At 41.6% G+C, this 72,089-nt stretch overlaps 3 protein-coding genes across 4 annotated transcripts; all 3 read left to right on the top strand.

Annotated features, from left to right (window-relative positions):
* The first annotated feature begins 32,059 nt into the window (after window positions 1-32,059).
* Window positions 32,060-47,448, top strand: nucks1a (nuclear casein kinase and cyclin-dependent kinase substrate 1a). 2 transcript variants are annotated; one of them, XM_034586582.1, is made up of 8 exons: window positions 32,060-32,406; window positions 38,590-38,639; window positions 39,712-39,802; window positions 40,448-40,494; window positions 40,617-40,769; window positions 43,677-43,826; window positions 44,039-44,191; window positions 44,644-47,448. In XM_034586582.1, exons 1-8 carry the CDS (start codon window positions 32,390-32,392, stop codon window positions 44,892-44,894), a joined length of 912 nt encoding a protein of 303 aa, XP_034442473.1. In that variant the 5' UTR covers window positions 32,060-32,389; the 3' UTR covers window positions 44,895-47,448. The 2 variants fall into 2 exon arrangements, with proteins under 2 accessions (XP_034442473.1, XP_034442474.1); XM_034586583.1 differs by having other exon boundaries at window positions 32,102-32,406; window positions 40,620-40,769.
* A 4,551-nt stretch (window positions 47,449-51,999) lies between these two features.
* Window positions 52,000-56,234, top strand: LOC117761281 (solute carrier family 45 member 3). Its single transcript, XM_034585005.1, is given in 7 exon segments — window positions 52,000-52,070; window positions 52,377-52,491; window positions 54,441-54,612; window positions 54,699-54,776; window positions 54,779-54,895; window positions 54,898-54,956; window positions 56,067-56,234. Coding segments are annotated over 7 exon segments (780 nt in total).
* Window positions 56,235-64,379: 8,145 nt separating this feature from the next.
* si:ch211-117k10.3 (Krueppel-like factor 15) lies at window positions 64,380-69,523 on the top strand. The gene is made up of 3 exons (XM_034586581.1): window positions 64,380-64,544; window positions 65,803-66,930; window positions 69,062-69,523. The coding sequence occupies exons 2-3, from the start codon at window positions 65,870-65,872 to the stop codon at window positions 69,228-69,230; spliced, it is 1,230 nt and encodes a 409-aa protein (XP_034442472.1). The 5' UTR covers window positions 64,380-64,544; window positions 65,803-65,869; the 3' UTR covers window positions 69,231-69,523.
* The last annotated feature ends 2,566 nt before the right edge of the window (window positions 69,524-72,089 follow it).

The raw sequence follows: 72,089 nt of genomic DNA, 5'->3' as shown, positions 1-72,089 counted from the left end.
TACATCACCCTCAAAACACGAGCACGCCTGCACGCACGCACACACTCGCTCTGCAGTGCGGCGGAGTTGGTGGTTGAGTCCTGTCTGCCTGTCGGCTAATAGATGTGAGATGAAATAAGAACTTAAATATAGAATGGTGCAATCCTTTATTGGACTGTATTATCTCCACCAGAGTGTCCTCACACACTCACCTGCTCGTACACACACACACACACACACACACACACACACACACACGGATACACAAGCACAGGTTTTTGTTGTTGCTGTAGAATGAAACAGTTTTAAACGTGGAGGACGGGAGCATTAGTGTTGAGAATAAGCAGGTGGTACCTACATGGGGTAACAGAGATCTGAGTGATGTGTCTGTTGGGTGCTCGCTGATGCTTGATGAACCTCTCAAAGAAACAGAGGTTTGACACCACAGCTTCACTGCTGCAGAACAGACGATATCTTCCTTTGTGCCGGCTCCCTGTTCACAATGAAATCTCTCATCAGATCAGTCACTCAGAAACAAAGAGGCTGTTGATGCAAGTGATTTTGATGCTAGAAGTAAAAATATAGACATTAACGTTATTTTTATATTTGCGTTCTCCTTGTTTTCCACTTTATTTGCCTGAAAAAAAATGCAACATCATTTATAGCGTACAACATTTCAGAGAGAACAGACCAGATTCTAAAAGCACTAATGAATGCCAGTGTTGCCTTTAGCTCTTGCAGAATTAGCACAGGTCACACCAGCAAGCAGTGTAATTTGGCACAGCATTCATTTAACCTTGTGATCAGTGTCTATGTCAACAAGGGGATTTTAAACAGATTTCCGTTAATGACCAATAACAGTGGTGGCAGACCCTGGATCGCCTCAATGTATAAATATTTCATTGCAAGGAAATATTATCCATTCACAATCTTAAGTAAAAACTTATCAGCAAATGAAATGTCAAGTTGAAGGACTGAAGAAGAAGAAGAAGAAGAAGAAGAAGAAGAAGAAGAAGAGTGGCACTGTTGATAAGATATTATCGGGTTATTGCTATGTGAGCATGTGGCCAACAGCTGATCAGGGTAGAGCTATTGATGACTACCTCTACACAGTTGAGTATGTTTACCTTAAACATTTATTTTTCAATATGGTCAGAAGGTCAACATCTTCAAACTAACTAGCAACTACAGCCATTATATAAATTGAGTGAAAAGTGCAATATTTACCTGAAATGGAGTGGAGTAGGAATGGAAGCATGAGTGCTGCACTTACAGTAAAAGGGCATTTGTATCAATCTCTGTTTCAGTGACTTAAGTATGTTTGTGTGACAAGTAAGTATCTACATAGGTGTGGACATAGGTAAAAATGTCTGCTGTGGGAAAATACTCATTGTAAATGCACATCAGTGACTTTTAGTGGGACCCTAACCCCCTGTGGGAAAGAAGTGTAGCTTTGATATCATAACACCTCAAAGCATAGTTTGGAAAGGGAAAAAAATGCTTATGTAGCTTTTTATTTGAGGAAAAAGCAGGCAGGGATTAATTACTCTAAATAGATCATCAGATACATCCACTAAGCAATAGAGGCTCTGCCCCCGCCTGCTGGGAGGAGGAGGGGGTTCAGGGGAGGTGAGGGAGGATGGTGACTCAGGGAGACACTTGAAGTTGCCCATGCTGTTGGCCTCGCCCTTGAGGCTGACAGTGCTGTTGCCCCTGCACTTGAAGATGTCAGATCCTTGTGTGTGCGCGTGTGTGTGTGTGTGTGTGTGTGTGCGTGCGTGCGTGCGTGCGTGCGTGCGTGCGTGCGTGTGGGTGGGTGGGTGGGCAGCATCTCTGGGATGGAGACACTTAAAATGGCAGTCACCATGACAGGGTCAGCAAGGAGGGAGAGCACTGACACTGACATCACTCGACCTCTGATGACCGCTCTATACAGACACACACACACAGGCTTCATGTTTAAAATCAGTCCAAGTTACACAGCTGAAAAGTGAAAGAAAATCCGTTTGGATTAGTTTTGATTTTAAAATTTAAGATCTATAATCTATGCAAAATCATCACACACATAAAACCTTTCCATAAAAACATAAAAACACACAAATGTACTCCTCAAATGAGAAACGGTGATGAGTTGAATGACACTTGAAACTCACTCACACCTAGAAGGATAATATTGCTGTAAGTATATTAAGGCTTAAATGACTTCAGGGAAACAGAATGAGTGCTCCCTGTGTCCCTGCTTTGACAATAATTATACAATCATTTGAAAAGGACCCGTTTGGTCCCACAGCAACTTTGTTTGAAATGAAGTGGTGGGCCACATCTGTAAGCTTTGTGTGTTACAGATGCTACTGTAGCCGAGTGAATGCTGCAGCTGCAACACACTGCACCATTATTGTAAGGAGCTGATAAGAGGATGGGTCTGCTTTGAGGTTCCTACTTACTTTACATAATTTAATTCCAGATATTTAAATTCTATCTAAGGCTATTTGTTTGAGCTTTCTGCTTGGTTGCGCCGGAGACTCCTGGAGGCTACGGAGGCTAAAGGGGTGGTCACGGGTCAGTGGGCTGCACCCAGTCGGCATGCCTGACAGGGTGCAGGCGTTCAGCTGCATTGGACTGCTGAGTCACACTCTAATAGAGAGGAAGAAGACCGAACAAATGGATGAAAGTAAGTGAGTAGAGGGTGTGATTTAGTTAATTGTTATTGCCAGGTGACTCACAAGAGGGAGGTAGACAGCTAGTGATCTTTCTAAAATGGTATCGACTGAAGTAAAGGTAGAGTTTGTAGAAATAAAAACAGTTTTTAAGCAAGAGAATAGATTTCAGTTTAAGGATCCAGTGGGTAGGATTTATGGGGATGTATTTGTAGAAATAGAAAGTAATTCTCTCTAATAACTCTAATCTCTGTCTTTATGCCCCGGCTGGGAAAGTGGTGTTGACGATCACAACAGTGCCTTCTTTACGTGGCTCAATCTCTGCAGGTCACTTTTGCAGTTTCAGAAAGAAATTTGCAACAGGTCAAGCAAACAGCCCACGGACACTGCACTAGTTCATCTATAATCACCTGAAACTAAGAGTCTTTGTGTTTTTATTACCTTAGGATTGGGTCCTCTATAGTCCACCACATTATACAGTAGCCCAGAAAGGATAAAAGAAAACACTGAATCTAGAAATGACCTTTTGTATTGTTAAATTACCTGAAGGCCACCGTAGGTTCTCCTTCACGCTTAAAGGGGGATGGTTGTAATATGCAATTTCACTGCTAGAGGCCACAAAATCTTACACACTGAACCTTTAACTTTCAGTTGAAGTTTAGGTTAAAGTTTGTGAAAGTTTATAATCATTTCATCAGAAAAAAAGGAATCCACTTGTCAGTGACATCAGCGACATCAAATATACTTTGAGTCCATGTTGTCACACATATAAAAACTATATTCTGCTATAGTGTAGTATAATTTGTACTTATTATACAGAATGTCCTGTTCTGTAATACAGAATTACATTATTGGATTGTTATTATTGATGCATTCACACATAGACAGCGAATTTGATATTATACTGTATGCAGTTTTCTATGTAGAACTTTTACAGGTTGATCATATTTTTTATTAGTGTTTTTCTATACAATAACTCTCAGATAGTGCAGGTAAAATAAAGTAGAATATTTTCTATTCTATAATGTAGTAGACCAGAGGTATAAAGTAGTAACATGTCAATTAGTGCTTAAAAGAGAAGACTCCAGCAGCACCACAGTAGTGGGTGTAACCTGCAGTTCAAAGCGACTGGAGTCATCTCCACAATATTGTTACACTAATCACATTGAGTAATCTGGTCATTATATTTGACTTTGTCAATATTGCCCAGCTTTAACTTTACTCAACACATTTATTATACTGTGTCCTTGCAGTCGCAGTCTGAAGAGTTTTTGACAAGACCTGCTGTAACATTAAGTTAAGGAATAAGAATGGGCAGAACGTAAAAAGGTGATAGAATGAACCTGGTGAGAAGTTGCTCCTGCGAGCGGGGGCAGGTACTATTATCAGTTATAGTGTGAACTTATCGCCATGGTTATCATTCTACATGTTAATGGGCATTATAGGGAGAAAGTGACGGATGGAGAGGGACTGCCAAAACTGTAATGTCCTCCTCTTCATTTTTAACCTTGACCTACCTATGGTGCACCTGAGGTAACCACACACACTAACACACCCACCCACCCACCCACACACACACACACACACACACACACACACACACACACACACACACACACACACACACACACACACACAGTGAAAAGATTGTCTTTTGCAGAGGAGCTCATTTATAATTAGTAACACAGCACGGCAGTAGTGCTCCTCCACCGCACACAGTCACAGACAACTCACAGTTTACAGAATACTCTGCATCGACAACAGCAATCTATTTTCAAGGTAATCAACTAATTGTTAATAATGCATCATCCACTTGGGGACAGTCCACATCAATGTGGGCTGAATAAGAGCTAATGAGCAAAAAAATGTTATCACTGCATTGCACTTTTAACTTTTTCAACCAGTGCAGCAGTGCGTGTGCTTTCAGCAGCGTGACGCTGTCAGAGAGCCTGACAGCTCTATACCACGACACCAGCAGTGAGACAATTTGTCACAGAAAGCCTGGAGAGGCTAATGCTCGACATCAGCAGTCGACAAAGGAACAAACTATAGATGTCTTTGTTAAAGTTTCCTGCCCTGCGGATGGGTTTGAGTTCTCTGAGAGAAAGCTCTTCACCTGCTTCACCTGCGCACTCAGTTTCCCTTATCTGCTCTTGTCTACATTTTCATGATGGTAAGTTGTATCGTCTCTCTCTCTCATCCCTCTTTCCACCCATGTAGTGGACCTTGTTTCTTGCATGTGCCTTGTGTCTCTATCTGAGCAGGGCAGAGTCGGCCCTGACCTCCCTGGGGCCTGAAGCTAAATTCTGCTCAGGGGCCCTCCTGCCTGATTCATGAGCTGTATAAACCACTTGCCATTGCCGTGCAGTCACACCTGACACCCCAGTGCTCCCAATACAATCCTCCCTCCTTCAAAACAGTTCACTCCATCTGTCGGCTTAAGAATATGTTGACCTATACAGAAAAACACGAGGTATAAACAGACAATATTTATTAAAAAACAATTACTATATAATCTCCAGACGGTTGTAAAAATCATCATGTCTAGAAAATGATAAAATATAATGCTGAGCTTTGGTTCTATTGCCTGGTGATTACTGGCTGATGAACAGTTAGTTATGCTTGATCCTCTCATTTTTGTAATGATTAAATATGAAAAGCTGTAAACATTGACAGCCTCTTTGACACAAGTGGGAGCTGAGGAGCTTGTGTAATAAGGGCTTGTATAATGAACTTATATAGGGCCACCTAAAATGCAGGTTTTGCGGAGACATTGTCGCAATGTGGAACTGAAGAGTGTTGGCCTTACTCAGTGCAGGTCCTTGGGTTTACAACTGAAAAGTTGATGATCTCCACTTTGATGAAATTCTCCTACATTATCTGTTTTCAGGTCATGCAAATCTGAGCTGCCAAAATTGGCAATTGCAGTTGAAAACCTCAGACACTGTCAGGAAAGTATTTTTAAAATAAAACTAATCTAGGGCATGACCAGAACAAGTGTGTCAGACCTCCGAGGGACTAAGAACATCCATCAAAGAACTCACTCTAGGTCTAGGGTCTCTGGGTAAAATTGGGTTGATGAAGTTTGTTCAAATCCACTTACCAAACTCTTCGCTGTGGCAGGACTTCCTCATGTGTGGTCTTACGTGCCCTCTCTGGGGTCCTGTAGGGGTTCGTGGAGCGTCATGAATAAAGTAAGAAATATATACATTTGACTTAAGAATGATTGGTTCAGTGGTGGAGTGGTGATTGGTGATGGGGGTGCAGTGGTTACCTGTCAGCTCACAGGAAGAAGGGTCTGGGTTCAAACCTCATGCCATACCAGTACTCCAGCTTCCTCCCACAGTCCAAAGACGTGCAGATTGGAAAGTTTAAAGTAAATCTGCTGGTGAGTGTGAGTTATAGTTTGTCTATGGATGTAGGCCCTTTGATACACAGGTGACCTGTCCAGTATGTACCCTGCCTCTCGCCTGATGTCATCTGGGATTGCTTCAAAGGATAAGTAGGTACAGATAATGAATGGATTATTGGGTTTCTCTGTCATTATTTTATGTTAAAGTAGCCAAACAACAATCTAAAAGTACTCCATTACAAGTAAAAGCCCTTCATTTGAAATCACACATAAGTAAGAGAACAAAACTATCAACAACAAAATGTCCATAAAGTATCAAAACTAAACAGTCTTCATTATACAGAGAAATGACCCTTGACTGTCATATTGTGGGATGGATTCATCAATGTGTGATCCATACTGCTGTACATGGTGGAAATAGTACAAGTTTTATAGGTCTATATGGTTTCTGTAAAAGCTCCATCTAAAAGGTACTAGTAAATATAGCTTAAAAACAAGAAGAATAAAAACTGTTGGTGCAGTAAGAATATTTAAATTCTTTTTTAACATGGTTCAACCTTTATGAATAATTATCTGTATCGATTGTAATTGTATTTGAATTTTGTCATTTGGTACATGCTCTTATCCAAAGTGACCAGTGAGGGTTAAGACTCAAGCTTCAGTACAGCAGCACAGTACAAAGTAACAATTAATGGTGGGCGTGCCAAATGATAACCAATCACAGTGTCCAGCTTAGGACACACGTGTGGTGTTGGCTTCCAATGCAATGTGAAGGAGAAGTACTTGGGAAATAAACTTGTCAGGCAGATGAAAAAACACACCAGGTTCTCTAACTGGCTCTAGCCCCTATCCTCAGGCTCGTTTTGTTGTTTGCTGGAACTAGAACATGATTGGTGGTTCCAGCGCTGCCACTTGAAAAGTTGAGCTTTGCTCAGCTTCATCAGCACAAAGCACAAACTAAGCAGAACAACAGAACAACAATGCTGTCAAGATTCAGTAGGAGGTTTGCTTATTTATTTATTCTTGGGTTTAGGTGTAGTTTTAGGTGTAGAGCGAGGTCTTAGGGAAAGACTGACACAGGAGGGTGGGGTTAACTCCCTCGACACACCTGGTGGCGAAACACATGGTTGAGCGGGACTGCAGCAGACGGGTGCTGATGCGACAAACCTTCGTCCGAGACTCTTCCTAACCCAGAGCACGGATGCTTTTCACGACACTTATTCACTTGGCACGGGGACACTTCCCCATCACTGAACTAAAACGATACGGCAGCGTCTGAGCTGACCGAGCTCGGAGCCTGGCGTGGCGGCAGGGGACGCCCAACGGTCTATGCTGTGGTTCACAAGCCTGCTCGTGGCAGACGTCGTGAAGTTTGGCTGAAGAGCTTGAGTACTCCATTACCTCATAACTACGTCAGTTAGTCTGCCTACACATAGGTAAGTGAGGCAGACAATACAAGTAAACTGCATACACCGCAGGGAATGAATTAAATGTGACAGGGTGAATGTGAAGGACCTAGCATTGAGCGTAGGACTAGCAGGTAATAATAATGAGCCGGTTCACGTCGCCTTGTAACAGTGACACATGGCATTATTTTATTAAAAGTGAATGAGAAGAGTTTCGGTTGAAGCCTCCAATGCTGAATTAAAAAACTACTTGTTGTAGTCATGGTTAGCCAGCGGAGGTCCATGTGGAGAGTGATAGCAGAGGTCTGCTTTAAAACTAAGTGTGATGCCACTCTCTGATCATCTTAAAGGTTTTCAGTGTGTATGAAGGGGGGGGGGGGGGCAGAAGGGCATTGCAGTAGTTGAGGGGAGACAGCCATGGCCTGTACCAACATTTGGGTGTCAAACTGAATCAGGTCTTTCTCTTATGTTGTATATAGCCAAGTGGCACAACCAGGTGACGGATGCAACGCGGTCCGACGAGGATAAGTGGTTGCCTATCATGACAGCTAGGTTCCTTGCAACCTTGTTTCAGGTCACAGATGATGAAAAGGCGACTTTGATGTTGATATTGGGCTGCGGAGATTGACGGATTGGCCAGGACAACCAAGAGTTCAGTCACTGAGAGGTGTATTTGAAGTGTGTGTTCGGTCATTTATATGTATGGAATATACAAGCACAAGGTGGTGTGCTGCACTAGGAAAAGAAAAATGAAACTTGATTGTTTTAAAAATAGTTGAAAATAAATGATTTGAATTGGAAATAAATTGTAATATCTTTACTGCAGGAGTCAGCAACATGTCAACGAGGGACATGGTCATTGATTTCTGTAGAAAATCACATCATTTTATGAACAAGCTTTTAGCTCATTCTATATCCATGCTTTTTTTTTCAGCAGCGACACATGATAATGATACAGACCCGCTATATTTTATCATGTGATGTCCGTGGCTAAATTGGTGGGGACTCTTCACGGTGTAGTACGAGGCAATTAACTGAGTCAAATATGTGAGATCCTGTAATTTAACAGCATGGTCACATCATCCAAGGCTGTCATCTTGTGGCAAAAAGAAAAAACTGCACTAAATGTGCACATGGGAACATTAAAACGGTCATTATTATAAATCCCTCTATGTGTGTGTGTGTAATGATAGAACAGTCATGTTAAATTAACCTTTCTCACAAGATCTGAGTGGGTGATTCTTATTTTCATGTTGTGATATTGATATTTAGCCCCATATTGGATTGTTGTGAATATGCATTTGCGATTGTTTTGTCGCTTGCACATGTCTGTATCCGCTCAGCTGGGTTGCAGCAGCAGCAGCAGCAGCAGCAGCTCTAATCTCATCGCTCCATATAGCAGCATGTTTCGGTTGGGGTTTGTATGTGTGTCACAGAGGCACCCTGTCCTCTCTTTCACCCCGAATAAGCAGAAATACTCACCCCCCCCCCCATCTCTCTCCGCCTTCACCCGGCTTTGATCCGCCCCTGCAGCCACGCTGGAGAGATGACAGAGCGAGGAAAGAGGGACTGGAGAGGGAGGGGGAGACGGTAGAAAGAGATGACAGCTCCTCAACAAGTGTGGAGCATCAGGGAAGAGAGAGAGAGAGAGAGAGAGAGAGAGAGAGAGAGAGAGAGAGAATTGGCGGGTGTTGCTCTGACGATGAGCTTCTCGCCATGGGAGGAGGAGGAGACATATGCAGCATCAAGAGGCACCCGAGCTGGGTTAAGCATACACATGCTTGCTTTTCCTGTTGTCACACACACACACACACACACACACACACACACACACACACACACACACACACACACACACACACACACACACTAACCGTCTCTGTTTACCCTCAATCTGGATTGCCGGCGGTCTATGTTGCCATCTGCCCTGGTTGACACAGATGCTGACTTGTAGCACATCCAGTAATAATCAGTCATAGAAAAGGAGCTGCCCAGACGTTGGCAGCAGCTGTAGCCTTACACACACTGGAAGGCCGTAGATATCCACTGGGTAGCTTAAAGGCTGGTTATATTCAGTCTTTACTTACTTATCTTACTAAAAATAGAGAAATCTCTGTCCGTCTGTCTTACAATTTTCTCTCTCGCCGAGTAAGTGCAGTGACGGCTCTGAATTTTTCTGGATAAGCGGTTCACACATTACATTTTACTCGAGAAAAGAAAAATGCAAGGGCAATGCAGCCCCAGGACATTTTGCAGCGCACACATGCCAGGGTTTAAGGCAGAGCTGAACTGCGAGCTACACTGTGATGTTTCGCCCCTTTCATTGTGTGATGTTGTATTTATACGTTCCATGTGCAAAGCAAGTCGTCTGAGCCAAAACATTTCAGGCTGGATCTAATGGTATCTTGTGTTGTTCACTGGATATATCACAGCCTTTATTGAGTAACTTTTCGTTAACTGTGCATATTGATGCAAACCAAGTCGTTATTGGCTTTTATGCAAATCTGAGGCCAGGGACTGTCCAGGAGCACAGATTATAAACCGTGCACACAGACTTCTAAACCCAGAGCCTACTCATTTACACATGGATCCCCCCCACTGACGGCCCCAGGGGAGCTCCCCACCTCAGCACATTCGCTACGTTTCTGTAATGGGTCATTTTGCATGCCGAGACTTGACCAATGCAGGCCAACCAATCAGCCCCTACCAACAGGCATTTTGAACAGGCACTGCTCTAGTTACTCAAAACAACAATGGACTGATGCTGCTAACAAATTCTGTGTGTGATATATCTTCCTCCTGTGAGCCATAGAGCTCCATTGTAGCCCCAAATCTATTTAAACACACCAGTGAGCCGCAGTGTTGCACTGCGACATGTTCCTTTATCACCATGAACACACACTGTCCTTTATTTTGACTCAATCACACATACACAATCCTGCTGCTGTAATTACTCACTAGAGCAAAATGTGGATTAATCCACAACTAAAAATAGTGGCTACTAAATGAACTATTTTCTCCAGCGTGAGTAACAGTGCTCAGTTTTAAGAAATTATTTAGCATAAATATTTGTGACACATTTTTTAAAGATATCTCTTTTTTTCCTCTGCACGAAGTTGTTCGCTCCCCCCTGACATGTTGGACTTAGAAATTGTGCATTATTTCAATCAAAGATTTGCTGAAGAGGGAAAAATGTTGTTGCTGACTGTTGGCAAGTTGGTTGGCTCCGTCGCTGATGACACATTAAGTTCACATAAGCCTCCTACAAAGGCACTGAGCAGTTACTACAGTATCAGTGAACCTGAGAGAGAAAAGAGGTTTAAAGTTGCAGGCTGCATGGACAGCACATGGTATAGCAGATTCATTTTTATTAAAGCTGATTATTTTGCCCCATCCCCCAAAAAAGAAAAACTTCTGCAAACTCTAAGCCTTATTATCCATTTGAACGAGCTTTTTCAAGAAAACGGACTTTAGTTTGAGTCCATTGGTAATATATTGTATTTCTGTGTGAGGCCCATATAAAAATGTATGATAAGATAGTTCCCTTAAAGTCAATCAATCAATCAATCAATCAATCAAATTTTATTTGTATAGCCCATATTCACAAATCACAATTTGTCTCATTGGGCTTAACAAGGTACGACATCCTTTGCCCTGAACCCTCAACAAGAGTCCGGAAAAACTACCAGAAAAACCCTATTTACAGGAAAAAAACGTAGAAACCTCAAAGAGCAAAGTAAAGCCAAAGCATCTTGATCACCACCTGGTGGCTGGTTGCAGTGTAGGTCATACATCCTGCCTTCTCCATGTTATTGAACAGGACATGGACCAAACTAAAAAGTCTAAGTACACCTCAGATAGCTTTTTTAGGTAGTGGTTATCATACTGATGTGTGCCAAAGTGCTCATGTCTGGTAAGTTTGGTCATGATTGTTTTTTCAATGCCATACAAATTGTGTGAAACACCATGATTGGCAGCTGAGACTGACTCAGGATTGGTCAAGTGTAGGTCTTGATGCTACTCCACAGACGCTTGCTCAAATGGGCCAAGATGGCAGTGTTCGTATCTGGGATATTTTGGCTTCATTTCTGAAGGAAGTGGCGACATGTTGACCATCTTTATATACAGGGTTTGGTTATGCCATGTTTCTATCTGTCTGAGTACCATTCATATTGATATTGACACAGCTAGCTTTCACTTATATAGCCCTCTGACTTTAGTTGTTTTGTTAGTTGTCTTTTTATTTACTGAGTGTGGTTGCTGTCCTACAGATCACACAGATTACTGATCCACAGTGCAGTCACTGCACCCTCGGCATCATTCTCTACACAGCCAGTGCATGTACTGTTTTTAGGTTTGTTTCAATGTTTTCACAGAAATTGCACATTTGTATGGCATATTATTATAATTCAGTACTTGTTTTCCATGTATGACAGCATTGACCCCATCTCATAATTGTCTGCAGACCCTTGCTCTTCTGTGGGGCAGTTTAAACCTATACAGATGGAAGGTCAAATAGAAGTGGTTGGTAACACACAGCTAATGAGCGATGATGGCTTCATCCATCTTGGACTCTCCATTCAAAGGTCAGCACCGTGTCCCATCAGTCAACAGTGCACGTCAGAGCTCGCCGCTGTCAAACCTGACACAAATCATGTGCCTGATTATTTTGCCACCATAAGCAAATCCACTGATTGTGATTGTGGTTTTGTGTGCTACGCCTTACTTGCCACTTCCCCATTCACATCTCTGAGCCCTCCACAGCCCCTATGGAAATAGATTTGCATCTGCTCAAAACTCATATGATGTGCAGTAGAATGCATATACTGTAGATCCTGACAGGGCAGTATGGATACATGTACTCTATGTACCTAATACGATATACAGTATGGATCCTAACTAGGAGCACCTTTTCTATTTAGCTCAAATGACATCTTCCTATAGAACATGTTTTGAAAAACACTTCTGGAAGACTTTTCAATTTTCATTTGAAATCATTGTTATACAATAGAGCACAGGAGGGTATATGCAACATTTTTACAAGATAATTATTTTATTTTAATTTTCTACTTAATATTTATTCCTCTACAGATTTAACAGAGACTGAACAGTTTGTGGCTGTTTGGTGGATTATGACATTATTAACGTACATTTTTAGATTTGTCTTAACATGTGTGCTTGTTATGTTTTAACAAGATTAATGACATTTATTTGCTCCCCTGAAAAACATGTGCAGCTTTTTACATATTGGTGTGTCTGCACAGACCAATTGAGAGGATACAGGCAACAGGTCTGAACCTTAATAACAGATGCCAACAGACAGAAACAACTTAGTTTCTGATGGTGTTGGAAGTATTTTCTAACACACAGACAACATAGGAAAGCCCAAGGAATTTATATTTATTATATTCCGCCCATGAACTTGAGGATGGAAATATCTGGTGACAGCACTGGCATTGCCCCAATGTAAGATGCTGTCCATGTGATTTACATTTGAACACAACAACAGTGCTGCATAATTACCAATAACATTTTTTCCTCAATTATAAACATACATGCAGCTAATGTTAATAAGGAACAACTCATATACATATAGAGGTTCCCATAAGGAAATGAAGATCATCCATTTCATCTTATTAACATGCATCTCGTACCAGGAACCGTCTCCATGTAATTTATATTTAGCCAATTAAAATGTTGCTGTTGCACAAATTTAAATTGGATTTCTCTTTACCTCCTAAAATACTAATTGCCTACATGTCACCTCTTCTTATAATATTTACATCTTTTAGAATTGACAATCTTCACTTGTTTGTTCGTCCCGATGTTCCGCTGCTTGTCTGATATTGTCTATTGTCTAATTTTCTTTTTGGTCTATTTGGTCACACTTTCATCTAGACTTTAAATAAAAAGAGAGAGATCATGAGTCGAATAGGCTGAGAGACATTTAGTTCTTAATATGGATCACAGACCAAAAACACTGGATCCAACAGTTGACAGCATCTTTCATCTAAGCCGTTTTAAGACATGATCTCCGGAGAGTTTCTGCACAACTGGATCTGCACTTTCTCCTCAGTTTACCTTTCACACATGCACAACGCAGTCAGAGATTCTCTGCTCAGATGCATTCACAACATCACAGAAATATGCAGAGCATTCAGGTGAGGGCTGGCACAGAATGCAGGATGTATCATATATATTTTGCTGCAGAGATCACAGAGTTGATGAGAGAGTTGTCCCTTATCAGCAAAAGCTCTCTTGACATCTTCGTTGGTGTCTAGTTCTAAGTGTCTGGCTCCTCTTTTTCATCCTGAGATATTTGTTTTTGTTTTTGTTTTTCTTATTTTTGTGTCTTGTTAGAAATGTCATCAACACGCCCAGTGAATCCTGCAGAGGATCTTCTGCTGTGTTCTCACATCAGCTTCTCCTCCAGACATTCTCCAGAGTTTTTACTAGGGGGCTGGTCGGAGAAACCACAAAAGTCTCTAACTCGGACATTGGTGTTATCACACAGCCGCTCTGAAGAATGTCCCGGGATTATCTAGAGTTTAATACATGTCTTAAAGCAGCTTCAGTGAGTTTATGTTCCCGAATGATTTCAATGGCTCTTTGGTACAAATGAATGGAGATGAGTCACATTTCACTCCCCGATTTAAATCCACTCCAATTAACGTGAACAGTGAGAGGCAAAGAGGTGGACGTGTTTGTAAAAAAAAATGAATCGAAGCAAGGATAAAGCACAGTGCAATATTTGCGGGTCAAGAATATAAATTAGATCAGAGTCAACAAGCAATCTTCACTGCCACTCAAAAAGACAGCAATGGTGTAACTTCTTAACTCAGTCGGGGTTTATATTAGTTTGTATATAATAATTCTATATATAATGTAATATAATGTATTAGTTTGTATATAATAATTATAATAAATAATTCACTGTAGCTCTGTACTTTGACTGGAACAAAGGTCATGTGCCCAGTATGTAATTTTGGTCTTCAAACATACTGGTAGAAATTTGTCACCAGGCCCAAGTTGAGACTATCCTGATGACATCATCAGACTAGACAAAGCTCCCCTGGGACAATCTGATAACCTATTGTACCACAATGTCTTCAGTTTGATTTCAACTATGGACACCCCCCCCCCCCCCTCTCTCTCTCTCCCTCTCTCTCTCCAGGTTTCCTGTCTGTAGCACTGATGTCAAATAAAATCGAAATAAGCCACACAGTTATTCTGTTGTCCCACATCTTTGTGTCTCTCTGGCTCAATATGTGCCCAGTTCCTTGGCCCAAGTCTGGCCCACATACAGCATGACTTCCACATCTCAACCAATTATGGTGCACACATACAAAATCCTCCTGGCTGTCAGCCAACACGGAGGGATAACGGCTGGAATCAGGCCAGATGTGCAAGTAAACAAGTCAGACTTAGACCAAGGACCGAAGCGTATATTGGGCCAGAAGCTTTCACTAGAAACACTTTGTTATCTGGTACATAGCACTGAGCATGGCTAGAAAACTAATATTTTATTTATATCACTATTTATACTTCTGCCCCTACGGTCCAAACGTTAATAACTAGCACTGACTTTTACTGGACCAAACCATTCATTAATAAAGAAAAAACATTTCACTTTGATGTTCTTTAATTCCCAGCAGTGCAAATTAACTTGATTTAACAACTTCACAGAACATAGTGTTTATCCAAGCCTGTGACATATGTTTTATCACCATTCCATAGAAAGGCTTTAAACAGCAGTAATCTAGTTTGTTTGATGTTCTTGTAGTAGATTTATCACACAGCAGGGAAACCCCATTGTAAACAATTCATACATATATATGTGAAAACACATGTCACATGACTGTCACGTACACCGTCATAAACATGTGGTTGTACATAGGAGGCAGATTGTCTATTTACAGTCGGTTAATTAGTTGTAGAAAATTCTATAAACGAGGAACAAGTGAAAAGTGCAAATATGAAGTTCTCATAAAAAAACACACGGGACAGTGAGAATCAAAGCCTTCTGATCCTGACTTCATAAAGAATTCCACACTTCACAAACCAGAGACAGTGGAATTAACCCGAAGGTGTGCACCTAAAGCAAGTGATGTAGAGCAAGTGTCACTAGATTCTATTTTTTTCTAGCCTTAATGGCTCTGGTTTAGCGGCAAAGAAAACTCACAGACCAATTGCATGCACAGTGAATCATCTCTTTTGACGCCACTCAGCCAATCAAATCAGTGAAATCAGATGAGCATTCTGACCGGGGAGGGTGTGATACAAGAGGAGAGGGAATACAATGAAATCTACAGCACTTCCGTCCAACCGAGGAGAGGGATCCTCACATGTGACTCTCTCTGAGGTTTCTACGGTTTTTCCCCTTTTAAAAAGTTTTTTTTGGGGTAGTTTTTCCTTACTCTTGTTGACAGTTAAGGAAAGAGGATGTCACACTTTGTTAAGCTTTATGAGACAAATTGTGATTTGTGAATATGGGCTCTACAAATGAAATTTGATTGATTGATTAGTGACTCGGAGAAAAGTACAAAAACTAACTTTACATGGTGTGCTCTAAAAAGAGAGCGAAAGCATTGTTTTGAATCAAAACTGGACAGATTCTTACAACACCACAGTGGTTGTTGAAAGCAGCAATGTGAAACAACACTACACGATTCCAGCACACATTTAAAATCCTGGCAGTGCAAGCTGAGCTCACTCTTCCCACTGAACCAGAAAGGAGGGGATGGATCACGAGAGGAAAAGAAAGGAGGAGAAACACGGTTGTTAGAAAATGGGCTGAGACTGTTCAGTGACAATAAATTAAGAAAAAGAAAAAGAGAAACTTGCTATTATTTGCTATTAGTTGCTATTTTTTCTAAAATCAAGCACTTTATGTTAAGATAGATGAACATTATATTTTGTTATACTTATAAATCCTCCAGTTCAATGTGGAGAAAATATCATTGAATTATACTTTTTTTGATTTTCAGAGTTTGTTGTTGACTACACACAGAAGTTGATACACCTAATGTTTAAATATACATTGAACACTTAGACATTAGGATGTCCCAGACCTTTGCTTGTGGACATTTCCTCTATCTGGACCTCTCTGAATTTTAAGTGATTACCCCTGATGTAGATTATATTTGTGCATGTTCCCCCTCAGAAACTCTAACTCTGCAGCCTGAGCAAACTCAGAACCTCAGTAAAGTTTGAAACCAGAGTGGAGATTGTGATTAATTCCTCTGTTGGTGTGACTTAAGTTCATCTGAAGAGTTTTAAAGGATTTGCAGCGCTTCTATGGATGACGTCTGGGTTGAAAAAACTCCTGCGCCCCCCCCTCGTCCTCCTCCTGTCCTGGCCTTTCTTCCCCGCTCTCTGCCAAACCGACATAAAAGGTGCAAGATTAACACACTGGCACACATACATTGAAAATGTTGGTGCTTGGTGTTGGTGCTTGGTGTGTGTGTGTGTGTGTGTGTGTGTGTGTGTGTGTGTGTGTGTGTGTGTGTGTGTGTGTGTGTGTGTGTGTGTGTGTGTGTGTGTGTGTGTGTGTGTGTGTGTGTGTGTGTGTGTGTGTGTGTGTGTGTGTGTGTCAGGATAATTGCCTGGATTTATGGATGACAGGAACAGTTTACTGTGTCATTTGGATTTTCAGGGACAAGGGTTCACTTACCGGTGAATGTGGCAGACAAAGAGCCCAGAAAGACACACACACACACACACACACACTCACACACTCACACACACGATTACTTGGGAGTGTAGGAGTTTCACGGCTTACTCTTTGCCTGTCGCGGTGATATCTTATGTATTGGCTGTGTGGGATGGGTGAGCGCTACATGTTAGAAGACAGATGCTGCAACTCACAATACCACATGCACACACACACACACACACACACACGGACACACACGGACACATGCATGATTCCCAAAATCTGACACTGAAAAGAAGCTGATGTGCTCAGCGTTACTGACTGTCCCACAGATGAACTCTTGCTTTTGAGATTCACACAAAACCGAGGGGAGTCTGATCAAATACTTTGATTCCCTACTGTTACCACCCCCCGGCCTAAACATACACGCACATGCACACACATGCACAGACACGAAAACAGAGTATGGGATGACGGTTGAATACTAATGTTGAGCCTATTTACATTTCAAGCCGTACGACTGTCAGCACATCTCTGTTCGGGGAGAGAGAAGGGAGTTGTCAACAACACACAGTTCTCGCCTGCGCTCTTCGTTCTGTTCCAACCTTTAAACTCACGACATAATGTTGGGACACTCTCACTTCAAGATAATGAAACTCCAGTCAAACGGGGGGGGGATACTGTTTCATCTTTCATTTTGTTTACAAATCCCGTGTTTACACCGCGTTCTGTCCTCAGAGAAACCGGCTCCATCACACACGCTCTCTGTTCTCTCTGTTTATCATGCCTGTGTGTCACTTCAGCCTGACCCACTAAAAGCAGTCACAAGCTGCTGTGTGAATGCCGCAGCTTTTCAAAGTCTAGACCTATTCAGATTTTCTCATTAGTCGACCTTCACGTTGTAAGAAGAGCTTAACCAGTGCTGTGCTGAGCGGCTGCACTGAGGACAGCGCCGCTGAGACCAAGTCAGAAGGCAGATGTTGGAGAGCAGGCATCGGCCCAAAATTATATAGGAACAGAAAAACAGCCGAAAAGCAGAATCATGACCAGCATCTGTCGCTCGGGTAAAAATGTTCTATCCATCGTTTGTTGTCTAATCAAATTTTTATTCTGTTTTTTTTGCCCTCAACAGAGTAAAGGACGAAAGGGGTAAGCTTAGATTGATCTAATTTTATATGTCAGAATATCCCTTGTTTCCCAACGGTGGCTCTTCTCATTAGGACTCTCTGCTCTGTCTCTCATAATGGTCTGTCTCAATATGATGTGTTCAGAACAAAGACCAGTCAAAACATTGGCTGAACAGAAAGTTGGAAAGTTGGACTTAGTTGTTGTCTATCCCCTTCTAGAAGAGAAAGTCATATCACAGTTGTATCACTGCACTGGTTGTCCATTAAATTAACAACACGACATAACATCATCCTCATCTTAGCCTCTCTGCACTAGTTTCCTCTCAGATTTTACTGATCACCTATAAAGCACTTCTTGGTTCAGCCTCCAGCTACATTTCTGGAATACTGCTTCCCTATTAGCTAGAGCGGAGCCTCAGATCCTCCGGCTCTGCTGTCAGTTTCAAAGTCACGGCTGGTGGTGGAACTCCCTGCCCGAGGATCTGAGGCTTATGGAATCAGTGACACCTTTTTAAATCACCTCTTGAAACATTTGAATACATTTTATTAATCTAAGTATATAATTTTATTACTTAATATTGTATTCTTACTGCTTTAATCTGTATTGCATTTTAACTGTTTTGCTGCTGTATTATTATTTTTGCCTTAGTCCTGAACTGTTTTAATCCTGTTTCAAACATTTAAATTATTTTGTAACTGTGTTTTGAAAAGTGCTCTGTAAACTGTAAAGTTGGATTAACTTATTAAGGCATGGTCCCAGAGTATTTTAATATTGGCTGATAAAAAAGTTTTAGCTGTTCCGTTGAGCAAACTCAAAACCAAGGGAGTCTGTGAATTTTCATTTATGGGTCATCGTCTTTGGAAGATCCTTCTGTGTGACATCGGCCGACTCGCACTAAAACTCGCCTGTACAAGAGATATATATCTATACATCACAATTTTTCTTCTCTATTACTATATTATATTTTTTTTACAGTGTTTTAAATAGTTGTATCTATTCTTTATTTACTTTGTTGTCTCCTGAGGTTTCTGAATATTTTTCTTCTGTTAAATGTTGTTTTTCTTAGAAGTTTTTCACCATAGTGAGTTAAGGACAGAGGACGTCGCAACTTTAAAAAATGTTTAGCCCTACGGGGTAAACTGTGATTTCTAATTACGGACTATACAAATACAATTTTATTTGATTTTAATATAGCCTATATTTTAATAGTGCTTGTTATAGTATATTTTTTATTTATATTTGTTTTTTTATTTTATATAAATACTCTGTATATTCACTTCATATGAGATCATCTTTTAAAATGCATCGAATCTTTTTTCCTTTATTCAACTCTCCTCAATTGCGAATTTTGTCGTTAGCCACACTTTTATTTTTATCCTATTTTATTTTATTTTGTGTATGTGTTCAGTGCTGTATTTTCATTTTTTATCCATCAAACTATTCACTTGGAAAGCACTTTGAGCGTAAATGATTTTTGTATAAATGCTTCATAAATAAATGGATTATTATTTAAAGTTTTTATTGTGTATTTTTAGTTTATTTATATTAAACATATTTATTAACTTTCTGTGTTTTGTAATTATTTTTTCTTCATTTCAAAATTTCAATGTGTTTGTTTGGTACTATTCTTGTACCTTTTTAAGGTATAAACATATCTTTTGCTTTAACTATGATTGTAAAGTATTATCATTTTATCTTCTTATTTATTTTATTATTTTATATCATGAAAATGTGCACTGACCCCACAATATGTTTAACTTTCTTTAGCTCAATCAAACATATTTGACAAGAAAAGTTTTAGATCACCTCAATAATAAATGTGACTGTGATGCTGAACTTAAATCAATAAATAATGAAGAATAAAATAAAGAATCATCGAATCTTAAATTCTAAGTCTAATCTTAGTTTTTGAGTCACTCAGCAGCCGCTCACACTTATTCTTCTTTTCTTCCCGACAGTTTTCTTCTGGAAAGTTCATCCAAGTTTCATCACATAAGTTCACACTAATATGTTGCAGTTTGCTTTGATGTGACTTTCTGTCCAATTAATCCTAAACCAGCTCTATGAGGCGGAGTGAAGAGACTGTGCGACGCTCGGAATACGTTGCCAAATTCTTCAATTTCTATTAAGTTTAGAGGTTTTTTACAGTTTTGGTGACACATTTGTTTATATTTAGTAAACTCTATTAATTGGTCTTGAACAGCAAAAAATTTGAGAAAACCTGGAAAGATGCGGCGTTTTCAAAATGTTCACCGGGAGTGTGTGTGCTCATGTATGTATGTAAAAATGCAAACGATATAGTGCAGCTCTTAGGAGGGAGCCGGGATTTTGTCTTCCGTCGGTATTTACACCTCATGTTTCTTCGTAATGAATACAAAAATTAACATGAATTTCAGTGAAATTATACATGATAATTAATAATTACATTCACAATATACTATAATTACTATTAACTCACCTAAAGAATATGTCTACATCCTTCCTATTGAATTATATTTAAATAATGTGCTTTTTCTAGTATCTATGCTTTGGTTTTGTAAAGATAATTATATGTTTTAGAAAGTCTATATCGAAAATGCAGCTACAGTACAATTGTCTCTAAAATAAAATAGGAAAAAGCTAAATGTTTCACTCAGTATTTGTAATGAAGCAAAAGTTTAAAGTAGCATAAAATAGAAACACTAATAGCTGAAAATTGTTGTTAAGCACTTCCATATATTTTTGTGAAACTGGTGAAAAGTGAAAACAATATTGCTTGTCCGTCGTAAGAAACACATTTCACACAGTGGTGAGTTCCATTTTTAATCATTTCAAAAGGAAAAAATATGAAAAACAACTTGTCTGATCAACAGTCCTTTATTTAATCTAGTCTCGTCAACAATATTTATAAAACAAAAGCAGCAAATCTTCCCAATTGAAAAGTTGTAACTCCTGAATGATTGTTTGACTTTTCCTGTTTTTGTTTCTTGAACAATGACAAAAACAATTAATAGTTATGGATTAATTCACTTTCAATCAATTAACCGATTTGTCAGCTAATTTTTTCAGTTCCAAATCACAGGATTTCATCTCACTCTTTTTAACATTTTGTGATTTTTCAGACATTTTCATCAGTTTCTCAGAAAAGTCTGGACCTTGATCTAATGAATCAGACATATTTAAGGTTGTTTGGCCTTGGTGGAGGTATCCCTGCACTCAGAGCACCATTCTTGTTCATATTCGGCATTGCTTTGAAATGATTGACGTTTTTAGTTCCACCTCCACTTTTCCTTCTATGTCAAAATGTCTGCTGTGAAAATAAAGTCTGTGAATCTGCTTTATTTGACAACGATAAAGATGCCTGCAGGGCTATTTAGATTCAGGAGCGCAGGATTTATTCAGAGAGCAGAGACAGTCTTAAAGATGAGCAAAGTACAAGGACAAACTTCTGACGAGGAGGGAAACACGTAAAGCTCATCAAGCGAACACGTCACTCGGTTCATCGTCAGTGCAGCCGGAGAGAGTTTGGTGTTTGGTTAAAACTTTGTGCAAAGTTTAACTCGTACTTTTCATTTGTACCGCAGTAACTTAGGAGGATGAAAAACATGAAAAGGTCATTTCAGTTTCACAGTATTGTTTCCAGTTGCTAAAATGCATTCAGTGTAGCCTACAAGGGGCTTTCGGGGGGGGGGGGGGGGGGGGGGGGGGGGGGGGTAACAAAAAACCAAAGCACTCTGAACACAGATCTTTGAAGCCACCTTCTGCAAAAAAAGAAATAAAGTCCCTATGAAATGTGTGTTCTGTGGATTATCCAGCAAATATATTTATTTGTAATTTGTGTGAACAAATCCTTAAATCATGATTATTGAGGATTCATCTGACAGACGCAGGCTAATGTGGCGCCGGTAGACTATCTCATCTAACAGTTAATACCACTGCAAGGCTTCTAGTTTGTTTGTGTGTTTGTGTGTCGAGCCCAATTTTCCACACATGCTCGTGCTTTACATAAATCACGAGTTAAGAATTAAGTTAAGCGGCACAGCCTCCTCGCCATCTATCTCTCTCCCACTGCCTGTATTTCCTGCTCCAGTTATCTACAGCGTTGCCTGCAGCTACTCATCTGAGAACAGAGCAGAGAAAATGAGGGAATCAACTCCAAAGTGGAGGAGGATGATGTGTAAGAACAATCACAGTGCCAGGAGGCATGATAAGCCCTTGAATAGGAGGTTCATTTATGGAAGTTCTTAACCCTGTTGCCTCTTTCGGGTTTCTCTCTCAGAGCACCAGCAGGTTGTTTGCCGACTGTCAAACAATGAGTTCACCAATTGCGGGTGCCACAGCCGGGTCAAGAGACATTTTAATCAGACGTTCACACACACACCGGCTGAGGTGGAGAGTCAAACATTTGGCCAGTGCACATCCACCACCAGGGTCTGAGCAGAATGAACAATGTGCAGTGCACTCACACAGAGGGCCTAGTACAGTCCTGCATTGCCCTCTTTAGGGGGAACAGTGAAGTGAAGAGGACGCGTTAACAGAGATGTCTGAGTCCTGTTAATCTCATCAACACCGTTACCACTGTGCAGTGAGTGGTGATGCAGACTAACAGTAATCACTCTATCATGCCACCAACTGAATTTCACAGTTTATATCAATTTTTTCCCTATTCAACATCAGATAAAGAAGCAGGGCAGGGCCAGATTAGCCTATTGATGGGCCTAAAGCTAAATTATTTAGCTTTTTATCTACAGAGCAGCATTAGTCGAGAGTAGAGTATATTTACCCAAGTACTCAATAATTTTGAGGTACTTCCACTTTACCTAAATATTTTCATTTTTACTCAAGAACATATTTATTAATTAGTTTGTAGATTAACCTTTTATTTTAAAAAAATATACGAAGATTATACAATAAATACAGATGAGATATTGGATTAGTGGTTCCCCGGCTTTTCTCCTTATTTGAAGCAGAGTCTGCTTGCAGCATCTAGTAATGTGTTCAATTTAAACTGCACTTAGACCTAAAACTCAGATTTCTCACAAAAAACAAAGATTAGTGCAACACATCAGCAGCTCAGTGTGAAATAAACCAAAAAACAACATCACATCATCGCAGTTTTCAGAAAGAGTTAGTTTTCTTCATCACCTTTATCTTGCTCCTTCTCATCCACTCCAAATTTTAATTATAATTTGTCCAATGCCTGGGACTCAGTACTCAGTATGTCGGTATACATCCCAATAACCACACAACATATATGACACATATCACAAAGAGAACATGTAATGGTAGTAACATTACTCCTTAACAATAAAGATAGAATATGTGACTTTTCCACATTAAATGTCTAAAAATGATTGGACCCATTTTAGATGCTTTCTTTAGTTGTGTATGTATTGATCCCACATTTTTTCAGCAATTGTCAAACTCAGAGAAATCTGAAATCTTAATAAAGAGATGTTTTAAGCTTTAAGCCAAATTTATAGATAGCTGTTTTTAAAAATCTATTTTAATCGGATGATGGACTTCAGTCATTTGAGGTCCGGATCTGAAGTTATCCAAACTGGGCAAATGGTTAAGTTTTTGTTCGCATCACCTTCAGCAGACAGAGTTTGTCCTGTTGTTGATTGATCACCTTGGAAACAGACATTTTTAGTGCAACAATACCATATTAAAATAATTTTTAACAAGTAAATATTATACTGTAAGGGAATTAAAGGCAATTAACTTTTAATAAACTAGTTATTACACAATTACACAGGCCCCTTTGACAAAACAGAGCCTCAACTTCAGGAAAAGATGCAAATTGTGCTTTGCTGTAGTAGTGCATATATAAATAAAGCTTCATTTAAATTACTGGTGCTGCAGAGTAGTTGCCCATGTTGTCTAGTCTTGAAAAATTACTCATAAATTCAATTCGATTTTATGACTATTTTTAAGACGATTGAACTCTTAAAATTAGTTTTTATATTTCATTAAAAAAAAGGTTTAAACAGGTTTGAAACTCTTCATGCATTTAAAGCATGTTCTAATTTTTAAATCTGTCCTTTAAATGGATACATAATATATATTACACATCCTTAAGCAAAAGCATTTACGAATTCTTGCACAGTCTGGTGTGGTTTCCATATTTTCTAGGAGTCAAGCGTTGTCACGTGCACAAGCCAACACTCATTCCGCTTGACAGAGTTGTGTGTGATGACTGAGTATTTGGAGTAGTTAGATCTTACGGATGAATAATGGATGAATGGATTATGGTGCAGGAGGGCTATGAGATGCTTCTATGGAGGATTTTCCACCATGAAAACACCATGAATGAATGTCCAGAATGTTAATGTTGCAGGTGTCACATCATAGTCTTACCATTATCGAACATATACTGTAAGGAAAAAGAAACATAATGAATAGGCATACATGAGAGCTCACTGAATTTGATGCTTTAATAAAGATTTGATTCATGTGCTTTAGCCTTCACAGTCACCAGACCTCAGTCCAACTGGGCATCTGGAAATGTTTGCAGCAACGTGAGCAGCATTCAGAATTAGTCAAATCCTTCACCAAAGTAAAAGTACCAATACCACTATGTAAAACTACTCCGATCCAAATAATTGTCTTGCATAAGGGAAAATCACAGAAGTATAATTAACATCCTCTAAGTAAAAGTATTTCCCCTGTGACTCATAAGTCACATCGCACTGTTGTAGCTGCTGGAGGTGGAGCTTGTTACTTACTATATATACAGTAGGGGAAGTTGGTCTAATGACTCTTAACCAGGGGTACAGAAGTGATCATGAGGAAAGAATAAAAAAACTTCTGCTCCATGAATTTTGTGTTAATTTTCTATATATTTCTCTGACCCTTAATTTAGTTGTAAAATACTGTGTAGTTTTATTTTTACAGAATTTTAACCATCTAAAATTGTAATGGGAAATCTTTTGCTTATAACCCATCTGAAATGTGATAAAGAGACCAAACATTATTTTTATACAGTAACACAAACCACAATAGTATTTTCCAAGATGATCAAGTAACTGGAAACTATGAGTACTCAAGTAAAGTCTAAGTACCTCGAAACGGCACTCAAGCACAGTACTGGAGTAAATATAGTAATTACTTTAAACCACTTCTTCCATCAAAACATGAAATGAAGGGATGTGTTTTGGAAGAATGATGCTTATCAGAGTTGTAGCTTTATATACATTTTCTCTTTCATTTGTCACCCATCTTAGTTTAGCACCTGCGTTACATCCATAGTTAGGGACACATACGTTTTTTTTTTTTCTTCTTGCTGCATTGCAGTTTGAGATAAAAGCCAGAAGGGGGCAGTGCTACACAAATAAGCAAATGGAGTCACGCGCTGCCATCTGATCATTTCTGTCTGCAACAGCTTAACAGAAGTGTAAATCATATTTTCACTCTGCAGTTGAAATCAATGAAGTCTTTAGCTTCAGGTCAGTACTGTTCCCTACCTACAAGACACAAACTCTCCATCAGTCGTCAAACAAGGGTGTTCACATGTCTCTGAGGCTCAAGGACTTAGCTACACAGAGCTGCGACTGAAGACTGATTCAGATTCCACCCAGTGAAAGGTGAGAGTCGGTTCCCTGGTTGCCATGGCAACACACCTGTTCCTCACTACAGCATCAGGATGGGACTGGGGTCTGTCTGGTGTGGCAGAGGTAAGACAGACAATGAGAGCGGCAGAGACGAGGAATCTCTTCACATCACTCACATCTGCCAACACACTGAGCAATGCCTTGCATTCTGATCAGGACTCCGCAACTTTACATCACTTCCAACACTGACACAAAGACACATACACACAGCCTTATAGGAATAACTCACATTCCAAACAAGCTGTCTCTCTCTTGGCTCAGCCTACAATTGGACAGTATAGCTCAAGCTCACCACATGTGTGGGTGGACCTGAAATACAATGAGCATAAAAAAACAAAGGTGGCTTCCACCCAGAGCTGCCAACACTGGAATTTCCAACTAAACGTGTAAGATGCTGTAGTACAATAACATAATGTAGTAGCTTTTTTAATTTTGTATCTCTGGAGTTAACACAATAAACTACACAGTGACTGACAATTTACTGTTTACCGTGCTGCGGGAAACATTCATTTCAACATATTCAGTGCTGAGAAAGGTGACGCATACAACAACAACCATGTATGGTAGGTTGTAAATGTGAAATGTTAAATGTCATTATTAATAATAATAATAATAATAATTTAGGGAAGCTACGTGGTGCCAAACGCTGGAACCTTTTTATTAAAAATTTCAAAGGACAGCGGAGGTCTGTTCTGAATTTCATTTGACATACTATTTATATAATAATGTTGCACCTGGACCTACTTTATGCTTTTTCTACCTGATAGCAACATGACTGGCACAAAGTACTACACTTGTGTTCCCCTCCAACATTACTACCTAACAGTAATGTGAGTTTTCTTTACTCTTTCTTTCTATTGTTCTTAAGGTTGTTGCATCAGTGTGTCGCACAGTCTTTTTGAAGCTAAGGGCCACCATCAATTTTACAAACAGATTAGAACTAAAGCAGAGATCTCAAGTCATCCAAGCCAAACACTTTCCCAGCTGAGTCATTTCAGCAAAAAAGTCTAATGTGGTTGCCATCAGGAGAAAAGCCACTCAACATGAAAATGACATAAAACAACTGTCAACCATCAATGTCTGTTTGGCTATGAATGGATAAAACAGTCTATGAGCTAGCTAAACCCGGGACAGAACCAGGGACCTTTGGATCTAAAGTCCCCCCTTCAACTTTTTTTTCTGTTGTTTTTTTATGTCTGAAGATAGTTCACAAATATCTTCAGTTCTATTGGATTTGGCTGCTTCACTGTTTACCCCTGAAACTCCAGCAGTGTTTTATGGACTCAAACACTTGGTGAGTAGATAATGAGGGAACTATCCCTTTAAGCCAACCCAGGTTTGCTTCGTCAAGATCTGAGCACATGCACATGAAAGGGGTGTGGTTTACTGTGTATGACCAATCACAGACATGGAGAAGTGAACTGACATCAGAGTCACACTGTGAGCACATTGCTCCTATTTGTGTCAGGTTGGTTATGTTGGGCTCCAGCAGCTGACAGAGCTTTATCATTCCCTCTGATGAGAATCTATATCTTTCATAAAAATACTCATCAGAATAGGTAAAAGGATTTTGTTGGTCCCTGAAGACCCTTGTCCTCCTTAGAGACTCACAATCCACTCCCAGCTCAAAGGGATCCTCTCAGAACGGTGACGTTATGTTTCAAAGGAATTGATTGGTCAGTGGGCAAAGATTGTATACTGCTTGATCTCTTATCTCCAACTTAACCTGCTCCGGAGAAGGTTAGCCGTTCAGCATAAGGCATGGTGATTTACCCTAATACAAAGTGAATGAGCTTCGTAGGACTGAAAACCCTGAGGTAAACCTAAAGTTACCCTGACAGCAAATTCTGCTTCATAGAACAAACCTCTGAAGAGCAGGAAAAGACCACAACACATAACCCACCAACCGTGAACATAACTATCAGGCCTCGTTCTAGGTAAATAGCCTTAAAAGAAACAGATATTACCACAATGTGGAACTACCTATTTTTCTGCAATTCACAGGAACTTTCTGGTAAACATTTCACAAAACATAATAGGACTGCTGCAACATTAGCATCTCTTCCACCTAACATAACAGCCTTGTAAGTACAGGTCTGTTGAAACCTGGGATTGAATCTTTAGTCTAACGCTCTCCAAACTGTGCTTTTTCGGCGGAATAAACTGCTGCTAAGGAGGCTATTTGGTGTGAAACACAGAAATATTTTGGTAAACATTTCACAAAACATAATATGGCTGGTGCAATGTTTCAATCTCCTGCACATGAGGTTGAAGTCTTCTTGGCACAGGTCATTGTCTGCAGAAACCCTGCCCACTAGTTTTTTCGGCACAATAAACTACAGTTAGGAGCCTACACAGTGCGAAAGACAGGAACTTCTTGGTAAACATAAAAGGTGGCATAAAATTTCTTCCACCTTATGTAAAATTATGAGCTACCGAAACCCGGGATTGAACCAGGGACCTTTAGTCTAACACTCTCCCAAATGAGCAATTTTGCACAACAATCTTGTATTAGGGAGGCTTCGCGTTATGAAACAAAGTAAACTTTGGGGAACATTTCACAAAACATAATTGGAGGACTATAACATCTCTCACACATGAACTCAAAGTGTTGTTGGTACAGGTGTATGGTAAAAAACTGTACTGTAAAGCGCTTTGAGTTGTCATCAAGACTAGAAAAGTGCTACATAAATACAGACCATTTACCATAATACGGCTGGTGTAACGTTATCATCTCCCGCATATGACCTTAAAGTCTTTTTGGCACAGGTCATTGGCTACCGAAACCCATGATAAACTTCTGTTAGGGAGGCTACACGGTGCGCACCACTAGTACTTTTTGGTATACATAATAGGACTGCTTCAACATTAGGGTCTCTTCCGCCTAATGTCAAAGTCTTGTGAGTACAAATTATTAGCGAACCCGGGGGATTATTAGTTAACCCGGGATTGAACAAGCGACCTTTAGATCTTCAGTACAATGGTCTCCCAAGCTATTTCAGGGCAATACATTTTTATTAGTGGGGTTACGTGGTGCGAAACATAAGACATTTTGGGGAACATTTTCCAAACATAATTGGAATTTTAAGTATAGGTCATTGGCTGACGAAACTCTCCCAGTTGAGGGATTTCGGCAGAATAAACCAGTATTCGGGAGGCTACATGGTGCAAAACACAGCAACTTTTTATTAAACACAACAGAACTGCTTGAACATTAGCGTCTCTTCTTCTTAACGTCAAAGTCTTGAGAATACAACTTATTAGTTTCCAAAACCAAGGACTGAACAAGGGACCTTTAGATCTTCAGTACAACGCTCTCCCAGCTGAAGTATTTCGGCAGAATAAACCTGTATTAGGGAGGCTATATGATGCAAAAAAATAAATAAACATTCCACAAAATATAATTGGACAGCTCCAAAATTATTCGCCAAACTTTGCTATTGTAGCACAATAAACTACTGTTAAGGTGGCTATTTGGTCCGAAACAGGACATTTTTCGCAAACATTTCAAGTAACATAATACAGCTGGTACTGCACATTAAAACACATGTTAATCAAATCATTTAATTCTGCTACTTTCCCCTACGAAACATTTCTAATATCAAATCGGTTGTATCTCTCCCGGACTTAGAAAAAACAACTTTCTCCTGTCTGGATTATTGTAACGCCCTGTATACATGTCTCAGCCAATCCATAGTAACTCGTTTGCAGCTTGTTCAAAACACTGCTGCTTGTATTTTAACAAAGACAAACCGTAGGGCTCATATCACGCCAATTCTTCACTGGTTACCAGTTAAATTCAGGATTGGTTTTAAGATTCTTTTAATAACTTTTAAAGCTCAACATGGGCTGGCCCCCACATACATTTCGCAGCTCTTGACTCCCTATAATCCTGGTCGTAACCTGAGATCAGCCAGCCTGTCCCTGTTGGCTGTCCCTAGGTCAGGGCTGGCTACTCAAGGTGACCGGGCTTTCTCTGTCAGGGCCCCGAGGCTCTGGAACTCCCTGCCTGATGAGATTGGGCTCGCCAATTCATTACAGATCTTTAAATCACTGCTTAAAACGTATTTTTACAGGAAAGCATTTCTAACATGCGACTTGTAATTATTTTCATTACAACAATCAGTCTTACAACGTTCAAGTGTGATGTTCCTGATCTCTCTCTCCCCCTCTCCCAACCCCCACCCCCATCTCTCTCTCTTTTCTACTCCCTCTATGCCACCTACCTCCACCCTTCCCCATTTTCTCTGCTCACCCCAACCGGTCGAGGCAGATGGCCGCCCACACTGAGTCTGGATCTGAGTTTTTTTTCTCTCTCCACAGTCGCCAAAGTGCTGCTCATTGTGGGAAGTATTAGGTTTTCTCTACAAACTAAAGGTCTCGACCTTATTATGTTATGATTTGGCTCTTTAATTTGACTGAACAGAATATCTTTTATTACAATCGATTCTTCATTTTTGCCATGGACTTTTGTGTGAAGCACTTTGTAACCTCGTTTAGATAAGTGCTATACAATATATTATTATTATATCACATGATATCAAAGTATTTTTGGCACAGGTCTTTGGCCAGCAAAACCCTGCCAACTATTTTAGCTAACCGCAGGAACTCTTTGGCAATTATAGGACTGCTGCAATGTTTGCATCCCTGCCGCCTGATGTCCAAGTCTTGTTAGTGCAGGTCATTGTCTGCTGAAACCCTGCCACCTGAGCTATTTCAGCACAATAATCTGCTATTAGGGAGGCTACATGGTGCAAAACACAGTAACATAATCATGGTTTGTGGATAAGAACATATTTAGGGGATAATTCACCAACATTTTTTTGTGTGCGTGCATTTGTAAATGACATTGTTTTGGATCAAATTTGAATGTCTGGGCTTACAGACACTTGGATGACACCACAGGAGCAGTATGGAGGCCTTCATGTTTATTTCCCCCGTTTTTTTTTTTTTCATTTGAAGACGTGGTCACCAGTTACTTCAATTGTATTGGATTTGGCTGGAACACTGTTCACCACTGAGACTACAAAACTATTTTGTGGACTCAAACACTTCACCCACCCCTCCATCGTCATAGTGGTCAGTAGATAATGAGTAAATTTTCATTTTTGGGTGAACTATCCCTTTAAAATAGTGTCAAGACACTACAAACATAATACAGATCCACCTGCATCAGGTGATTTGTGCACATATATCTGATAAATTTGTTATTGGCCCACCAACGAATGATCATTCATTAGCCTCGGCTGTAAATGCCATATACCTCTTTCTATACGAATTAGAATATGCAAAACTGTATATGGGTGAGGTTTGCAGTCTTTGATGTACTATATTTTTCAATAGTGATTATGGCTCAAAAACTGTATGTTTCTTTGTTCAGATATAGGCCTATGTGTGTGATGGACAGCCAGTGGCCAGCAATACGATCCCTGCTTTCTTGAGGCATCCTAGTTTTATGAAGGCGTAGCCATAGCAATACTTGCACCCACAGGATAATGAACTTTCTGCAGTCAGAACAATTGGTCAACAATGTATATCTGCAACTGTACAGTGAACACATCACATCTGAGATAGAAAATAGTGCAGATGAAGTAATGCACATTATATATATACTATGCAGTGCCATATATTAATCTTTATGTTACTACAGAAAATTTGCAGGAGCAGGGTCATGCAGCCAGGCCTATCTGAAATATAAGGTAATACTGGGTCTGTGTACACGTTTAATAAAGGCATGAGAGCAGAAATGTTAGTTTATTTATTTTCCCCACTTTGATTATAGAGGGAATTTATTCTCCTGAGATTCTCATTACAGTCTGAAGATCATGAAAGTTGTCATAATTGCATTAAATTTATCTTGTAAAAGAAGTGCATAACCTGTAACTGTAATATTCCAGGCTTTCCAGCTGTAATGCCATAGATACAAGTGCTTCCAGCCTGCATCTCATGCTGCAGTAGTATCCAGGTGAAACAGTAGAGGGCTGGTCTCAGTGTGAGAAACACCAGTCAGATCCCTGAAATGCATGATGCTCTGTCATCATATATGCACAATGCCTGTGCACGTTCTAACCTTTAATTACAATGTTTCTCTGTGGGACCCTCACTGAATTGAATGTTTGCATCCAAACTGAGGCCCTCTTTTTGTTTTCTTAACAGTGCGGCTTCAACCGAGCCTGCTGTCGGAGGCGGGCAACAGTATGCTAAAAGTCTTCTGAAAAGCACCCGAAATGTCCAATCAGAATTCAAGTCGTCGTTCAAATCGACCAATGGGAGCCAAGAGGCGCCGCGGTGCTCCTCTCAGGGCCCCGCGGGGGCGGTGCTTGCCGTTGAGGTCCCACCCCTCAAAGCCGCGGGTTTGGTTGCACACAGGCTGCAGTTTCAGTTTGTTTTATTCACCATTTTGTGTAGCTGAAGGTACAAAATTAAGAATATTTGCGTGTGGAGGACAAGTCGCTGTCGTCCTTTTTATTTTCAGGCGCTAGCTCGGACGGTGGAGTCGTGCGTCAGTCTCGCTCCCCTCGGTGTTTTGCAGAGCGGGAATCTATATTTCTTTCCCCCCCCTGTGCTTTTTTCTTCTCCCCCCTTTCTTACATCCTTAACCTCTACAGTATTCCTGCAAAATGTCAAGACCCGTGAGGTAGGTGTGCTAAATGTGTCCTCTGCTCCCCGCACCTTAATATCGACACCGTGCTGCTGCACGCGTCGCATTTAACGTGCACGCCTCGACCGTGCTGGGTTTTATGGGCTGGGAATTTGTTTATTTCATGAAAAAATAATGGCACCGCGAGCGTGTGTGTGTTGCCGTGTGTGTGCAGCCTCCCTCTCTAACATGGATCCCAGCGGCGGGGACTGTTCGCCATGTCTCGTGGAGAAACGCGCCGTGTCGTGTCTCTAATGCTTTAAATGGGTCCGGGATGTGCATTGTTGGCTCTGTTGTGTAGGCCGAGCGGAAAATGTGTCGGTTTGATTTAAGCAGCTACGTTTAGCGGCTTCGCTTCGACCAGGCCTCCATGTGTCTTTCTCCCTCGCACGGAGAATGAGAATATGGCGACCCCATTCATCCAGAGGGAGCTCTGAAGCGCTAGTACCCCCCCACCCAAAGGGGAGAAAACCACCGGAGGAGGTGGTGGTGGTCGGCCTCGGGATTTGAGCTTGTTGCCGCGCAGACTGGGCACGTCGTGCTCCAGCCTCCATTACGACGCATTTTTAACGTGTCTGTAGTTTCTGGACCGACGAAAAGAAGAAAGGCGGAAAAACGAGGGCACGCGGATCTAGGTTTTCAGCAGTGAATTAAGGCTGAGGTCAGAGGAAGGCGGATAACTACAAAAAGTCCCCCCCTCAGTGATTAAAACGCACGGGGCGTCTTCAGGCCATTTTAATCCAAATCAAAATGGCCTTTAACTTGATTAGAAGTGGATTTATGCAGTCAGATCCAACGTAAACGTGATCCTCGAAATCTCGCGATTTTTTTGTGTCTGGAAGCCTCGTCCAAGTTACAGAGCCAGTTCTTGGTTCTTTAATTAAAATGCATTATTTTGACTTGCATATACATGGGGGTGTATTATGTATGTAAAATTGTGGAATGGGCTGTGATTAATAACAGAATTACAGTAATGGTCACCAGCGTGATTTAGAACGTAGCAATTCTGAATAAAAAAAATGAAACTGCCATACACACGTCCATGATGTGGAACAGTAATAGCATGATATCCTGGCCTGTTGCAGTAGAAGCCTGTTCATTACTTTATTAACATTTAAGTGCTCATTAACCTACGAATTCCACAAATGTCTGTATAGCTGCTTTCAAACCTGCACTGAACTCCGCAGATCCTCCGTATTTTCTCCGGAGGAGGTACATGTGTGAACGCAAATGTCCAAGTAAGCAACTTTCTCCGCCTGGCCTCGTGTATAAAGTCTGGAGAAGTTCAAGAGAATTTGATTTGTGAACAGAGCAGGGTATCCAGCTAGATTCACTGCAAGTGTGTGTGTGTGTGTGTGTGTGTGTGAGGGGGTTGATGACCCTTCTCACATGCAACAGACACAAAAAGAAAAGAAATATCTCCCGGTGATAAGCGGTGTTATACGTAGAAGACACCGACTGAGGTGTCAAGAGAGTTTGTGGTGATAAGAGCTGACACCGGAGTCTGTGTGTTGTCAATAATGCGGAGGATTGGATGCTGTTGTGCCTGTGCAGAGAACCTTCCGTTGTGTTGTGCATGTGTGAAAGGCAAACTGTGGGTAAACTCCCTTGCCGATTTCTTTTGTCTGAACATGTCCGAGCCGGAGAGAAAACTAACAGAGCCGGACCCAAACCCAACAGGCGTTCTAGATATTTATTTGTGTCTAGCCCTGACTCGAGTCAGATGCTGTTAATGTGTGCAGTTTTACAGAACTATATTATTTTATTTTGAGAAATTTCAAATGAGATCTGTAGAGTTAAAGGTACAGTGTGTAGAATTTAGAGACATCTAGTGGTGAGGTTGCATGTTGCAGCTGAATACCCCTCACCTTACATGAAAGAGAACTTGTGGTAGCCCACACACTGATCTGACTTTTGATCTACAGTACCTAAAAGCTCTTGTCACATTGGTTTCTTATTCAACAGCTTTAATTGAGTAGAGATTGATAAAGGCACAGTTTTTTTTCCCATCTAACCAGTGTAATGTTGTTTAGTCAAACCAGGCTCCCTGGTTTTTCTTATGACAAAACCTCTCACCCCTTAGTGAATTAAGGCTGAGCTGAGAATCATCATGAGAACATTTACTTTGTGAACAGATAATTAGTTTAAACTTTATCTTTTATGTCAGTTTTAAATACATAAACAAGTGGGAGCTGACTTTTTTGAACATCTGAATAGAACAATACACCAAACAATAGATAACTATGCAGGTCCGGCTTAAATAACACCTACATTTTGAAGTGACTAATCATGTAGCCTTTGTTGAAAGTTCCCTGGTATATGGATCAGGTCTGGGTTTGGTTTTGCCCGTGCCACACTGGCTGCGGAACAGCTTGCATTTCATTTGCATTGCTATGTTAACAGATTAGAGCTGGCACAGCCCCGGAAGTCCCACTGCTCTTCTAGAGATTCAAGGTCTCGCCGAGTTTTTTTGCGCATTCTGCATGCAGTTCACAGCAGAATAGACAGAGAACATAATATTTTTGCACAGTTTCAATGCATATTGAAAGAGGTTCAAATATGTCATGATCATAAATGTTTGCAACACTTCCTGTAGCTTACCAGTTTCAAAATAAAAGCACTCCAGCTTTTCTGTTGACTGAATCCATTCATTTGTTTTTAAAAGGTTTTTATTGTCAAATATTTTCTGTAGCTGAAGATGCACGGCTTCATACTGTATAGTACTGGTATTTATTTGAGTACATAGGATTACAACGGCAACACGCAGCCGGTACGTGGTGCAACAGCAGCCGGTGTTGCTCGGGCGTTGGAGATCGTTGCAGGTAATAGGTCAACTATGGTGGTGAGCTTTTGGTTCGTGTATGCAGAAGTGGGCATGTACCGGACTCTGGTGTGTAGAATTCACTGTGATAAAACACCATATTAAACACCAGGGTTTGCTGTGACACTACAAACTGAGTTGGAAAACCTTTTGTGACGGAATCAATGTAAAAGGGAGACAGTTCATTATATTGTTAAATCGATTAAGTAACCTTTTAATATAGATTGGTCTGGTTTGGCCAATATCTGTTTAGTAGAGACGGTATCTTTGCCAATACTATATTCAATGGATCAGATCGGTGTATCGCTTTATCATTAACTCCTGTGTCAACATTGTCTCATCTAAATAACTTGACTTCTTTATGTATGGCAGAGTATGGAGGAGCCCTCTTCTCGTCTCATATGGTCAACCATTTTGAACAATTGCCAATGGTTTGGAACAGCTGTTTAAAGTTTTGAACCAGTCTTGTAAATTGCTAAAAGGATAATGATTATCTGTATATGAACAGATTTATACACTACATGCACTTTTGTGCACAGTACGCTTGTGTTGGGGTACAGGTTTGCCAAGCTCAGACCCCAATAATCATTAGCTTCAGCAAGTAGAGAACGTTCAGCGGCAGCTTCTAATTTTTTACTTGTGCTGACCATCGCTGTCTCAGGTTAAAATAACATTGCTGGTTGTTCATCCTAGCGAACCACCATCTAACGCCTCAAGTTTTTGCACCTCCAACAAATCCAACAGGCAGAGACATCTTACACTTTGCTTCATGTCAATGTCAGGGATGTTTTTTTCTAATCCAAAGTAACTTTCATTCTTATCAATTAATGAGGTTCATAGACTTGATACATTTTTTGAACCATTATCGTCATTATTTGAAGCATTCAATAAACAAAATTCTTATAAATCTTAAAAAAATTCACACTACCCAGTCCTTAACTAAAAGTAAAAATGCACATGAGTTTCCACTGTACAATTTTGCCATTTAAAAACATTTCAATGGTATCTTTACACTCTAAAGCTGCTTTCAGACATTCCCTGAACTCAGCACCTCCTCCGTATCTTATCCGGAGGAGGTGCGTGTTAACGCAAACGCAGTTTCTGGGACTATCTCTGCCTGGCGTCCTGGTATAAAGTCCATAGAATTCAATGTGAGAACATAGCAGGGCATCCCACAGTGGATTCCCCGCGAGCGAGTGGTGTGGGGTGGATGAGGCAGTGTCATACACGTAGAAGACACAGATTAAGATGTCAAGAGAGTTTGTGGCGATAAGTGCTGACACCAGTGTCTCTGCTCTGTCAAGAAAATCATGTGATCTCCGCAGCGGAGTTAATACATCACTTCCTGTCTCTGCCTGCTGCACCTGACTGCTCCACCTCTCACCTGATTAATGCAGAGTATTTGTTACTGTTGTTAATGCGTCAGTGCAGATAACCTCCCGCTGTGTTGTGCATGTGTGAAAGGCAAAGTGCAGGTAAAGTCCGGACCCAATTCTCTGGACTTTATCCGTAGGTCATGTCTGAAAACTGCTTAAAACACAAGATAAATATTTACATAATCAACAAGCCCAGTACAGTTGATTGTAGGGGTGCCATTATAATTAGTATTATTTTGTTGTTATTCCTCCTTGCCTGAGCCAAACACATCCTGAATAATGAAGCAGTCCCCAAATTTTGGCTAGGATGCAAACACTAAATCAAACACATTCTTCCAGGCACTGAGTGTGTAAGTTGTATCTAACAATTATATTACCTGAAGCAAGTCACAGCCATACACTTTAAATACAGATTGACTGCATGTGTCCAATTCTTCCTACTTCACAAAAATGAAGTTAAATGTGTGCTCTGCACTTTTATCTTCATACCACATAGAAGAATAGTTAAAATAATAAATCCCGATGTAAATTTATTCATCCAGTATCACACAATACAGTCAAAGCATAAGAATAATAAAGGTCAAAATGAGTCAAGAATAAGTTCACTATATGGGTGAAATATTGGGATCCCACATCCACATAAATATTTTCATTTTAAAATAACATGTGAAACAGAAACGACCTCCATCCAGACAAGTTTTAGTTCCCTATCAGAAATAAGCTGTCACTACTAACATGCCTGAAACATACCACATGACCATTCGCGTACACTGGGCATGTGGTTGTAGCATTATAAAGTGCAGAATATTTTTAACTGCGCAAAGACAAGGTCAGTAACACTTGTAATTCATTATCTATGCTGCATTCACGTCTGGAAAGTTGAGAATGGCACCGTTTGTTTTCTTCCAGAAAAGGGTCACGTGATAGGAGTGTGACAAATCAGGGATGAAAAAATCCTGACTGATAAGACCCGAACAGGAAGTGAACATGGATGTCATTCTGGACAGACAAGTAACAACTGGTCAATCAACTTGTTCTGCATAACCTTTTGCCGCCATTGAGCCATCTGTTATGTCGGTCCCTGGCCCATGACTGAGACTCGCTGCGTCATATATTGATCCCTTAAAAGAACTGTTGTCTGGTGACTCATTATAACTAAAATGGTTGGAAAAAATTGTATCTTGCTCTCTCTGATATCATTGAGGTGTGAATGATGATGTGTGGAAAGCTTGGCGTGCATGTCACTGGCTCATGTTTGGGACTTTTACTGTTGTGTGTGGGCCTGCTGTTGTGATCTAGGTACTTGTAAAGGTTTATGGCGCTGTTAACCACTTCTTCCGTCCCTTTCCGCCGCCACCACCACCACACACTACACTGCTCCAGTGTGTTTTTTATCCACAGACACAGTTTTCTAGGCAGATCTAGCTGGTTATCACCAGTTGTTTAGTGTGAACACTGCACTTGATGCAATTGGGTTTAGAAAATGCATTTATATTTATTTGACCCTTTGTTTTCTTCTTAATGATTTGTGTCTAAAGGGTGATTTTCAATTACCTTAGACTTTCATTAAAAAGTATTAGTGTTTTTTATTCACAGTGGCATTTAACCTGAACAGTTGCTCAGGTCCGTGTCAGGTGCCAGGCAGATTTCTATAGGTGTGTGTTACCTGAACTATAGTTGGCTGTGTCATCTGAGGCTTCCCCCGTACACTTTGCCAAATGAGCCGTTGAAATTGAAGAAGGTGGTTCAGTGTCCAGTTCAGTGCCCAGTTCAGTGCCCCCAGCTGGAGGCTGTTTGTGGCCTCTTACACCAAATAATAAAAAAAATACAGCTGAAAAAAAGCTGCCTGATGAATTGACATCTTTTTAGCCTTTACCCCCATCTTACAGCATACATTGACATGTCTAATAACAGACATGGGCAATGAAGCTATTAAGTCCTGTTGAAAATATAATCTTATGCACCATTTGTTCTTCTTCACAGGAACAGGAAAGTGGTGAACTACTCACAATTCAACGAGTCTGACGATGCAGGTAAGAGAGGTTTCATGTGTGTTGGAATGTAGTGTGTGTGTATGCAGTAACAGCACAGATAAAATCCAAAAGTATTTAAAAACTGAAACAAAAATTCAGTATCACTATAAAGTGGACCTGATTATAGATTATCAACATTGTTGAATCCATCCATAGATATTTAAGCCTTATCTCCCACAGTGGAAACAGTACAGCAAAATCTCTTCGTAACTAGTACTTGCTGTTTAAAGGGATAGTTTGAAATTCACCCATTATCTACTCACCACTATGCCGATGGAGGGGTGGGTGAAGTGTTTGAGTCCACCAAACACTTGTGGAGTTTCCGGGATAAACAGTGTTGCAGCCAAGTTGACCTATTCTTCCAATGTAATAAAACAGAAAGAAAACATAACATGCCTCCATACTGCTCATTGGGTGTCATCCAAGTGTTCGCAAGCCTAAACATTCATATTCAACTCAAAACAAGGTCATTTACACCATGTTTTAGCCTAAAAGTCCACTACCACAAGAAGGGAAGAAAGCGGACGTAGCCACACGAACGCGGCTTTGAAATCTGATTCAAACAGACTAAGGCGCATCTGTAAACGGTTGCAATCCCATTTAAAACCACCACCCATTGGTTTGAATATATTTAGCAAAATTCCCATCCCATGTATTTTTTGGCATCTAGTCCAATAAAGGATTTGGGGAGGCAGTCTGAACAAGGCCCAAGTCTCTTTGTTCAGTAATCCTGTTTTGACATTAATGCTTTTGAGGACCAGTAATAGGTCAAAACTTCACATTAGGCAAATACAGTTTGACTGTGTCTCAGCATAACAATTGTGTCAAGTTTTATGCACATCTCCTCTATAATGTAGTCGTAGGCATTGTTCACGGTTGGTTCACAACAATTCGTCACATAGGCTTGGGGAGGCCCTTCCAAAACACAATAGAGGACTATAGCGGACATCCCATAATCACCATTGCAAATCAAAGACATGTCTAGAGACTTGAACAAAAAACAGTTTGTCTGAGAACTTGTCCTTGTTGGGTTCAGCGAGTGAAAGATGGAAATCTTGTCCTTTCTCCATAGATGAGGAGTATGGCGATAATAAGCCGAAGAAGGTGCGCCCAGCCCCTCGTGAGCCCAAGCACAAGCGTTCAAAGAACTCGCAGGATGACAGGTGAGTCCCTAGAAGAGACTGCTAGAACACTTTTCATATAGTACATTTAGTGCTGTGACAATCTTGATAAATTGGCTGATTGTATAGTGATGTTTTTTAATTCACATATGTTGCACGGATATAAATCAATCCTGCGCCATCTGTGGTTTAACAATATCAACACCGAGAGGAGCAGATGTGGCCGTGAGGGTCTAGGGTACAGCAGCTCCTGTGTTAGCAGCCAGATGTGCGGAAATGTGTCGGAGTTGATGTATTTTACCCTTTTACTCCTACAACAATCTATGGACATGCCTGAAGCCAACATGCCAATCTGTCTTAATATTCTGCAGCAAAAATCCTCCCCATTATAAAGAAGTCCTGTGGGATAATTTTGCTGTTGAATCTACATGTGTTGCACCTGACAGAACTAATACGAGGGAATTCATTTTGTTCAGTGTATTGGAGAAAAAATATAGTAGCAATGTGTTGTTTTTCGCTCAAGAGCTTTTTGATACAAACTTAAGAGCAGTTGTCAGCACATATCCATATGTTTGAGTATTGTTCCAGATAAGGAACAATACGGTAAAATCTGTACCATGATCCTGGTAGCCAGGCTACACTTCCTCCAGTTGATAAGACTTTGTTTTTGTCTATTCTTTGTTCCAGTGAGGAATCTGATGAAAAGGTCTCTAAACCCAAAAATGATTCAGCAGGTAAGTCCGTTTGTTTTCTGATTTAGACAAGGAGGTTGGCTCCGGCACTCTGTGAAAACTGCAGGGCTTTTATTAGTGGCAACTGGTCAGCTCACTGACTTACCCCTGTTTCACTGCTTCAGAAGACTTTGGCAGTGAGGAGGAAGAAAATGAATTTGGAGAGGAGGAGGATGAAGATGGAGGAAGCGACTATGAAGAAAAGAAAGGGAAAAAGGGAAAGAAACCCAAGGTGGAGAAGCCCGCCAAGAGAGGGCCAAAGAGAAAACGGCCTGCAGGTAACAATCCAGGTTATTCCTTCTACATAGTAACATGTTTTTTTCTTTAAATTATGGATAAATTCTTCATTAAACACAGTATATGGGCAGTGTTTCACATTATTTATGTAGACTGTGGTGGCCCATCATATTCTAATTTGTCCCACCACAGTTTCATAATGAACCAAAACATTTTTTTTACACTTCTCATAACATAAAAGAACTCTAACTTGTTGTATGTAATGCTTTTTGCAGCGTGTCCTCACTCACGTTGTTGCGTTTTTACCATCCACGCAGGTAGTCAGACCTCATAGTTTCAGCTGTAGTTGTCCTTCTCTCACATGAGAACTTATCTTTCACTCTTGAGTCTGTGTGCCTTCCACATCAGAGAGACCTTTGAGCACATCTAGGTGCACCCCTGTTACCACCATAGATTAAATTACTAAACGCTGTGAATCCATGTCCACCACGAGAAACTTCAATTTTCAAATTAAAATCAAAACATTTTTATCGCCCTGCACATGGAGAAATCAAATAGTCTTTTGTCGATTTAGACCTTGTGATGTCATGATTTTAGAGTGCGAGGCTGTTTGAAGTATAGGAATAAACTCACAGCCGGACACTGGTGGTGCTTAAATAGGATGAAGAGAATATAATGAGTGGCTCGACCAAGGCTCTGGATAGAAAGACTGAAGGTGTATGGGATGGAGGAGGGTCACAGGTAATCACTGACAGTGATAGAGAGAAGAATAGATCTAAAAATTGACAGTGGAGACATTGAAATTATGGCAGTTGCATTAAGTTCAATAACCACACATGATTAAAACCCCACACTATCTTGACCATTTAAATTTACAGTTTAAATGTTATAATTGAACTCAAGGCCAGAATTAGTTCAGATTTTAATACCATTTACAATTTAATGTCTTTTGAAATCTCTTTCAGCAACCTGCTTCAGGTTTTAATTTGATCAACCTAAAGGGATGTAAAGTAGCTTTGAGTAGCACTGCGTGTGAAAAAGTATAGAGGTAGCTGAGTGAGTAATTTGTCTCGAGTGATGTCTTCTGAGTGATTGTGGGTTGTGCCTGAGGACTTATGGTAGAAATTGTTGAGATTAGCAGACATCTGTCAGCTGCTCATCATCTTTGCTGCAGGCTACAATAACTTCTAATAGCATAACACAGACCGGTTACAATAAGACCCATAAAGTTTAGCTTGTACAGACGTGTCACCCCAAGTACTTGTGAGGTCTAATACCTCACTGCCCCTCCTCTGACTACCTCCATCGGAGCTGTCTACCATGTTTGTTTTCGCCAGGTGACCCCCGCCCGCCCCTTCGCCTGTGCGATTCAGGCCACTTGGGCCCGCTGTGTGAACATAGTGCTGCAGGGGCATATCCACAACCTGGCTGTCATACACAATCGACAACTATCGAAATTCCTGTTAATTTCATAATATTAAGCAATATCCTATGTGTATGGATGGGGTTTAGTAGCATTTTATCAAAACCAATTCATTTCAACTCCCTAAAGCGCAGTTCACACTACTCGATTTTTTTTTTTGCCTGATATACCAGTCGCAGACACGTTTTGTTAATCAACTGCAAAAGCCACTGATCGGCTCTTGATTGGGAATCGTGTATTACTATTTGTGAAAAAAATAAGGCCACTTTCTATTCCTTACAACTGTTGTACATTGAAGAGTTTCACCTCCTCCAGTGTGGTGTATAATTCTGTGAGCAGGATGACACAGAAAGAGCAGCAGGATTATTCAGACTTGTTGTGTCTTGTGTGTGTTTTTGTGATTAAACCTAGTTTGGGGACCCAGTGTTTCTTCTGGTCAAGGAGTGTGTCAGTTGTGCAGTATGAACTCACAACAACCGCAAGACTCCTGATTACGACACAGAAAGTCATTTAGTTTGAACTGCACAGCAATCAGATGACTTTGCAAGTTGTGTAGTGTGAAATTTGCTTTATTGAATCTTTTTAAGTAGTTTGTTTGCTGGACAATGATGTCAAATGTAAAGATGCACTGTTTATACATTAAACAGAACTCATAAATGTTGATGGCATCTCATCTTTTATGATTAATCTAGTGCCCTTTTTTCTGTCAGCACTCATCAGTGATAACAATTGTAATCCTTGTCTCATTTTTTTTTGTTACGTGGAGCATCAGAAACTTTTCTTGGATGCTTCATAGGCTCCTCCTTCCTGTAGTCACTACAGCCGCTTCCCTCCTCAGCTCTGGCAAACTTCCTGGTTGATGTAAAACACATTGGGGTTTTTGTGCAGCACAGGAATGTCACCACAGACAGATAACCTGTGAGATACAGAGAGATTTACTTGCCACAAGTGTGAACTCTTTGAGGATGGCTTGAATATGACATGTTTATTAATATGTACGAGTCAATCTGATCTGGCTCTTTTGTTAGTGATTACTCAGCTTCTTTAAGACTAAAATGGCTTTCAGAAATGCACTGCACTCCAGAGATCCTCTGCAGTTTCTCCAGCGGAAGTGTATTTGTGAATTTCTGCTGACTTTCCCTGCCTGTAACCCTAGTATAAAGTCCGCAGAAAGTCCTGGGGAGCCTATTTGAGAACACAGCAGGGGTCCCATGCAGGATTCATCATGAGTGAGTGGGGGGTTGATGACACTTCTAACAACTACACTTAGAAGGCACCGACAAAGATGTTAAGAGAGTTTGTGGTGATGTGAGCCGATGCCGGTGTCTATGTGCTGTAAACAAAAACATGTGATCTCCGCAATGGAATGAATGCGTTACATCCTGCTTCTGTCTACCCCACCACCCCTCAGCTCAATCCTGCAGAGGATTTGTTGCTGTTGTGAATGTGTCTGAGTAGAAATTTTGATGGAGGGAATTTCCATGCATACAAAATGGTACAAAATTGTGTGTATTGTGTTTTGTAGAGGACAGTGATGAAGACAAGGAAGTGAGTCGAAAGCGTACAGTGCGCCAGGCGGCTTCCAAGGCAGTATCCAAACAGAGGGAGATCCTGCTGGGTGACGGAGGCAGCGAGGATGAAGAGCAAGAAGAACAAGAAGAACCCTACTTGGACCGTATGTACTGCTGCAACAATTTATTAAAAAAGAATTGTTACTTTAATCCACTTTTAAAAATTATAATATTTGCAATAATTGTTGGTAGCAGACTTGGTTAACTGTAAAGATTATGTCAGGTATACAATTCCTGATATTACAGGAACTTGTAATCAAATCAATTACCTCACAGTGTAGAAACTGATGGATATATGTCCCATCTCTGTGTGCAGCCGACGAGTCTGGCAGCGATGAGGACTTCACGGTGGAGGATGACGATGACAGTGACTATGGTCGCTCCAAGAAGAGAAGCAAGAAGGTGATTCGACGGGGACGGCCAGAAAAGAAAGAGAAGAAAAGCCCCAAACCCCGACTAAAGGCTACAGGTGAGACGTCCAATCACAGCCACAGACATTGTGGAGAAACCCTGCAATTAAACATCTACCTATGTATTTAGTTTGCCCTGTTTAAACTTCTTCACACGATCAGACAGAATATACTTGTTTTCGTGTTAGTTTGTTATTTTTCTGCTCAAGTTGCCTTGAGCTTGGTTAAACCATGGGTCAGATTGATACAAGTTTAAGTAGATGATCACTGGACCAAACTTCAAATGTTGCAATTTGTCTTTACCCTTATCCTTAAATCTGAGGATACACCTTTTAGCATCTCTAAAGTATTGAAACATGTTGAATGTATCTAAAATTTGGACAGAGCCAGGCTGTTTCCCCTTTTATGTTAAATACTTCCTTTCTAGAATAAAGACTTTGATGGGATTTTACCCATCAATAGTGAGACTGGATCTGATGATGACTAACTGTTCTGTGTTTCTTCCCCACAGTGACACCCAGCCCAATGAAAGGAAAGGGAAAGGGGCGCCCCAGCGCCAAGGCCCTGGAGAAGAGCTCACCCAAAGAGGAGGAGGAGGAGGACCCCGAGAGTCCCCTGGAGGAGGAAGAGGAGGAGGTTGAGAAGAAAGAGACCTCCCCTGCCCCCAAAACGACGAAGGAGGCCGCAGGAGGAGAGGATGAGGAGGAAGACGAAGAGGAGGAGGATGGCTCAGAAGAGGAGGCACCCTCTGGAGAAGACTAGAAGATGGTACCTGTTTGACGCCCATCCTCCATGTCTCTCTCTGTCTCTTCTCTCTTTTTTGCTTTTTTTCCCCCCAGTTTTTTGTTGTTTTTTTCCTCCCGGTGGCCTGGCTCAATAGTTTGGACTTGGTGTGCTTTTTCTTGTTTGCCCCACCCCGCACCTCGACTCAGAAATTGTGCTCATGTGATCATATATTGTCGACAGTCGGCCCCTCCCTCCCTCTGTGTTCATCATTTCTTTTCTTGGTTTTAGTTTTAAAAACTCAGTCTCTGAGTTTCTGCCTTTTGAAGAGCTCAGTGCTTATGAGCATCCGTCCCCATCGTGAACACACAAGTTCACCAGGTTTTCTTTTACCCATCTCCTGGGATCATCTGGGATCCGACACAACTGGCCACACTATATTTTCCCTGTTCACTTTACTGATATCTGAGTATTGTTCCGAGTTCCCCAGTATCAGTAACTAGAGCGCTGTATTTACAAAGTCAACACACACACACACAGGGCTGAAGCCTTTAACCTCTCTGGTACTTGTGCTTTTAAACCAGGAGTATGTTTTAACAGGGCCACTTTAGTTAGTTCTTATTTTAAACCTTTAAAACTGTTCTCAGTTAAAGCAGCATCTTTTAATTTAATTTTTAAAGAACCCAACCTCTTTCAGACAAATCCATGCCCTGACCTCTTGTGTGGCTGTGTGGAGAATGAAGCGCATTATTTTTAAAAGTATTTCTCTTGTAGCTGCAGCTTCTTAGATCAAACTGATCAAAGTGTGTTAGTGGCAGAGCGATGGGTCACTGCTGAGTGTTTGCTACTAGACCGTCTGACACTATAACACATTTCAAGCCAACATGTGTGTTTTTATGTACTTGTTTAACTTCGTATGCCTGTGGGGTACTTCCTGTAAGAGGGTATGGCTTCTTTTGTTTCTCTCGGCCCATAGCATTGTGTGGGACGGTTTCTGTTGTTACATGTTTGGCTTTCGAATGATGCTACATGAAGCATCCGAGTCCCTTTTCAGATCACATCATCCTCCCCTCACCGCACGGCTGCAGCTTCTTCTCATTCAATCTGTTGTGCCAGGCACCCCTATATCTTTTTTGTTGTTGTTTTTACGAAATGCAAGAAGAGATGTTTTTTTTAGTTTTTTTGGTTTGTTCTTTGAGGGTTAAAAAAATGAATGTTGTTTTTTCTCCTGTTGGTTCATTGTTCTAATTCTCTATTCAGATTTTTTTTGTAATGTTTGTTTTTTAAGAAAAGAAATAAAATGTATCTTGATTTTAAAGAAAAAAGTTGACCCTATCCAATCTGTTCTGCCTGATGGTTGGACCAGCCATCCCTCCCTTCTTCACTCCGGTCCCTGCTCCTTTCTTTCTCCTCTGCCCCCCCCCCCCCCCCCTACTGTTGCTATCCATGTCCATTTGTTTCTTAGAAGTTTTTGTTGCTCACGTTCGTGTTTCACAAGCTGACACATTTTTAAATCCAGAGTGGTACAGTACTGAGGCTCAGAAAGGGTTGAAATGATGAAATGGGCAGCTCAGTATGTATCTGGGGTTCATTTGTCTATTAATGCCTTAATTTTCATTGAGTTGAGTTTTCAGTAGTGGCTCTGATATCATCACTGGAGGCCTGAGAATGTAATCTGTCATTGTGTTTTAGGTCTTTGCTACAAGCAGCAAATTAGTCTTACAACAAGTCAACAATTTGTACGATCAGCATAACATCCAAAGCCATAAATGATCTCAAAACTAGTGACTCAGAGATCAGGTGCAGCACTTGTGAGATTGTCTTTTATTGCGATAAGTAGTGTTTGATGTCAAAGCAAAAAAAAGGAAAAAGTTGCTTTCATGGTCTTGGGAACTAAACCTCATTTATTAGGCGTTGGTCAGGAGTAATTGTGATTGGTCCTAAGGCTGCACTAGAAATCAGTCCTGGATGTGAACAGGACCCACTCGAACCTAGTCCCTGGTTCAGAAGCACATTTGATTGTTTTATGACTGTCATTAAAAGGTTACTGTGTTTTTTCTATATTCAGGTCCTAAATTGGCACCCAGTCCTTAATGTCATTTTAAGACAATTGGATACAAACAAGAAAATGCATAAGGGGGAGAAAAAAACTTTGTTTATACCGATGTAAAGCTCGGAGAGCTCTGTTTGCAGTAGGATCAGACACTGTCTTGTAGTTCACAGCAGTGAGGGCTTTGAGTGAGAGTCCTCGCCATCATCCCACCGGAGGCACATGGCATAAGGCTATGAATTTCTCCTTTCTCATCCATTCTACGACTTCTGTTGTACTGTTTTTTTGATGTTTCTTTTCTATCTACCTTCCGTTGTACTGGCAATGTAAAAATGTACGCCAAGTTGTGATTCTTACAGAAGACCAAGTGGAGACACTTTTTGTCAGTAGTGGATAAAGGAACGCTGAACTCTTGAATCTTTTGCATGTTGTGGAAAAAGTGCGAAGCGATGATGCAATGGCAATATTGTGGTCTTACAAAAAAGTATTAACAACGATGATGTTTTGGTTTCCCAGCTTCTAATAAAGGCAACCTACTTTTTATACGGATTTAACTACTTGTTTTGTGACGTTGAGCTCTGTGTGCTGTACGGGTGGCGACTGGGGACGAGCAATGTGCAAGAGGGGTTTGGTGTTAAATGACGTGCAGTACTCTGTGTCTGCCACTTGGTGGCGGTGCATGCATCAGCATGATGCTGTGTTTTTACATGCAGGATTCTGAATTGATGAACAGACTGCACACATACTGTTTAGTTGCAAGACTCCTTATTGCTAAGAAAAATGTTCAAACATCCAACATATAAAAATCTGTGCTTCACATGTGTCTGTGACACCTGTCTGAAACTCTGAACCTCAACATTCAAACATAAAAGGTTTAAGAAGAGAGAAAAGACAGCATTTCATTGGTTAAACAAGAGGAAAAAGATCATCTGTGTCTTGAATGTTTTTTTATGTAAGTACAACAAATTAACAATATTTACAACATTGATTAGAAGAAACAGTTTTTAGACTAATGGAAAGGTGTGTCAATATTTAAATTATTCATACATTTGAAAATGTCTGATCGAGATGAAATGGACAGCAATGACAATTGAAATGGAGGAGTTATTGCCAGTTGTAGAATATGTGAGTAGGCATATTGTTTATCAAGCAGTCTTATAATCATAGTCCGTGATCCACCATGATCCACTACCATGGTCACGATCCATCACCACTATCCACGATCATCTTCCACCACCATGGTCACGACCCATCACCACTATCCACGACCATCATCCACCACCATGGTCATGATCATCCACCACCATGGTCACGATCCATCACCACTATCCACGACCATCTTCCACCACCATGGTCATGATCATCCACCACCATGGTCATGATCATCCACCACCATGGTCATGATCATCCACCACCATGGTCATGATCATCCACCACCATGGTCACGATCCATCACCACTGTCCACGACCATCTTCCACCACCATGGTCACGATCTCTGATTCGCCATCCAACCATGTCATACTCCACATTCTCCACAACCCTGTATTATACACACCCTCCCAATTTGGCGGTCTATTCAAACTGCAAATATTTCCCATCACTCCCTTTGCTTGCCCCTGCTGCTGTGTCAGTATTGGTGCTGGTGGATTCAGCCCCTCCACCACCCCAGCATCCACCTGTAGGATCAGACAGGGGGGTTATACATATTTGCTCATCACTCCCATTATATCTATTTAATCATATCTGGTGAAGTGATGAAGTCGGAGCATAGATGCCAAACACTTATTATGTTCTGACGCTGTAATAAACATTTGTAACATAAGTGGTCTGACTTAAATATACTCTATACATCATGTAGATTAATTCACATCATAGTCTATAGCACTAGCTACCTAGCTTGTGTTTGTCACCTCACTGTTTTGACCAATGCAGAGGAAGCTCACTCGCACCTACTCACCTCGCATTAGTGTGAGCTTAAGGATGCTGACTATAGTTGGCCACCAGCTTCATCAGGATCTATTTATTCATTTATAGCCCGGTACCTGTAGGCAGATGTAAAAGCACTGTTAGGATTTATTTTTATATCTGACTTAATATGATTGTTAACATCAGTGTAGATGTTGAGTTACAACTAAGAACACAAGGCAGAAATAAGAATCAAACTTTAAACCAGAATAACGTAGCGCAAAAGAACCAGCAGGTTTCACTTTCGGTTGCCGTTCCCGGCGGAGCTATTAGAAAAAGAACAAACAACAAGTCCCCGGCTCATTAAGAAAAGTGAAAACCTGTGTGGACACTTGGCGTCTCAGCAGAAAGACAAAGAGAGGACGGCGTTCACCTCGTGGCCTAACCAAAGACACTGCTGGTGTGGGAAAAGAAAACACACTGATTGAATCTGATTGTGTTATTGGAAGTTTGTTATGGTAGTAATATAAGTTAATAAAAAAGGTTACAAGTTGACTCACCTTGATTACGAGTGATGTAATTATTATTGTTTAGAAGAGTATTACGTTTTTCTATTTTGTATGTACTTATGTACAGTTAAATGCATATTATGTTATTATATATTGTGAAATTCCTTATTTGTGTCTTTAAAGGTTGTCAACCTGGAAAAAAGAACTCTGATTAACCCTGAAAAACAAAACTGTGAACATTCAACATCAAACCTCCATTGTGCGCTTAAGTGGATTGAAAATAAAAAGGGAGGAAAAGAAGAGTGAGTTGTACTGTGCGTCCTATTAACCAGGCCCTTTTCAAGTTTGGGCAGGAGGTGAGGAGAACCATGGAGAACTTGACAGTAGAATTTGGAGCTGGTTTAAGGTGGAGCTCATTTCCATCCGGGTGGAGATTTACTCCAGAGTTTCCCAATCAAGGCATCAGGTCTCTCCGGAGGCCACAAGATAAATCTGCCTATCACCATCGCAATATCACAACATACATCATCTCAAGGCACTTCACATGGTAAGGTTGAGACCTTACAATATTAGAGAAGCAGTCCCACAATGAACAAACACTTGGCGACAGTGGAGAGAAAAAACTCCCTGGATGGGAATAGAGATGGAGAATAGAGATGGAGAATAGAGATGGAGAAAGGGGAGAGAGAAGAGAGACCAAGAGCAGATATGTAACTGTTGTGTTTAAGAATTGTCAGACTGGTTGTTATAATGACCAATGAGCCAATACCTCTGCCAAGGCCAAACATTCCCACACATGTCTAATTCTTATCGTAGAAATATAAAAGAATAAATTAATTGATCTGATAACCTATATTTTTCATTTGTCATAAAATGTAGTTAAAGAGAGTCGAGAAAAAGTCCTGGATCCGTCTCTTGATCTGCATCCACACCCAAACTGAATGGTTTCTTCCCAGGCACCATTTCTCCACCAAGTTTGGTAAATTGGTCCTGGAGTTTTTGGGCAATGCTGCTCAAAATTTGATTAAATGTACAAACAAACAAATAATAATATTGATACTTATAGATGTGATAATTGTATATATGATATATTTGTATATATCAATACAAATATATTTTGGAACAACACGCACATCGTATTAATAATGTAATGGGTGCTGGATTAACAAAACAGCACAGAACCTTTGGAAAAAATGTGAAATTCTACAAACCTAGCTTGTCAGGAATCCAGTGAAGTAGGAAAAGTGTAAGAAATAAAATGTTGCATAAAAAAACTAACTCTCAAACTACCACAGGTTGGCTGTCACACCATCATGAGATGGCATTTCCACCCACAGGTTCCACAGAAAACACGATCGGCTCACACACACACACTCGCACACGGCTGAGCTTTAGAAAGAAGTTGTGATTAGCTGTGAGCTGCTGCTGACACTGCTACACCTCTTTTCCTTGAGGAGACATCAGAGGGCTTTGATGAGGCAAGTGAAGCAACTGAGTTGTAAATTTGAACATTAATATTAATAGTGTGTCTGAGAATGAATGTTATCATCTGATGAGTGACCAGCGTTGGATCTAATCACAGTGCAATGTAGTCAGTTACTGAGTACACATTGCATGGCAAGTTATGGAATCAGTAATGTAATCCATTGGAAGATTTGAAGTCGTTTTATGTTGTGGAACATAGTACTGGTGAGCTTTTTGTCATGTGGGCTGGAGGTGTGCTGGCTACAGGAACCATCTACATCCCACCGCTGCTGTTACAAGCTGACGTGGAGAAACTACATGTCTGTGCTGCTTGGTAAAAAAAGAAATGACTTTGAATTATTAGAACATGAAATGTGAAAAAGTCTTAAAGACGCATTAGTATTATGATATACAGTACATTCAATCTGGAAAACAAAGTATCTCAAAACTAAATACGGATGACGGATCCTGTATCGTGCTGGCATCTGATAGTGGTGGACCAGGATTGAGGTGGAAGCTGACCGTGGACTATGATTGCAACAAGACTGCTTGATATACAATATGTCTCCTCAGACACTCGACCATTACTGACAATAATCCATCAATTCATTGACCTTCCATTATGCTACAAAGTGTTTATTCTAATCAATGCTGCAAATACCCTTAACTTTCTGATGTTCTCCATTACACGTGGCATCTATTGCACTTCTGTCCGTCCTGGGAGAGGGATCCTCACATGTGGCTCTCTGAGGTTTCTACCTTCTTTTTACCCTGTTAAAAGGTTTGTTTTTGTAGTTTCCCTTTCTCTTGTTGAGGGTTAAGGGCAGAGGATGTCACACCATGTTAAAGCCCTATGAGACAAATTGTGATTTGTGAATATGGGCTAAACAAATACAATCAGATTGATTGAAAATACTGTATACAGCTGGAGTGTGTAAGGTCAATGTGCGTAACAACTGCTGTCGGGGAAAAGTGACCCTGCTCAAAAATTAATAATCACTAAACTTATATTCAAATTCCTTTTTGTCTTACTACGTCTGAACCAATTTAATAAAATGAACATGTTTCCCCTTTCTGCCAGCTGTGGGTCCACATCTGGGCTTTATTTGTTTACCAATAATTGGTTCGGCCAGCGATTCATGGCAAGGCAGTTTTGGTAAACGACGGCCCTTCATTTGGATGCTGGGCCTGGGAGTTTCTCTTGGCCTGCAAATCATGCCACAGGCCTGGCGCCTGGCTGCACTGATGTGCCCACAGAGCCCATACTGGCTGCAAGCTGTGGACAGGTGAGTTAGCTGCTACAACTGTTTACACCTTGGGAACAAGGTAAATCATTCACAGATGTAATGAGCTGATGTTTGTATCAAAGACTTGGTTTGCAGTCAAAAACTCAGCAAATAATGGGGTTTGTAATGGCACAATTGGCAATGCATACATTTCATTTTTAAGGCAAGACATGTTTATGTGTAAAGCACATTTCAACAGCAAAGCAATTCCAAGTGCTTTACATAAAAAGATACAAAGTGCATCATGAGTTGTGTAACTATCCCAGTGGCTGTGATCTGGTGCTAAGCCTTGTGTTTGCTCCACAGGCCTTTCACACACTGTGGTGGTGGCCCGGCTGTCAGACATGTTCCGCAGCCAGGAGGAGAGCTGCATAGCATTCTCTGTGAACTCCTTGATGATCCGCCTGGGAGGATGTCTGGGGTGAGGCACATTTCAAGCTTTCTCCCGAACTGGTTCTGACTCTCGGTTGTTTCACATCATTCATTTGTGAAAATGCAGAACATCCATTGTTCACTGGTCCTGTCTTGACCTTTTTCTTGCTTCAGACTGAGTGGTTCATTAGTGAGTAGGTACAGCAGGTTCCAGACCATTATTACTTTAAACACAGAGCACCCAGTATTTTTAAAGAAGCTATGTGTAACTTTTTTATTTTTAATAAATCATTCTTATGGTGCATTCATACCAAATATGGAGTCAATTTTTCATATTACATAAAAAGTCAATGCGAAGACAGGAACAGGCTGAACAATAGTTCACGTCATTTGCATGATGTGATGTCATGAAAGCCAATCAGCATTTAGACTGAAACTCATCAGAGACAGGTCGTGGCCCCTATCTGAGCTACCAGGTCATCAAACTGGCCCCTGGTTAGCCTCAGATAGTACTGGGACAACACAGCAGTTGTAGTCTCTTCAACCAAAGGTCCTCCTCTTCACGGGAAAACAGGCGAATATTCGCTGGTTGTGTTTACTTACGTTGCTCCTGTGCATACCGCAACTAAAGAGACAGGATCCTGCGGCCAAACTCACGCGTGATACAAACGCTGTTCGATGTGAACACAGCATTAGGGTCCGGTCACACTTTGTAGGTCAAAGTTCACCAAAGTTGAACTCCACAGATTTGCTCTGCCACAGGATGTCTCTGTCACTACACTGTTAAAACAATAGTTTAATGATATTGATGTCATTATACCATTAAACTTCCAAAAGAGAGAGAGAGAGAGAGAGTAGCCTACTTGTGTGAGCTAGCCAGAGTGGAAACCTGAATAAACGCAAGGAGGAAACTGCAACTAATAAATACTTTCATTGTGGATCAATCTGACAATGATTGATCACAGTTTTCCCAAAGCCCAAGTGAACATACTCCAGATCTACAATAAAACCTCAAATTATTCAATTTACTATCACAGGAAACAAAATTAATCAGAAAATATTCACATATTGAAACATTGATGATAATGATGATATATTCATATTTCTGAAATAATGTGTGTGGGATAGCTCACAGTGATGAACCTACAGAGATTTATCACTTAAATCTGCAGCCCTCGTCAGCTTCATGGAGTTTCATAGTGCGTTACAGCTCATTGTTCTGCTGCCGAACCCACAACTTTGCTGTTTTGGTTCACCTTTACCACCAGTGCCAACATCTCACGTGTGTTAGAATGTCATCGCACTTGCTCAAGGTGAATTCTCCAGAGGATCTCATGCTGTATTCTCACATCAACTCATTCAGACATTATCCCGAGTGTTTATCAGGCGGCTGGCCAGAGAAACTCCAGAGAAACTCCAGAGAAACTCCAGAGAAACTCCAGAGAAACTCCGGAGGCTCTCACTAGGACATTTGCATTCTCACATAAGCCCCGCCGGAGAATGTCCGGAGATCATGTATTTCAGTTCAAGTGGCTTTAAGATTACAGGTTGTAGATAAAGCAAAGCACAGAGACAATTTCTCAAGCACAACTTTCCCGTTGACTGGCACAGACTTTATCAAAATGAGAGCAATCATTATAAATAAATCATGGAATTTTGAAATAAGACATTTATAAGAGATGAAGAGGACTGTTTATTCATGGCTTTAAACTCTGCTGTGGACTGGAGGCACACACACATAGCAACATATCTGGGAGGCCAGGAGGCCTTCATCTACACTCTCCTCACCTTCTTCTTCCTCAGCTGCCTCGTCACTACCATCTTTATCCCGGAGGAGACGGGGAGCAGAGGAAACAGAGATTGCTGGCCTCAGCACTTCAAAGAGCCTGAGCAGCAGAAGCTGCCCTGACTTATTCCTGCACTGGCTTCTCTGTTTCCATGCTGCACTGAGCCAGTGTGTAGGGGCTTGCATGTCGGCGTTACGTTGTGCCTGTGCAGAGTGTTTGCATGTTCCAGCAGTCATATGGAGACTGTTTTGCGGCGGTGATGTGCAGCTGGATGGCGCTCATGAGTATTGTGCTTTTTGTTTACTGACTTTATGTCGGAGGGATTGTAACGGGGAGGCCGGGTGCAGTCCCAGAGACACAGGACAGGAGGACCTATGATAAAGGTCGGATATGTGCCTCTTTGGCTCTACCCATCCTGTTTAACCAATGTGGTTATTATAGCCTCACATTCACATTTCTGTCTGTGCAGGTGTGCGCATGGCCAGTCTGGGTCTCTTCCTGCAGGGTGTGGTGTCGTTGCTGTGCTCAGTGGTAATGCACCGCTGGCTCTGATGGGACCCAAGATGGTGAACTATTCTGGTATGTCTCTGCTGGTGCTCACCACCGCTGTCATGAGTGAGTCAGACAGCGTGATAACCGTCACTGTCATGGTGGCTGTGACAGGATACATGCTCGTGCCAAGGTCGTGCCATACACACTGCTGTGCCTCTATCACTTAAACCAACAGGTAGGTTGCAACCACACCCTTCGGCACTATGATTAGTCATTTATGTGCAAACACACCTGAAGTCAGTTTTTACACCAACGGTTTAGTTGCACCGTGGCAGACCCACGGAAATATAGACACAACAGAGCAGCTGTTTTATTCTCTAGACGGGATACAAAACGATGTGATGTGGCTAGTCCTCATGCTAATGACCACACAGAAAGGGATGTGTGCTGCACAGTGCCCTGCTGGTCTCACAGGTAAGAGAGGGTGATTGGAACATGACTCAATCACTCACATTACTGTGCTCTTTGGTTATTTACAGAAATAATCCAACACATGAAAATGATTCCAATATGTAAGCAAACATAATGACCTGGAGGTTATTTCAGCGGCCACCATAATAAGAGCTGTTTCTGAATTCTCTAAATGAGAAGGAAAGGGGCTTCAATGCATATACTAACTTATCTCCTTCATATGAAAATTCAATCCCACAATTCACTGCGGCAGGAGCAGTAGCGATGGAGGCATGGAGCCACGGTATCAAGGTCCCAACGATACACACGTTTGACCAATCTTCAGTTCGTCTCAGCTGTCAATCATGACGTTTCCCCTTGTTTTTGTAACAAACTCATCAGAAACATGAGCACTTGAACAAACATCAGTGTGATAAGAACTACCTAGAATGACAGACACCTATACAGCCACCAGGGAGCAATCAGGATGTTTTGGCTCCAATTTTGGGAGCTCATGCCGTCCATCTTTATACACAGTCTATGTGACAGAACAATGGCTGCAAAGATTCATCACGTGAATGTGATTATTGTAGCTGCACAGGTTGTTGTAAGCCAACATTAAAACTGATGAATCTGTATATTTCTCTTACAGCAGAGAAAACTGTTCCCAGCAACCTCTCCACTGACAGTATCATCAGAACATTTCTTGCTACTGATTGGTCCAGGGAAATCCAAATCATCACCCCCCTGCCACTCGCCACACAAATCAATGTCTGACCCAAGTAATGAATCAAAATGACAATTCAGTGTGATTATCAAGCCAGAAGAATGCCTACATGTTTTTCTTCTGATCATTCGATCACCCATTTAAAATGCACTTGTTTATCTATTGCAGCTCCTGCTGGCAATATATCTTGGCTCAACAGTGCAGCTGGTGAACAGTGTGAGTGCCTACATGGTCTCTGCCTGCTGCTTCAGCCTGCTGGCATTGCTCTGCTCCACCAGGGTCATCTACAGCCTCACGCACCTCCCTTCCATCTCTCCAGCAACCCTCAGGACATAAAGTAGCACATAACCTGTGTTGTAGTGTGGACCTGGGGTGGCCGAGACTGAGTCAGAGGTGTTATTGTTGCATACTTTGAATCTTACAACCCCCCATGGATAGAGATTAAGACTCATGACCCATGTACAGGGCCAGTAATGAGATGCAAGTGTTGTGCTTTTATCACTGTCAGAGTGATTTACAATCAGAAAATACACAGAATCTATGTTCCTGTATAAAATGAGTTTGGTTTTCTGTACTCTTGTATAAGGAATGATAGGGAATGATATCCTGCTGTGTACTGTTGCTAAGAAACCACATCAGAGTCTTGACACTCCTTGTGTGCTGCATTGTGCTGAAGTCGTCTCATCTATATGCTATCTATATGTTTGGCTTCAGCAGGATCAGCTATACTCAGTAAGCAAAAACTAAATAAGGCTAATAACCTAATTGACAAATAAAACATAAAATAAAACTTTACAGCCAGTTGTTTACCAATGTGCTGGATGTACTCATATTCATGATGTAGGTCAATGATTAAGATATTGTAAAATGATCTCTCCACACCCTTTTCTCCTATTGTTCCACCTCTGGCACCAGATCATGTCAATGTCCCAGGGACAATACTGACCTTTGACATGTCTCAGGTGAATATATAGGCAAATACAAGATTACCTAGCACATTCAAGCATAAAGGTTGCTTGGAAATATTGCAGTTGAGGGAAATGTGTGAAATCATATTGGTGCTGTTTTATACAGGCACATGATAGAAGTATAGCTTCCAGAGTGTAAGTGCTATTCTCCTCCAACACCTCCAGCACCCTAACATGCATAACTAGCACATGTTTCTGCTGCACTTCTTTACCTGATCCTCCCACACTTTGTCTTAATGAGCAGATTTAACACTCTGTGCTAACTTGGCTCTGCTGAACCACCAGAGGGCCCCTTCATACCACAGACCATCAGCATCAAGTCAAGAATGGTGGGGTTTTTTTGTACCTTACAGGCTTCAGCATTGTAATGGTAGTGAAAATAATAAGTGTTCTCCATATGAACAAGATATGAAGATTGTTTGTTTAGGGTAGTTGTACTCAAGCCACCATATTCATTCGATAATGGTTCATTATCTTCTTTCTTCAATGCTTAACATGGACAGTGTCTTCTTTCTCTCTGATCTTAGCAGGAAAAACTTTAAATGACAATTTTCTCATCAAAATAAAAGTTTTAGAAATGTATGTTACATTTTCTGAGAAGGTTGGGACCAAAAATTTGCTGGTTCAAATATCTGGAACTCCGGATAAATATGGATTACGACTTTATTTTTGACTGTCAGTTTTGAGGAAATATGGCTGTGGACTTCAACTGTAGTCTGGTGGTAACTTCAGTAGAATAGCGCTGTGTGTTTCGTTAGAGAGTGAAAACTGGTAATGGGCCTACTGGAGCTGGACCCATGAAACGTTAAGTTTTATCAGCATCATTTACATGTGGTTCACCTGCGTCTGTGCAACCAGTATTGTGGCTGAAAAGATCCTAAATGTGGGTTGTGTATTTTGCACAACTTTTTAATAGACACTGCTGGTACACAAATTCCACAGAGCAGACACAAATGGGGTGGGGGACAGACGTGTGGATAATAAAATTGATTTAAAATGGTTAAATTGTGTGGGAAGCAAGGGAGAAAGGGGTAAATTATGATTTTACTGCAAAAAGTGTAATTGTGTAAATGAATAGTTTCTATATATAATTGAGGTTGTTATGCAACCATGGAAATGAATATCATTTAACTGTAATAGTTTTGTAACAATCACCCCCTTTAAAAATGTGTTCAATGAGACAACTTTGGGACGGGGTAATTGTGCCATTGTTAAATACTGACCTAAAATGAGACAAAAGCAAACAATTTTGAGACGTCGAACCCCAGATGTTTGTGTCATGTTGTTCAATATAAACGTGCACTATAAATAAGGATTGTGTATGAGTGTGTTTTGACTTAGTCCTGTTTTCCCTTACTTATTGCATAATGAAACTTGTACATTTCAATCTAAATAGCCAGCAGTAAATTATTTTATGTGTAGTTTAGCTTGATTCATCATGTATGTGGCAGAAAGACAGTTAGGTGGCAGGGGAAACACTCTGCCTTCCCTCAGCATTAGATGTGCCCTTGAGCAATACAGCTCCCCAGGGCTGTAGCATGGCTGTCCCCTGCTTCCTCCAGATGTGTACTGCTGGTGTGTGTGTGTGTGTGTGTGTGTGTGTGTGTGTGTGTGTGTGTGTGTGTGTGTGTGTGTGTGTGTGTGTGTGTGTGTGTGTGTGTGACAACAGGAAAAGCAAGCATGTGCTTAACCCAGCTCGGGTGCCTCTTGATGCTGCATATGTCTCCTCCTCCTCCCATGGCGAGAAGCTCATCGTCAGAGCAGCACCCGCCAATTCTCTCTCTCTCTCTCTCTCTCTCTCTCTCTCTCTCTCTTCCCTGATGCTCCACACTTGTTGAGGAGCTGTCATCTCTTTCTACCGTCTCCCCCTCCCTCTCCAGTGTGTGTGTGTGTGTGTGTTGTGTGTGCGCGGGTGTGTGTGTGCGTGTGTATTTTACAAATAGGTTTAAGAAGAAGTCAAATTTCCTGTGTGTAAAATATACTTGGACAATAAAAGATTCTCCTTCAAGTGTCCTGAGTTTGTTTCAGAGGAAATTAAAGAACATTTTGGATGGAACCATCCAGAGGTTTATGTGTGAACGCAAATGTTCGAGTGAGAGCCTCTGGAGTTTCTGCTAACTTTCTCCCACTGGGCCCCGAGTATAAAGTCTGCAGAAAGTTCGGAGGAGCCGATGTGAGAAGGCAGCAAGAGGTCCTCCGCAGTACTCACTGCAAGTGAGTTGGTGTGTGTGCAAAATTGAAAAACAATTGTCTCAGGATGAAAAAGCACAATAAGATGTCAAGAGAGCTTTTGCTGATAAGAGCTGACGCCGATGTCGATGTGCTGTAAACAAAAAAACGCGATCTTTGCAGTGGAATTAATACGTTACGTCCTGCCTCTGCCTGCTGCAACACCCCTCACCTGAACACTAGGAGATTTCTGTGTTGTGAACGCGCCTGTGCGGAGAAGCTCCTGCTGCATTGTTTATGTGCGAAAGAAAACCTCTGGAGAAAGTCCAGACCCAATTCTCTGGATTTCCTCCAAGAGGACATGACTGAAAACGGCTTAAGTTAAACTTGAACCTGAATGGAAACCATCCTTCTTTAATGACCACCTGTACTGCCAGAATAAACTTAACCATGACCTGTAAACAGTGGAACAGCACCATTCAAACAGAACCAGAAGACATCTGGAGAAGATGATTGCAATGCTTGAGACCTTTCAGCCATGCATGTTCCATTTCATCCTGTTACCCTGACATCATTTGACCCAGCACTAGTTTCCATATCAGAGTGTTTTCCCTGTTGTCACTGGCAAGCAGGGCAGAGTCTGTGATGGACCTCGAAGCTCTTGTCTAACCTGCATGTCAGAGGCCAGGAACAAGGGGTGTTTGTGTTGCAAACTTTTCCACTGAGAGAAATAGTTTCCATTGAAAGACAAAGCACTGAGAAGGGAAGTGTGCCTTCAGTCCATGGACCGAGTTTAACATATTCATAGACTTATTCTGCGTCCTCAGATAAACTACATCTTGGGGTCGGGCAACTGGATCAAACCGCACGGCGAAATCGATTCCATATCATTTTGATAATTTGATTATTATTATTTCACCATATCGGACTGAGACACACAAACACAGATGGACTGACCCTTGACGGTTGCTGATCTCCATAATGGCAACAACATTCATAGAATCACTTCCTGTTTGGCCACTTGTCTTCAGAGTATAAGTACAATGTCCGTGTTGTTTGAGTGGAATTATATAACTTTTATTTTGAGCAAGGGTCTGAAGATTTTGTTGACTGATGAAATAGTCGACATGCAATGCTTTAAAAAATAAAAGCAGTAAAAAAAAGCTTCTTTCATGTCAAAGTGAAAACAGATTTTTACAAACTAATGTCAATTAATTAAAAATATATAGTGTAAAATAAGTGTTTGCATAAATATTCACCCCCTTTAAAGTGACTGACCTAATTCAACAGAGGCCCAGCTAGTTGATGCCAGCAGTGTCACAATTAGTGAAATGGAGATCAGTGGATGTGTGTCAAGTGATTGGAGTATAAAAACACCTGTGTCTGGGAGGTCCAGTCTCTGGTTCATCAGGATTCCTGCTACAATTGCAACATGAAGACAAAAGAACACTCCAAGCAACTCAGAGAAAAGATCATTGGAAAGTATAAGTCAGGAGATGGCTACAAAAAGATTTCCAACTCACTGGACATCCCACAGAGTTCAGTTAAATCCATCATTAAGAAATGGAAAGAGTATGGCACTTGTTTAAATCTGCCTAGAGCTGGCAGTCCTCACAAACTGAGTGACCGGGCAGGAAGAAGACTGGTGAGGGAGGCCACCAAGACACCTATGACCAAAAGCTTCAGTGGCTCAGATGGGAGAGACTGTACATACAACAACTGTTGCCCGTATGGGAGAGTGGCAAAGAGAAAGCCACTGTTGAAAAAAGCTCATATGAAATCTCGCCTGGAATTCACCCAAAAGCATGTGGGAGACTCCAAGGTCAATTGGAAGAAGGTTCTTTGGTCTGATGAGACAAAAATTTCGCTTTTTGGCCATCAGACTAGACGCTATGTTTGGCGAACACCAAACACTGCACATCACCACAAACACACCATCTCCACCGTTAAGCATGGTGGTGGCAGCATCATGCTCTGGGGATGCTTCTCAGCAGCAGGCCCTGGAAGGCTTGTAAAGGTAGAGGGGAACACAAATGCAGAAAAATATCGCCAAATCCTGGAGGATAATCTGACTCAGTCTGCAAGAGAACTACGACTTGGGAGAAGATTTATTTAGACCAGGACGATGACCGGTTTCCCGTCCTCGCGGTCGCTGACGTCGGCCTCCGCGAGCCGCGTGCTCAGGAGCACCACGTTCCTGTTTTTCTTTGGGATGTAGGACACCAGAGTGGCGGTGGGCGTAAATGCGAACCTGGATGAGAACACCTCTCTTCCCTTGACAAGCTCGGGCTTGTTCTTCCGAACCGTGCCGACCACGCTGACCTTCCTCTCCAGGAGCTGCCGCGCGAGTTCGTAGGAGGTGAAGTAGTGCTACGTGACATCGAGCACTACCCGCAACCCCTGGTTCCGTTCTGGGCGTCCGCCGCTCGGCTTTCCGGTATAGACTTGCATCTTCCAAGCGTAGCTGGATTTTGCATCGCAGGCCACCCACGACTTGATGGGATCAAGTCGTGGGTGGCCTGCGGGCATGCTGGGCTTGCTGGGCATGTACTGTCGGAAAGGACACCGGCCTAGGGAGAAGAAGAGGAGGAGAAGAGAGGAGAGGAGATGAGGACGAGGACGAGGACGAGGACTAGCAGCCGCTCTCTAGCTATAGCTACATAACATAATAACATAACATCATAATAATATTTTAAAAAACGAAAAAAAAGAATAACCTCTGAGCGGAACCAGTTGCTCGTCCACGGTAACTTCAGGCCCCGGGTTGTAGAGGCGCGGCAGCCACGCAACCCACGCGCCCAGACCTCTCGCACGGCCGCCAATTTGTCCGTGGCGCGTCTCGCGGTCGTCGAAGCGCAGCAGTCTGGGGTACGTGTGAAAGACTTTGAGCGGCATCGTGGCACGAAATATCGCCCGGCCGCTCTCGGCGTCCCACAGGCTGGCGGCGGCCTTGCCCCGGGACCTGTACACGCCCGCTAAGATCAGCAGCCCTACGTAGGCGCGCAGGTCGGTCTCGTACATCCCTTTCCAGTTGTCGACGTATTTTCGACGACCCTCCCGATTCATCATCTCCAGGATGATGTTCTCTACCGTCGGCGTGACGAACAGGTGGAACGTCGAGGCTAGGTCACGGGTGTGGGACGTCGCGTGCGTCGTGGGGCCCGGGGGGACCCCGATGGGCGTAGCGGCGGCGCTTTAAGCCACAGCAGAGGAGGAGGAGGAGGAGCAGCGGCCCTCCTCTCGGTCGTACGCCCTCGAGGACCATGTTATTTCTCCGTTTCTTGACAGGAAGGTCTTTCTTTCCACGAGTCCGGTGGTGGTGGTGCCGTGGTCTTGTCCTTCTTCTTTTTCTTCTTCTTCTTCTTCTTCTTCCAAGGATGAGCACGATGACGAATCTGCAGCAGCATCACACACTGGGTCTTCGTCTTCGTCGTCTTCGTCTTCATCGTCTCGGTCTTCTTCTCGGTCTTCTTCTCGGTCTGCTTCTCGGTCTGCTTCTCGGTCTTCTTCTGCGTCCTCTTCGGGTTCAGAGGATTGTTGCTGGGAGAATAGCTGTTGGGGAACCTGTTCTCTGGTGAAACGCGCTTGACGTGACATCGTGACCTGGTCAGGGAGAACGGCACACGGAGAAACACACCGGCTTCTCTGTGGGTCTAATTGACCCCCCCCCCCCCCGAGATTACAATTGTAATCAGCTGTGGGTCTAAATGACCCCACGCACGCACGTTATTGTTATTTGAGTTTTGAGCTGGAGGTCTTCAATAGTCCAGTTATCTGGATTTCCTTATTTTGCCGTAAGACCTTTATCTTAGGTAGTCCAGGGTGACGAGCTGGGTGCAGCGACCTAGATGGCAGGCTCAGTATTGTCCCCCTTTTTTGTTCTTTTTCGTTGACGTCTCCAACCCACTTTGTTTCTTTTGTCACGTCTGAGTATGATTGGTTTAAATGATAAAACCTCATTATTTTTCATGGCACGTCTATTGTCTTGGTGTCCTCTCTAATATGTTCCAGTGTCCAGTTGAGCCATTGTTTGTTTAGGGAGACCGTATCAGTCTATTACAGAGGCTTTTGGGAAACTGCTGTCAGTCATGGCAAAGAAAACATCTGCAGCATCATCACTGATCTGAACTGTAACTGTAAAAGAATCAAGAGATGTAGCATCAATTAGGCTGCATCACCAACCTGGCAGAGTGGGCAAGTACCCCATGGAGGGCCTCGGACCCTCAGATCCCCCAAAAGCCCCAATGTATGGCAGTTGGTTTGTGTAAACCTGATCAACTGCTTCATAAAGTGACTTTACATAGTCTTGTAATGTTGTAAAGGGTCACAGGGTCAAAATTGAGTTTTAATTTAACACACTATAGAATTTAAATAAACTTGTAGTACATTGTTTTCGGCAACACTTTCTCCCCTTATTTAGCATTATACGAGTTGTATACAATTTCGCAGGGAACATCCATATGAGGAGGCTGCTGTTTAAACAGATGAGTAATAATATATTTAAAATATATTTGAAAATATGGTTTCGTAGGAGAAGTTCTACGTGTCCACAAATACTGTACATGAATAAACATATGACCACATCATAGTGACTTGTGTTATTAAATGTTTGTGTGATGTTTATGAATGTTGTGGGTAAGTATGTTTTCGTTTGAACTGTGTTATAATTGACCCATTAACAGACACTCTGGAAAAAACAAGTTTTGTGGTGACTGATTTACTTGATGAACATAAAAACACACTAGAGACTCTGTGTGTTGTGTTGTTTTCCATTTTCATATGTTAAAAACATTCACTTGTTGCAGTTGTGCGTCATTCACCACATCATGGGACACTGACTGGGTCAACTTGAGCTGCTGCCTCAAGAGAGATCCCATGATGTGAGCTGAACAAAACAGGTCTGATGAGTCATCTTTGAAGTTTTGGCATTTGTGGAATTATTATGTAGATTTTACATTTGGAGGAAGGAGGAAGCCTTCATGGGAATCAATGCTGTGAGTGGTTCTCTGCATGTGAGCTCAGCAGCAAACATCAACACAAGCAGCAGAGGAGTGCACTTCCTCCCCAGGCTTTCAGATCTTTGAAGCTGTTCTGATGGAGAGGCTGGGTGCTGCTTCGAATCACTTACTTGTTACATTAATAGGTGCCTCCATTATTTTGTCCACCCCCCCGTGTGTACGCCATCAATAGGACACATTGTATCCTGCACACTGTGATCCACCATAAACACATGGCAGTCAGAATTTATCGAGCGGCAGCCAATCGGGGCGCGCCTATTAGGGCGAGCCTCCGTCGCGCACGGCCAATCAGATGCGCGGAACAGGACCCGTGCCTCCGAGTTGTGCAGCGATGCGGTCACGTGACGCTGGGAGAAGGAATGCCAACATGGACCCGTGGCAAGGACGGGATGTGTGAGCGTGCCACGACAATAACACGACGGAGGAGAAAGGAAAGGCCGACATACAGCGAGTGATCGACGGCGCTGCGTTCCTCCGCCGAGCCGCGCAAGGTAGGTTGAGCCAAATGTCCGGGATCCTCCTGCTCGGATCGTCCGTAGAGACGGAGGAGGAGTATAAATAGATCATGTTTTATGACCTAGGCGAACTTGAGGCTCGTGGATTCCTGTGCAGGCGCAGTTGCGTTCAGGCGCATCGCCTCGTTTTCGACCGCGCCTCCTTCGCAAACACCGTTTTGTGCGTTTCCAGGGGCCGATGCGTTCCTCACGGGGACTTTTCCCTCCCCACATGTTTATGGGTGCGTCAGTGCGGGGCCGTGTTTGTGCAGCGCCCTGTCCACGCACTTTGGAGTGCGAGGCCCTGCTGCAACATGTGCCTGGCGGTCTGACAGCAGCAACAAACAGCCTTTACATAAGCCCATGGAGATGATCTTACCAGGGGGAGAGGACTCTGTTTGGACTGTGTGGGGACTCTGCTGTGTTATTCGGGGTCCGGGGACCTGGTAGAGGACACAGAGACACTCCCAGGGGTCCGCCAGCTATTTCAAGTTTAACTTTATTCTAGTAATTTGTATTGTGAAATATATATCTGTCTATCTATCTGTCTATTGTACCAAACGTGATAAGATTAAAAAGATATCAATATCTTAATTTAAGATCCGCTATTTTATGCTGAACTTTTCACATGGTAGTAACAGACAAGTCTTAATAATTGGGGCCCTGAGATTAAAATGACCTTAGTACAAGTGGCCCATATCAATATCTAATTTAAGACTTATGAATCATAATAGTTTGTTTTGTGCAAAATGGTGCATAATTCCATAATAAGCTGGGTTTGATCAAATCACCACAGACTTTTGTAAATAATTTCTGATCATATACGACCTGGAAGTGGCAGCGTGGCTCTGAAGGGGTCCACAGGTTAATATGTCAGTGGCTGGTTGGTCATTATTCTCTGGTCTAGTTTGATCTCCTGTCCCATCATTTCTGTATATGCTCTGAGCAAGACACACACTTTTAAAAAAGTTCTCCTGATGAGTTCACACAGGGGAATGAGTGTAAGTAAAAGATCACATATAGGACTGAGCATTAATTCAGTGATTAGAAGGTCGAAACACCCGAAGGACACAACTGATGATATGTCCCTCTCATCTGAGATATTCACCATCATGTGATATGTTTTTTTTTATTGATTTTAAAGAAATAATTTATTGTTAATTAACTTACAGCAGAGGGTTAAATGTATTAGGGTCAATTTCTACTCATACTTTCGGCTGGTTAATAACATCCTTTCTTGATGTTGCCTGTGCAGGTTTTTGTGCTTCCGCTTCTGGGTCAAGTTTCCTCAACATCCTCTCCTCTGTGTTTGGCCTGCATCAATGGTGTCTCTCAGCAGCAGAACGCTGATTCTGGAGAATGACCTGTTCAGGGACAGCAGCAACAGCAGCATGTGCTCCCTCGGCCTGGGAGACGGAGCCTGCAGCGAGGGAGCCAGCTTGGCTTCTTGCGACAGCCCAGGGGACTTGTGGGTCGAAGATGAGGAGGAGGAGGAAGATGACGATGATGGCGCTCGCCTGCATATTTTTCTAGAGCCAGCAGAAGAAGAGGATCCTAATTTTCCAGAATTTCCTTTCCACCCCTCTTCCCCATTCTCCCCGACCCTGGAGGACATAGAAGAGTTCTTGAGGGAAAAGATGGAGCTGGTCAAAGAGGGGTTAATGGTCCCAAAAGAGGAGGCCTGCCCTCTCCCATGCAGCTCCAGTGACTCTCCATCTTCCACTACGCCCCCGGCCTCCTCTTCAGACACTTGCAGTGACGAAGGGATGGGTGCCTCCCATTGCACTTCAAGCCCAAACATACCTCACAATGAACAAAACAGCCCCAGCCCAGCTGACCCTTCCCCTTCTGCCCAAGTAACCCCCTCACCATCCAGCTTAACCCCCTCCATGCTCATGGGTGCTCCGCTGGTTCTCCAGCTCCAGCCCCTACCTCTGGCCCAGCCTCAGACCCCAGCAGCCTCTCCCCCCGCGGCCCAAAACAGCATTTGGCTCACTCATCTCATCATGGGGCTCCAGGGCGCCACAGGACAAAATGTCACCCTGCTGGCCCCCCAGGTGCCCTCCAACCCCACCACTATTTTATCACTAAACAGTGGAGATATCAAGTCAGCTGACCAGAAGTATGTGAAGATCGCCCCTCTGCCCATCACAATGAGGACTGTAGAGATTATGGGTCTGACTGGGGTTGGGGTCCAGGCCAGTGGCCTGTTGAAGGCCATGGCCCCTCGGGTGAGCAGAGTGTCTCCTACAGAGAGGGTCCATAAGTGCGCCCACCCAGGCTGTGGGAAGATGTACACGAAGAGCAGCCATCTGAAGGCTCATTTCCGCCGGCACACAGGAGAGAAGCCCTACACGTGTAGCTGGCCTGAGTGTGGCTGGAGGTATGTGACATAATGTGATCTGTACTGTTTAACAGTTAATACTAAGTTCAAGGTTAAGATTAAAGTTTCAGTTTTAAGGATTTATTTGCATCTAGGAGCATCCAGGAGAATGTATGATGGCCTTCAGGTAACATAAAAACAAGAAAGGTCCTCCAGAGCTAGTGTATGGTTTGTCCATTCTGAGCTACTGTAGAAACATGGTGGATGTAGACATAAAGGTTTCATTCTAAGAAAACTAAAACTTGACAATTGTTTCAGTTGATTTTACGCTATTGAAGTCATAATTATGATTATCATATTTTCATTTCTGCCAATAAATCCCCCTTAAGTATATACACTGGAACTTTTAAGGAATACAATGAGTTATAGGGAGCTATTCCAACTGGTTGATGGAAGGGCCTGCATTTCTGAGTCGTGTTGTTTCAGGCACCAGTGAAATGATGTTACCAAGAAAAATGTTACCAAGAAAAACAGACAAGGATTTCCACAAGGATAAGAAGAACACAGCTAGAGGGGAAAAGTAGCCAGTCAAAGGGGGGGTGACCTCAGGCACATTCTAATGCCACTTTCCATCATGAAGTACTGCATATTTTAACAAGTTTGCCCGATTGTAAACATGTAATTAATCATTCAGCGAAAAAACAGTTAAAGGTTAGTTTAAGGGGGGACATATATTATTCCCATGTCTTAGCTAGCCCATGCATTGGTGCTGCTTTCAGACATGCACTGAACTCCAGAGAATCTCCAGATCCCGGAGAGGCTGCATGGGAGAATGGCTCTGGACCTTCTCTGGAGTTCCTCCTGCCACCCCCTGAGTAAATACCCTGGAGAATGTCTGAATGAACCAATGTAAGAACAAAGCAGGAGATCCTGCCATGACAGACAGAAAACAAAAAAAACAAAATAAATATCTCGGATAAATAAGCAGTTCACGCACATAGAAGACACTTACAAAGATGTTAAGAAAGCTTTTAGCCGGCTGTGGCTGAGGGGTAGAGCAGTCGTCCTCCAGAGATTTCTGTGTTGTTGTGAACATGTCTGAGTGGAGAATATCCTGCTGTGTTGTGCGTGTGTGAAAGGCAAACTCTGGAGAAAGTCCGGACCCAATTCTTTGGACATCCTCCGGAGTTCATGTCTAAAACGGCTTTACACAACTTACTACAAAGAAAATGACTGCATGACAGAATAGTCGTAAATGTAAACCATGGATAAACTGATGTGTTGCACTCACCTGGGATTAATATAGACTCAGTTCAGTTTAGCCAACGATCACTCAACATAAGCTCTGATTAAAATCTCTGCAGCGTTCAGTTGCATTAAGTCGTTTACAATGTGATGAGTGGTGAATGGAGATTTCAAACCATCATCATGGATTTGCTGTCAGCTGTAGCTTACTTATCCATCATTGCACCGTGAGACTCTTGGCAAAACGTATACATGCTGTGAATGCTACCATTTTCATTCTGTTTTGTATTGTGGGGCATTTGTCATCCCCGTTTAGTGCATGAAAAATTAAACAGATGAAAGTAAATATATATAGAAATGGGTCACAACATGGTCATTCAAGGGGTTTTCAAAAAAAGGTGGACGTCCTATTGAAATTTAATCTTTATTTGATTCTTTTTTCGTATCCCCATCCGCATCAAATGTTTTGCAGCTTAGGTTTCCTTTACAAGGGGTTACAACATTTATATGACCATATTTATCCAAACAATCTGACATATCTGTATAAAAGTAAATCCAAACTAATTGAAATGATAACAACCCTGAATATAAACAGCATAACACTAACATATTAAAATTAAAATAAACGCAAGATATATATCAGTTTCCAAAAGACATGATTATCCAGTCCAATATACATAAAGAGTGTCCATATTCCTTATATAGTCTTATTAGATGACCTCATGCTATCACCTGCAGTACAGTTCCTTGTTAGTTTCAGTTATCAATCCCATTGTTCCCCTATTGCTTCCATTAGTAATGTCCACCTGTCTATAAACACTTCCGTCTATAACCTTAATGACAGATTTTTTGTCCATTGTATAAATGTTGTTATTAACCTCTCAGCCTTTTATTTCTCTTTTGAGACTGTTCACCTTACACCACCCCTCTGCTCTTGTGTCGACAGGTTCTCCCGGTCTGACGAACTCTCCCGTCACCGTCGCTCTCACTCCGGCATCAAGCCGTACGAGTGCTCGCTGTGTGAAAAAAAATTCGCCCGCAGTGACCACTTATCCAAACACACGAAGGTCCACCGTGGCTCCAGGCCCAGCAGGATTATCAGAGCCACCGTGTGATACCTTCAACTGGCCGAAACCCTGCCCTGCACCCTCCCACCCTGTCTGCCCAGGCTGGCCTATGACCAGGGTGGGGTCAGGGTCTCCCTCAGGACTTTTGGTGCTTCACGAGCAGAACTTTTCAGAAAAATCTTGAGCGCTGACTGCTGTTTTCGCACTCATTGTTTCTGCGTTTTCCTCTGCTCCCTGCTGTTTACTTTTCACTTGTTTGGTCTGAGCAGCTTGTCTTATACAGAGCTGACAGCCACCTCAGGAAAAGTGGATTTCCTGGCCTTCCAACACACACACACACACACACACACACACACACACACACACACACACACACACACACACACACACACACACACACACACACACACACACACACACACACACACAACAAAACATATATAGCGGGAGACAGAGAGGCCCCCTTTTTCAACCTCTGCTTGCACTACTGTTCCTGCTTCCAAACCACCAGGTGCTGTTGAGGGTAGGGTGGTGTTGTAACAGTAATGGGAGCGCCTGTAATTATATTATCTCCTTCCTACTTTTGCATTTGCCCGTCTGTCTTGAAGCCAAACTTCAGGGTCCACACGGATGAAACTTCCCAATATTGTTGTGTATTGTTAAAGTGAAACATTGTCTTTAGCATCACAATCTTGCCTTGTGTTTTAATCATAAGGCCTGCGATAGACGCTATTAATGTGTCAGAGCGTGACATTCATCCCTGTGGGGTGAAATTGTGACTAAAGCCGTAGAAGACTCTTCTAAGTATTAGATTTTCAGAGTTACAGTTCACTCTGAATGAACAGTGTGACTCTTGATATTAAGAGTAAAAGCTGAGACATTGATTCAGTCATACTAAACTTGTGGCTATGCTCACAGAATAATTCTCCCTAAACTGTTTTTGTTTTTGAAAAATCCGAACCTGGCCTTTACTCGTCCAACCACAATGCTTCCTGTTTTGACCCTTTGTATGCCTTTGCTCAGTCCCAGTCTGCCCTACTTTCTATCAATGCCTTTGTCCATATGGCAAAACCTCACTTGATCCTACTGTTAAAGATAAAGTTACCATATGACTGCTCCTATTGAACTGTGATTCCGTGCTGAGGGTTGCCAAACCAGAAATTCCAGTTGGGGCCCTGTGAGAGCATGAATAATGACACCCTCAGTGTGTGACAGTTTATAAGCTGTTTGTTCTAAGAAAATCTCTTGGAAATCATTGTGCAGCCGACTTATGTGGCCTATGAGCTACTCGGCCTGTATGTTGTACTTTGGCTCCATGTTTCAAAAGTGCTCGATGGTTCAAAAAGTGCTGCTCTTTCTTACTTACAGTAGCAGTTACTGTAAACACTTTTTTTTGTTGATTATAGCAACAAGGAAAAACTAATAGTTTTTAACAGCTGGAAAAGGTTGCTAACATCTATCCAATCATGTGTATTAGCATATACTCAATATAATGTGTACTGAACATTAAGGACAACGTGTACAGCTTGTAGCCTTTATATTATATAGATGTTTTTTTTTATCAAAGATGATTTTCAATCAGTGCATTAAGCTACTCAGTGGTGTTTCTGGAGAGGTGTCTGGTCTGTTCTCTGAGTTTGATTGTAGCGTGATCAATCTGTGATCAGTCTGATCCAACGACTTGTCGGACTGATTATGGTGTGGGATCTGGAGTCCCACTCTTCTCAATTCTCTAACCATTAAGCCGAATCTGCTGGTTTCAAGTGCACTTGTGTTCGCGGAAATAGAGAAATGGTCGTTGTGCTATAATGGACGTTCCATTAAAAATGTATCAGAACCCTTAAAATGCCAAAAAACAGGAAAGCGTATTTCCTCTGGAAGGGTAAACTCCACTGTGTTGGGCAGACGCAATTATCATGTGTTCTTTGAACTCATCACTTTGGTGCTTGTTAACCCACCAGTGCTTCACACACAGACAGTATAACCGAAGGCTTCACATAACCTTTCTGTGACTGCAACTTACGACTACAAACTGCAGGCTAATGGCTATCTTACCTTAGCTCGAACAACATATGTGCTTTTGGATGAACTTAACAAAATAGAGCACTTTTGCATGTAGCAGTGCACAGTCTTTTACATGGCACCCATCCTCATGTCTTTGTCTCTTTTGATTATGGACAAACTAGGTTTCATTCTTTTCAAACAACAATGCTTAGTAATGTAGAAACCTGTTCAGAGTGGACAGACGGTCAGACATGTTTATCTGTCTGAACCAGGGTGCTCTTTGTGTCTGAGCCTCCCCAGGCTGCATCTACTGACCTACATCCAGACCTGTATTCGCTCAACATGCAATTCTCTCTGTTCCTGTCTCAGTCCTGCCTGTGTATTTGTTGTTGTTGTTTTTTTTTGAATACCAGAAATGCTATTTTCCTATTTGCAGAAATAAATAACAAGAAATAAAATGCTGTATCTTTTGTTAATAAAATTGTTGCTTATTTGAATGGTGCCAATTCGAAATATGTTATTCAAAGACAGCAATATTAGCATTTGTAATGAAGTTAATGCTGGACAGCAGAATCTCCACATCTTCCGCAGCAGACTAAAGAAACATCTCTTCTGACTATACCTTGAATAAATCATTTTTTAAAAATACTGTATATATATTTAGTGGCACTTATATGTGCTACATGTTAGCAATTTGTAGTTTGGCTTTCTTGAAGCAAATTGTACTTACTTGATTATTGTAGTTCTGGGTTGGTACCCTCATTGTTGAATGCACTTATTGTAAGTTGCTTTGGATAAAATGTAATGTAATGTAATGTAAAGAATGTTTTAGCGGTTTTACACAAAAGTAGTGGATATTCACAGGCTCTTTAAACACAGGTAAACACACTAAAACAGGTCATT

Source organism: Hippoglossus hippoglossus, chromosome 5 (genome assembly GCF_009819705.1).
Source record: "Hippoglossus hippoglossus isolate fHipHip1 chromosome 5, fHipHip1.pri, whole genome shotgun sequence".
In the NCBI taxonomy this organism is placed as follows: Eukaryota; Metazoa; Chordata; class Actinopteri; order Pleuronectiformes; family Pleuronectidae; genus Hippoglossus; species Hippoglossus hippoglossus.
The sequence above is the reverse complement of the archived record's forward strand: the minus strand, read 5'-3'. Positions and strand labels throughout refer to the sequence as shown.

Bases quoted from the DNA above. Each gene is read 5' to 3' on its own strand.
- nucks1a (XM_034586582.1), top strand. The intron at 40,495-40,616 runs GTAAGTCCGTTT...TCACTGCTTCAG, and splicing joins ACCCAAAAATGATTCAGCAG to AAGACTTTGGCAGTGAGGAG. The intron at 44,192-44,643 runs GTGAGACGTCCA...TCTTCCCCACAG, and splicing joins ACCCCGACTAAAGGCTACAG to TGACACCCAGCCCAATGAAA.
- si:ch211-117k10.3 (XM_034586581.1), top strand. From the start codon at position 65,870: ATGGTGTCTCTCAGCAGCAGAACGCTGATTCTGGAGAATGACCTGTTC. The intron at 66,931-69,061 runs GTATGTGACATA...TTGTGTCGACAG, and splicing joins TGGCCTGAGTGTGGCTGGAG to GTTCTCCCGGTCTGACGAAC.